Here is a 67,810-nt window from a genome sequence, read left to right as displayed (position 1 = left end):
TTCAAACCCAAGATCCCTTAACAATTTCTTCAACCACAACAACTCACATACACTATGAGACATACCACGAAACTCAGCTTCTGCACCTGACCTAGCAACCACTTTATGTTTCTTGCTTCTCAAATTAACCAAATTACCATCCACAAAAGTAAAGTTTCCAGATGTAGACTGCCAAACACTGATAGAACGCCTCCAGTTTGCATCTATATACCCTTTCTACATTCAAATGACCAATCAACAAGTAACTCATCAGACAATCCAGCAACAAGCAACAAGTAACTCATCAGATAATCCAGCAATAAGCGACCGGTCATTACAAATAAAGGCTCTAGACCCGTGGTATCACACATAGGCAACTGGTCGTTGGATGAATCTAACAACAGATAGAGCTTCAGAAATGACAGTTGACCGGTATCGGTCGTCATCTATGGCCAACCGGTCGCGCGTTATCACATGGCAAAATAGATTTCATCCCTAATTCGGCTTGTAACATATCATCCACACATCTTCGACTTAAACCTAAAGGCTCTGGTGGTAGATAAGTATGGCCACATGGCAGTATTACATATATACTTACCATGTTAGCAAAATCAGTTAGATTTGGTTGTAGGGACAGTTGGATTTAGTTGTAAGATTTGGTTAGTTGGATAAGATTTAGTTAAATATGTAGAGAGGTTTCTTCATCATTAAGAAAGTGATTATATCCCTTTATATATATTTTGCTCCTTAGTAATGACCCTTCACTTAATGAAAAATCAAACCGTGATTATATCCCTTTATATATATTTTGCTCTTTAGTATTACATTTCTTTCTCTAAGCTTTTCTCTTTGTTTTTCATTCCATTTCTTCGTCTTCTCATATTCTTGATTCAAGTTAAACTTGATTCTTTTGGTTAATAAGATTTACCATTTATAAAAAAAGCAAAGGAAAAGCGTGTGACTCTCTCTTTAGTTTTCCAACCTTGCAAACTCATTTACCACCAGCCCTAGCCTTTGGTTTGGGTGCCGGTGGTTATCCTTGTCCAAGTTCCTTGTTCTCCTCTTTCCCTTTTTATCATGATCCTCTTCTCTCTTTTTCAATTTCCCCTTGAGATTTTTCTTAGTTTCCTTAAGCTTTGTCTCAAATTTTCCTGTGAGTTTGTCTCACTTTTGGACTTCATGTCCCCTCCTCTCCACCCCTCCATTTCCTTTGGCTGTTATTTTCCAAATCCAAAACGCTATCTCCCCTCACTTTTCCCCTCTGCCTCCCTTCCCCATAAACCATCCCCACCTCATCCTTTGCTTTAATCTGCAAACTTTGGGCCGAATATGGTTACCATATTTATTTCCCTCCCTCATTGTCCCTCCTCAAATGGCTTGCCGGATTTCCATTGAGGCCAAGTGTACTACGACTTCGGCCAAAGTGAGGGTTATTATAAACTAAACCAAAAACCAATCAAGCAATAAAGAAAACACAAAGACTTCAGAGTTCCTCCAATATAAGAGTACCTCTCTAACAACAGAAGCTTTATTGATTACCAACAAATACAAGAGAACTCAAAAACATAAAGTGTTCTCAAGTATACAAACTTATGCCTCTCACAACTTTCACACACAAAACTCTATCCCACATCCATCTATTTATATTAATAGATGTCCTAGGTTTACACAAAGTTCCTAGAATATAGGAAACTAAATCCTATACTAAAAACAAAATCCCAAACCAACTAGGAAACACAAATCTAAATATCTTACGTCCAAGATATCCTAATCCTTTTTAATTTAGGCATGTTGATTTAATGTCAAATCCAACAATCTCCACCTTGGCATGAAATCCATAACGAGGCATCCAACAACTTTCGTTGCTCCACCATATTGCAAAATCAAACTTGCTTCAACTGCACCAAATCCAAGCAGTGCTCGAACTTAGCTGCATTAACCACTTTTGTCAACATATCAGCTGGATTATCTTCTGTAGCAACTTTTTTAGACGAATCTCACCTTCAGCTACCACTTCTCTCACAAAATGATATTGTACATCAATGTGCTTAATCCTAGCATGATGTACCTGATATCTGGCCAAATAAATGGCACTTTGGCTGTCACAATATACATACAACTTGTATTGTTCTACACCTAAATCTCATAACAACCCTAGAGTCCACATTGCTTCTTTGATAGCTTCAACGATCGCCATATATTTTGCTTCTGTGGTTGATAGTGCCACCGTTGGTTGTAACATTGATCTCCAGCATATAAAACCATTTTCCATAGTAAGCACATACCTAGTCATCGATCTTTTCTTGTCTAAGTCTCCAGCAAAGTTTGAGTCCACATATCCAACTGAGAACTTATCAATTCATTCATCACATCTTTCGAAACAAATACATATGTCCCTCGTTCTATGTAAATACCTTAGTATCCACTTAGTAGCATTCCAATGCTCTTTTCCAGGATTATGCATGAACCTACTAACAATTCCAGCTACGTGTGCTATATCAGGACGAGTACATACCATACATACATTAATCCTCCAACCAAATTAGCATATGGAATACCATCCATCTTCATCTTTTCTTCATCAATTCTGGGACATTGTTGATTGCTCAACTTGAAGTAAGCACCTAATGGAATTCCTACATGCTTAATGTCTTTTGTTACTCCAAACTTTTGTAAAAACTTCTTAAGATATTGCTTCTGAGGCAAACACACCAAACCTTTTTGTCTATCCCTTATGATCTCCATTCCTAATATTTTCTTGGCTTAGCCAAGATCCTTCAATTCAAACTCCCTTTTCATTTGCTCCTTTAACTTTTCTATCTCTAAAATATTGCTTAAGGCTATGAGCATGTCGTCCACATAGATTATCAAGTACACGAACGAACCATCTTTCAACTTCTTGTGATAAACACAGTGATCATAGTGACTTATTGTATAGTCTTGACCTTTCATAAACTTGTCAAATCTTAAATACCACTGCCTGGGCGACTGCTTCAAACCATAAAGAGATTTTCTAAGCTTACAAACCAATTTTTCTTTGCCCTTCACTTAATACCCCTCGGGCCGTCTCATATAAATCTCTTCATCCAAATTGCCATGAAGGAATGCAGTCTTCACGTCTAGTTGTACCAATTCAAGGTTGAATTGTGCAACTAGGGCAAACAATATTCGAATGGATGAGTTCTTAACCACAGGAGAAAAAATCTCATTATAATCTATTCCCTCATTCTGAGCATATCTTTTAGCCACTAGCCTAGCTTTAAATCTTACCAAGATCTTGTCATCCCCTCCATCTTTCTTTGTATAAACCCATTTGCAGTCAATTGTTTTCCTTCCTCTAGGCAGCTCACCAATTCCCAAGTCTTATTCTTGTGAAGGGAGAGCATTTCATCGTCCATTGCATCATACCATTTACTTTCTTCTTCACTATTTATTGCTTCTTCAAAATTAGTGGGAATTTCAGCCTTAATTACTGGCAATGCATATATCATGCAGGCTATGCACTATTTATATCTCGTAGGTAGGGATATGTCTATTTTCCCCTTCATTTTGGCTATGCAATCATCTTGTATCTTGAGTTTTTCTGATGGTGTTTCTTCTTTGTGATCACTATTTTCATGTTCAAGTTAATCACCTTGTCTTTCTTTTTCCACAACTTCCTTACTTGGTTGTGAATTCACAACTTGTTCCCCAAGCTCCACCATCTGAACATCTTCCTTCAATTTCATGTGACTTTCATTAAATGTCACATCTCTACTTACTATAATCTTGTTCAACTCGGGACACCGAAGTCTAAAGCTTTCACACCAATATTGAATCCCATAAAGACAGCTTTCTTGGCTCATGGATCCAATTTATTTTCCTTCACATGAAAGTAAGCATTGCATCCAAACACTCGTAGCTTATCGTAGTCCTGAGTTGGTTTTCCAGACCACACTTCAATGGGTGTTCTACCTTTCAATGTTGTTGATGGTAGTCGATTAAGCACATGGCATACAGAACTCAAAGCTTTTGCCCAAAATCTCTTTGGCAGCTTAGCTTGAGATAGCATGCAATGAACTTTCTCGAGCAAGGTCCTATTTAGTCTCTCTGCAATCCCATTCTGCTTTGGAGTATGTCTAACACTGAAACACCGAGTAATCCTTTCCTTTTTATACACTTTGAAGAAAGGATTAGAGATATATTCCCCTCCATTGTCACTTCTCAGTATCTTAATCTTCTTTCCAGTCTTGTTCTCCACCATGTTCTTCCATTCCAAGAAGATGTCAAGAATCTCGTCCTTTCGTTTCATCATATATATCCATGATCTATGAGCGTAATCATCAATAAAAGATACAAACTATCATTTTCCACCTAAAGAAGCATTCTTTGCAGGCCTCTAAACATCAGAGTGAACATAGCCAAAAATCCCTTTCGTTTGATTAACAGCTGAGCCAAATTTCACTTTGTTTGTTGGCAATAATGTAGTGTTCACAGAACTCTATCTTTCCAGTTTTTGCTCATTTTAAACACCCTTACTTGATCAATCTTTGCAATGCTTTTTCTCCTGCATGTCCCAACCTCATGTGTCATAATGCAGACAAGTCACTTTTATCACTTTGCACTTCATCAGCTACCATAGCCACTCCATTTTCCAAAAGTCTTTCCTTGTAGCATATAAAGTAAGCCATTCCAAGGCCATTTCATTATGACAAGTGCTTTTTTAGCAACTTTGGGCACGTTGTGATCGGAGTAAAACTTGTAGCCTTGTGACTTAAGAGTGCCTAGTGAGATCAAATTTTTCTTCAAGATCAAGCAATGCCTTTGAGAAGTCACAATTCCATTCATAACTTTGAAGCTTGAAAACCACAATTCCATTCATAACTTTGAAGCTTGAAAACCAATGCCTTTGAGAAGTCTTGTGATGAGTACAACCTGTGTCGATCACCCATTCTTTCATATAATCAACAATGCTTGATGCAGTTAGGGCATAGACAAATTCCTCATCCTCGACTTCAACCATAATTTCTTCTGAATCATCATTCTTCTTTCAAGTCTTTTTGTTGATTTTAGGGCAGTTTTTCTTCCAGTGTCATTTTTCATGACAAAAAGCACATTTATCTTTGTCCAATAACTTCCTATTCTTTGAGACTCTTATAATACGAGACCTATTATTTTTCATGTACAAACCTTTCCTTTCTTTCAATCTCCCTCTCACCATCAAAGCTTTAGAGTTATTCCTTTCTTGCCTGTCAAGGTGTCTCACCTCATGATTCATAAAAGCACTTGAGATTTCATCATACTTATTTGTCTCCCTGCCATAAATCCAAGTAGTCACAAAAGCCTAATAGGATTCAGGCAATGAGTTCATTAGGATCAAGACCTTGTCTTCATCTATGATTATCTTTTCAATATTTGCCAGTTCAGCTAAAAGCTTGTTAAACTCTTTTAGATGGCCAATCATCTTCGTGCCCTCTTTGTACTGGAACCTATACAACTTGCTGCTGAGATGTAGTCGATTCTCTGCACTTTTCTTCATATATTTTGTCTCTAATGCAGCCCACAATTCTTTCCCAGAAGTTATGTTCATCACAACATACTTCTGTTGCTTTCCTAAGCATATCCGAATTGCAGAACATGCATGAGCATTCAATCTTTTCCATTCTTATTTTTTTATCGAAAACAACATGTTTCCTAACACAACAACCAAACCTTGTTGTATCAAGACATCTCGAACCTCACACTACCAAATAGCAAAGTTGTTCGTTCCATCAAATTTTTTTAATTTCAAACTTAGCACTCTGAAACGTCATCTTGGTTCCACTAGTGCCAGACTTTTCTTCAACATCATCACTACTGGTGGAATCACCAGTCTTCGTCATTGCTTGATAGTCACAACCCACGTAAGAACATAAGTTCTTGATACCACTTGTTATAAAGTAAACCAAAAACCAATCAAGCAATAAACAAAACACAACGATTTCAGAGTTCTTCCAATATATGAGTACCTCTCTAACAACGGAAGCTTTATTGATTACCAACAAATACAAGAGAACTCACAAACACAAAGTGTTCTCAAGTATACAAACTTATGCCTCTCACAACTTTTACACACAAAACTCTATCCCACATCTATCTATTTATACTAATAGACGTCCTAGGTTTACACAAAGTCCCTAGAATATAGGAAACCAAATCCTATACTAAAACCAAATCCCAAACCAACTAGGAAACACAAATCCAAATATCTTGTGTCCAAGATATCCTAATCATTTTTAGTTTAGGCATGTTGATTTAATGCCAAATCCAACAAGGGTAATTTTACATACCTCCTTAGCCTTACCTTCTACTCATGTGTTACTGTGTTTGTATATATTTGCAGGGATTCGAGAATGAGATTTGGATTTGGTGACTATCTTTTGGTTCTGCATCTTTGGTGAAGAAATCTGGATGTGGTGTGCTTCTTGTTGCGGGTTTGGTACTTTTGTGCTGCGATGTCTTGTTCGTTTTCATCACTCGATTGTTTTCTCTAGTGTTGCTGCTTCGGTAGCTGCTGGCAAGACTTTCGTGGCGTTGATGGCGGCGAACGTTGTTGGCAAGACTTTTGTGGCGGTGATGGCGGCGGACACTGCTTTCTCCAGTCGGAAATTAGAGATTTGGGTTTTTGTTATAGTTTATTTAATTCAACTGAACTTTTATGTATATGTTCCCCCAATCTATTTAGGTTATTTTACCTTCTTTTATTTTGGATCGTAATCTTTTATCGAATTAATTAATTTATCTTTTCAAACAAAAAAAGTGATTTACCATTTATAACTTTTTGACTGAACCGCAACCACTGTATCTATGATATTAAATAATAAAATGATGTTGTAGGTGTAGCTAGCTAGCTGCATTTGCCTTTCTTCCCAGCTGCTCTGATTCCGTGTACTAATACTCCGTACCAATGCTTAATTTGCAGGGGACTTTATGTTGTATTAAATATATATCAATTCCCAGAATTAATCAGTCACTGCGCAATGTTTATGAGGCTAACAAATGCATTGAAGAATGGAAATAATGACCTGCATGCACAATTGTATACATGTATGTCTTTATAAGTCTTTTCGAATATTAAAAATGATAAATAATCATGATTTACTATCAGTTGTTTTTTTTTTTAAATTAAAAAAAAATTTCTGGCCAACCTTATCAACTATTTCCAATTATCTGGGTGTGTATGGTTGAACTTAAAGGCCATCATTAATCCAGTGAAAGTTTATGGTGTATGGTAAAGAAAATCTAAGATCATATTCATATCGACAGGCCTATTGTTGTATATAGATGGCAACTAACAACTGGCTACTGGCCTACGTACGCAGACACCCACGCACCATACAAGTGTTTTTTTATGTGATGCATGCATGTATGGTTTTGTGTATATATATTTAGGGTTTAGGCAAGTGGTAGCAATCGTAATCGGAATGGTTGAATTTTTGTTAGAGACTTGTGTTTGATAAAGTTGGCTAATGCAATAGTTGCTTCACTTTCTGCGTCCAAGTTATTATTTTTATGTATAGATGAATTTAGTGTCTTAACATTTGTATAAATAAATAAATAAGGGGTTTTTTGATATGGGTCCACAGTAACTAAAAATTAGACATATTTCAAAAGTTAAAAGTCACTAAAAATTGGATCTATTTTAAAAGGTAGCTTATAAAATTGGACCTATTTCAAATTTTTCCAATAAAATAACTCACTTTGTGTATTTTAATTGCACGAAAATCGGTTTTGTACGATTTTTGTAGAATTTTGCAAACAAATAAAAAGTGTGTATAACATGTTTATGAAAAATGCAATTGTTGAGTTTTTGCAAAATATTGAATTCGGTCTTCATTTTATTAAGTCCCATAATCAACACTGGATCAATAAAATGAATATAAATATAAAAGTTGTATGTGGTTCAATATTTTAATGAATAGGGTGTTGAGTTTCCACTCATACGTCCTGAGTTCGAAATTCGTCTTTTTCTAAATTATTGTAATAATTTTGCACCCCCCTTCCTTTAATAGTAATAATATAATTTTTTTTTTAAAGAATTTTAACAAAAAGCTCTCGGTTACTTTAACGAAAAATCACATTTTTATAATAAAAAGTCAATCCTTATACTATTTACTTTACCCTTTATTTTGTCCATATCGTTAAAACTTAAAGTTTTCAAACTATTTTCATTAAATTTTTTTTTTTAAAGTATAAATATAAAAGCTATTCTTATCAAGTTTGTGCGGAGAAAGTCTTGAGTGAGACTATCATATGGGGCACATCACAATGCTAAAGTTGTGGATTACAGAACATGTTTCCATGCGACTGCATTCACGAAGAAAACTTCTTGCAACGGAAGTCAATAAGTTCATCTGTATGTATCTCTCTCTTCATGTCAAGTCACATAATGAGATGGAGAAACATGGGTGTGTTATCTCGATAACCTGGAAGTTTGTCTAGCACTCATCGTACGAATTGAAAGGTGTTATGAATTACAATATACGAAAAAGGACTTCATGTTTTTATCTTACGTACCATAAGATGGAGAGTCTCTGCAATGCATGCAAAATGCCCTCGTACAGTAATAAAATAATTTTGATCTCAGGATTATTCAGGTACGTAACTATGCTACTGGCCTGTTAAAAATTTGAAAGCACTCCACAGCGGACAAGAATTTCTGTCCTTCTACTTTCGGTATCTTACCGTACATTTCTATTTTGTGTGGTCACGGTTAAGTCACGTCAATATTTTATAATTTTTTTTATAGATATAATAAGACAAAAATAAATAATAATATAAAATATTAACGTGGCTTAACCGTGACCACACAAACAAAAAGACACAGGAGGACATCGAAAGTGGAAGAGCAGACAATTATTGTCCCTCCACAGCAGCTAGATTGTGATAGTCTGCTCTGATCTTCCCTGTTTCACTGTTGAGACAGAAGAGTTTCTTTCGCACTGAATACGTGGAGGTCTGAGTAGTCTAATGAATCACGACATAGATGGTGCTGTGTCTGCGTGCTAGCCTAATTAGCCAGTACTTCAGTGTATGGTACATTACTAGAATTTCCTCATCCCTTACCCCACTTATTTCGCATCATTTGCAAACCCTAATGATTAGTATTTCTCTGTTACGAGTTATCACCCAAAGTGGTTGAGGAATTCATCATCACAGTCGCAGATTACGGTAACACTTCAGCTATTGTTGTACTATTACTAGTCTCTCCTCCGTCAAACCAAAGTGGAAATGTGGTGTCCACGTACGTTTGATGAGTCGTAACAACACAATTGTACTATAAATAAAGACGATGCGTACAAAAACATGCAAATTTGGCCAAGCCGTTCAGAATGCAAGCTTCTTTTAAGTTGACAATAACTTCTCTTCATAAATACGTTAGCTAGATTTTTAATTAGGGAACTTTAACGAAAAGCTTCCGGTACTGTTCATTGTAACGAAAAACCATATTTTTACACTAAAAAGTCAATCATGGTACTATTCACTTTACCCTTTATTTTGTCCTTATCGTTAAAACTCAAAATTTTCGAGCCTTTTTCATTAGTTTTTCTTTTTAATTAATGGGTAATGTTATAGAGACTAAATTTTTAAATCAAATTTACAAACTAAATAATGTGTCACCAATAGGTAATAAGCATGTTAATCAACGCTTAAGTAATTATTCAATCATCAACAACCACATTATTTAGTTTACAAATTTTAATTTAGAAATTTAATCTCCCTAAAATTATTCTTTAATACGATGTTGGGGACACAAAAAACTATCATGTGGTGGTCATCAATTTATGGTTGTTTTGTTTACCATTATGTTGTTAGTTATCAGTTTTTGTGTAATGATTGCTTTCAGTTGTTAAAATAAAAAATCAAAACCTGAAAGTTACTTTGTAAGTTTCCAAAATTTTACTTGAATAGTTTTAAACTTGTTAGAAGTCCTCATCCATCTATGCAGCTAGTTAATTAGCTTAATCTAGCTGTATAACGGTACCAAACAGTTCTTCTTCATCAGAGTACAGTCGTTTACAGATTGGTTCAGGTAAGATAGTGTAACTAATCAAATTTAATATAATACAAATAATTATGTTTGGTTCGACCCTAAGAACCAAACCAAATCTACTCGAGTTGCATTTGCACCTCATTAGACGTAAACATTACAGTCCTGAATTCATGATATCATAGCATATTAACTTATACGTTGAGTTCAACGGCCGTACATATTTTATGTCACCTAATTTGTATTAAACAAGTATTAGGTTAAAAATCCACAACATGTAAAAAGCGTATGAGAATATGAAAAATTGTTCTGCATCGAAAGTTTACTAAACCTTTTTATTAATTAGTTGAGAAATGCTCAAAAGATTCTCTCAAAAGAGGAATTTTCCATGAACTCTTTGTTATCTCACTGTTTAACGTCTATTTTCATGTCAATATTATAAAACATTGTACAAAAAAAAAAAAATGAAGTCAGCAGAGAATTTATAAAGAATTTTACTTTTAAGAAAATTCATTAATTTAGCATTTCTCTAATTAGTTTTATGGGAGTCGGCAAATAATTTATGAAGGGAAATAAGGATCCGTGCTGTGGGACATTTCTCCATTAAATTGATCTTGGATTGCGCCCCCATTTACTATTGCTGTCCTTTGCCATAAATCCACTGATTAAGAACTGAATTCCGTACAAACAAATACCTAACAAATGGGAAGGCAGATTGTCTGCCCTCCTGTGATACCCTTTTTATCCCCTCCTATTTTATGCGATCACGGTTAAATCATGTTAACATTTTATATTAATTTTTATAGAGATAATAAGACAAAAAATAATAAAAATATAAAATGTTGACATGCCTTAACCGTGACCGCATAAATAAAAAGGGATGGGAAGGGCATCCAAACAGGAGGGCAAACAATCTACCTCCAACAAATGGGGTGCATTTTTATTTTTTTTTCGTTTTTTTTTTGGCAAACAGGTGCCTTTTTGTTCACCACATAACTATGATGTATGCTCATCATACACCTAACCATTTGTTATGTGTTCTTTAACCTAATTCTAGTTAACCTCCACATTAAATGTTACTTTTTCAGTTTTGAAAAAAAAAAAAAAAAACCAAGGTTTGGTACGTGGCAGATTATTAGACGTATGATGAGCATACACCAAAGTTTAGGGTGGCGAGCAAAAATATTTCCTAACAAATTAGGTGACCCTATTTGGTAATTTTTATTTCACCAAAAACTGCCACATTTAATGTTAAGCCAAAAAAAAAAAAAAAAAAAAAAAAAAAAAAGACTAATGCTAGAGAAGCCAAATTTTTTAAACTAAATTTGCAAACCAAATGATGTGGTTGTAGATGATTGGATTATTAATTAAGTGTCGATTAACGTGCTTATTTCTTATTGGTGACATATCATTTAGTTTACAATTTGATTTAAAAAATTTGATCTCCTTAACATTATACATAAAAAATAAAAAAAAGTTTAGTAAAAATAAAATAACATGCTTATTTTTAAAGCAATAGCTTCCAACATTTTTTAAAAGCATGTAGGTTGCTTTTAAACGTTACTTTTATAAAAAGCATAACTAAATCTTTAATGAATATTTTTATACTCTCGTTAACATTTAAAAATTACATTACAACTAGCACCCCCTTCAATCTTAAGAAAAATAACTACTGTGACCTTTTTATGAAAAATAAGTCTGATATTGATCAATATGCTCATATTAAGCAAGGACATCCATATTTTGAACCCTTTCACGAATCACGAACAAAATGAAAATCAGTATGAAGGTGGTTTAGATAAGAACACATAAAGGTTGTGCAACATCTGTAAATTGACAGAAAATTTATTGACACACATAAGTTGTTATAGAATACGGTGTGTCTGATCTGATGAAGGTGATTAAGTTTTCCCACGAAGATCCTACGAAGTGTAGAACTAGGTAAAAGAATTCCATTTTTAAGAAATTACATGAGGTGTATTACATATGCATGCAAGCTTTGGAAAGCAAATCCTTAACATGCTTAATTACCTTGATTAAGGAAAATGTCCACGTTTGATGCATAAGAAACCTCAATTTCTTAGGAAAATATTGTCTTGCCATGTCTTTCATATAAAAAACAATTCCCAATTCATCAATTACGCTTTGAACCAAGGACTTAGAAGATCCTATTAATATAATGTCATGACATATAATAACAATATAAGCACATCAGCAACATGTTGTTTAACAAAGACACTAGGTTCAGATGAGAAACCGTTAAACCAAGAGAGGGTGAATACCCTATAAATTTGTCATTCGACACTCTTGTTTAAACCAAGAGAGGGTATATATCTCATATGTGTGTTAATAAAGAAGTATCATGTGCAAAGTTTATGTTTGAGTGATTGACGATTGCAATCAGTGTCGTGCCACTTTCGTGCAAAGAAAGCAAATTTGTTGAGTACTCAACTAACCAGGGCATTGAGGAAAAAGCTGCCTTCTAGTATGCATGTGTAATAAGTTGAGTTTTTGTCAAGTACTCAAGTCCCTTTTGTATTTGTTTGACTTAGAGTAGATTGATTTTTGCCAGACAAAGTGCTCGAAGATTTTATCATCGGTGAGTTTTTTCTCGTTAAATCCTAGACGACTGTGCATGGTGTATTCCTAGTTGATAATATATATGAAGCTAATTGCATGATTGCAAGACTATTTTAATCATGCGATATATGACATTAACAAACTCGTGTACCATTCTAGCATTATAAAGCTCTCTATGAAAGAAATCATGTTTCACATCTATTTGTCACAAATCCCCCCTTTATGTTGCAGCTAAAGCCATTACTACTCCTTCGTGTAGAGATTATAGTTTCCTCTGGTTCCCAATATGATGTTCAAATTATAAAATTAATGAAGAACATAAAAGACTTCCTAATCATATGATTTCTTGATTCACTATTTATTGAGGATATTAGCAGTTGATCACTTGTTACACAAGAAGGATTACTAGAGAACTCTTATATTTAATCACAAGAACATGCATGGGCGCTCCGATCTTAATCGAGATTCCCACTAATATTGAGAAGAGTGATATCAATAGACGGCCGAGTCTGTTGACAATTAGGGTTACACATTTGAACATATATAATACCGCTTATATCGGATCCAAAAGTATAGATCATAAGTGGTAAGTAATAGTAAAGAAAATAAACGATTTAATATTAAGATAATGCTTTTGACAAAAAAAAAATAAAAAATAAATAAATAATGCTAAGGAAACCAAAATTTTAAACCAATTGGCAAATCAAATGATATGTAACCAATAAAAAATAAACACGTTAATCGATACTTAATTAACAATTGAATCATCTATAATTACATAATTTAATTTGAAAATTTAGCCGTTTAAAACATTTGGTTCCCCCCTCAATATAAAGGTTGTCAGTTTCGGACCTAATAAAATCATGTGTACATTAACTGAGTGGCAGGTGAGTAAGTGCCATTAAAATCGTTACTGTAAAAGAAGTTCTACCAGCACGTGTTTTTACATTTCATATGACGTTTTGACGTAGACGTCTCGTTTTAGAATATCATAGATTAAATATTTTCCTTATAATTTTGGTACTTTAATTTTATTTCATTAGAAGTTTATTCACGTTAGCATTCCTTTTTTTCCTCCTATTTTTATGCATATCTTATTATGATGATTTAAGATTTTTTTTATTTTTTATTAAAATATTTATTTTAGTGAATTAAATAGAATGTAACAAAACCCGTTTTTAGGTACGTTTGGTTATATCATTACGTTTGATTATAATGATGCATTTAGTTACTTGGTACATTTGAATTTTTTGTCTAGTTCGCTTCTTGGTACATTTGAATTTTTGGTACGTTTGTGTTCAAAACATAAGTTTTATTACTTTTTGTCCTAATAACAAGGAATTGCTTTAATTATTATTTTTTATATAGAAAGGGTCGTTAACAATGTAAAGTTTAAATTACTTTAATTAATTATTTTTTTTTATAGAAAGAGTCATTAATCAACAAACAATGGACTTTTTGTTAATTCAAAATTATATGATTTATCGTTATTATTTAGCATTATCTACAATAATAAGGATTTATCTCCGATCAACTAAAAGTTGTTCTATAGACTTATCTACCAAAAAACAAGACTATCTAGAGCATTGTGTATGAATCAAACACATTTTTAAACATTCCAAAAAGATGAATATTCATTTTAATATAGTTTATAATTGGGTACGTTTTAATTCGGGGTTGCTACGTTTTCGTTTGACATTGTACGTTTTCATTTAATGTTGGTACGTTTCCATTTGGCGTGGGTGTACATTTAGATTTGAAAATTTCAAATTTTTAGACTTAAATATAGTTGAAATTATTTAAAATATATAACAGATATTTCAATGTAATTAATTTCAATTAATCTGAAGTAGTTCAAGTCTAAATATCTTAATTAAATGTTTCAAAAACTTAATCAAAAAATCAAAAAGCATAAATGTTTAGTCTACAAAAGTCTAAAATGAGGCATCTAATTCTAATTTTTTAATTTAATTTCAGTAATTTCACCTGAAAATATAAAATAAAGGAGTAATTAGGACCACCAAATTAAATAGAACCGCAAAGAATTAGGGTTTGATCGCTTGCCCTAGAAACCTCCCCGGCAACAAACACCACCGCCACTCCCTTTCAAATCCGGTAGTACCAATTCCTCTCTCTCTCTTTATCTCCCTCATAGTCGAGGAACAACGGGAAGAGAGTGGCAGGTGAAGCCCCGCCGAAGCCAATCAGCCCCCGCCCAAACCCGAACCATCATCTTCATCGTCGCCATCTTCTTCTTCTTCTTCCTCCGCTTGATCACCCAGTTTTTCTGCGACGGTGGTGTGTGTTGGAGGTTTGGTTGTAGACTTAACATTCGTGTCGTGTTTTCTGTGATCATGTCATTTTTGTGACATATTCGATATCTTAACATGTCGTGTTGTTTAACATCCATTAAAGTAAACAAGTAATATAACCCGACCCGAACTCGATCCGTTAATATTATTAGGTAATATGACCCGATCCAAACTCAACATGTATGCCATTTCAGGGGTAATGCTAAGAAGACTAAACTTTGTAAACTAAATGACATGGAAGTTGATGATTAGATTATTACTTAAGTGTTGATTAACATACTTATTTCTTATTGGTGACACATTATTTATATTGTAAATTTAGTCTATAAATTTAGTTTACCTAGTATTATCCACTATATCAACGCACTAATTTTAAGAGAATGGCCAAATTAATGTGTGGTAATCAATTTCAAGGACAAAATTCATCGATTTTGAAATTCAAAAAAATAAAATAATAAGAATTTAAATCAATTTCAGAGGTGTGATAAAAACCCAAACAAGAATAATATTACTGTAAACCTAATTAAACTCATTGCACATTCAATTCACTATATATCATTAGCCAAAAGGCTGATATCAAACTTTGGATCATCATAAATGACAAGGCATTGTTTTATAACTTGGCTATGGGATTTAGGGTTTATTTTCTCAATTAGTACGTTGTTCTTAGTTTCTTACAATATTACTGTAAACCTAATTAATATATCCATGCAATAATATTTTTGTTTGAGGAACACCAATTGGGTTTTGGTTTGACATGATGTAATTGGTGATCCCTTGTTTAGCTGATAATATATATATATATATATAAACTTTAACCCCTGAAAATATGGGAAAAGAAACTTCAAGGGTAATAAACGGTCTGATATGATGTCTAGCTGGAAGCGGGACACAAATTTTTACTTCTTGAACTGCATGTGTATAATGCTCATAAACAATCATAACGGCTCTAACTCTGCATGGTAAATATAGCAATCCAAATAGATCATGAACATCACGTGGGCGTTAAATAAAAAAAATGTTTTTTTAGCCAAAATGGTTCCTGAGATTTGCATAACTCATCATTTTGGTCTTTGAGATTTGAAATCAATAAAAGTAGTCCATGAGTTTGTCCACCATCAATTATTTTGGTCATTCCATGAAAAGTTATGTTAAATAAGGAACAAAATGACAAAAATACCCTCAATTTGACCAAATAATTTGACAAAAATTAAGAATATTTTTGTCATTTTAGCCTTATTTAATGAAAAATTTTCATGGAATGACCAAAATAATTGATGGTGGATAAACTCAGAGACTACTTCTATTGATTTCAAATCTCATGGACCAAAATGAGGAGTTATACAAATTTCAGAGACCATTTTGTCTAAAAAGTTAATAAAAAAATTAATAAAAATCCATTTGTGCCCGATATAAATAGTAACGCAATGTGAGGGTTCTAGGTCGTAGCAAAAATCCCAACACAAAATCTTACAGAAAAGGAAATCTAGTTGCTGGCTGCTACCACTCTAGTCTCTAGCTACGTACTACTCCTCATCGATCTTGTCATTAGAGGCATTAAGGCGCATGCCTTCACTTTTTAAGTCCAAACAACTTAAGTAATAATTAGAACTCAGCTAGCTAACTAGGCACCCATTGCCTTTCTGTTTTAATTAGCATCGCCATTTCCACCAAGATATAAATACTTAATCCGTCAAGCTAGAGAGATGGGAAAGTCTAGTGGCTATGCACCGGAGTCAGGTATAAAGAGAGGTCCATGGACTCCTGAAGAGGACAAAAGGCTTTTAGCTTACATTCAACTACACGGCCATCGAAGCTGGAGTTCCTTGCCCCAGAAAGCTGGTACGTTCTTATGGGTTGGGTTTAGGGATTGTGGTTATTGTGTTTGTACAGTCTGTAAAGGGTTAAGTTCTAATTTGCTATCTTCCATTTCTTTCATGTAGTTAATTAATATGCTGATTATAACCAACCCTAATTAACTTGGCCTTCTGTTTATATGCATACAGGTCTAAAAAGATGCGGGAAGAGCTGTAGGCTAAGGTGGAGAAACTACCTCAGACCTGATATTAAGAGGGGAAATTTCAGTTTGCACGAAGACCAAACCATCATTCAACTCCATGCACTTCTTGGCAACAGGTAATTAAAAGACATCACTAATATTTAGGGAATGCATGCATGTTGTTGTAGTACTTAATTTGTTAGTTTTGTTTTTGTTTTAGTCATTTGACTATCGTGATATCATTAAAACACACAAAACCGCGTTCTCCAGTGGAAGTAAGTCTTTTCATTGTATGTGAGGTGTTTCTATTGTATTAGAGAGTGTGAGCAAGTATGTCAGTTTTATATGTTCGAATAATTTCACTCTTATACTATTATACTTCCATGTGAGCTAATGGTAACTACATAAATATCGATGTGTAATCTGTAGGTGGTCGGCCATAGCTGCACACTTACCAAAGAGAACAGACAACGAGATCAAGAACTACTGGAACGCACATCTGAAGAAAAGGTTGGCCAAGATGGGATTTGACCCTGTAACCCACAAGTCCAAGGCTGCCATTCTTGCCTCTGCAAATGGCGACCCAAAAATGTTGTCAAATCTCAGCCACATTGCTCAGTGGGAAAGTGCCAGGCTTCAAGCCGAAGCCAGGTTCGTCAAAGAATCCTACCTACGTATGCCTGAATCTGCGCCGGCGGTGTCGCTTTTCGATGATTATCATCAGCTTGCTCCACCAATAGTTCCACAGTGCCTTGACATGCTAGAAGCATCCGCATGGGAAAGCCTAATATCCATGTCAAAGTCATCGTCAAGATCCGCTGCCCTAACCAATGATATAAACGGCCTGGATCATCATCATGTTCATGACCATGGTCTTAATATGAACGGCCAAGATTGTGGTCCTAATTTTCAGGTTCCAATATCTGATCAACAATTATCAAGCCTGATGGGATTTGATGAAGCAACGGCGCCATCAGCAGCCACTGGATCGATGAATATCAATGAACTTTTCGGTCAATATTGTGGTAACGAATGCAGTGAATTATTGGCGGTACTCCATCACAATATCGGTTTTGAATCCGAAGATGCTTGGACTAGTTTAGGAAAATTAATGTAACAATCAATGGTGGACTTTATGACGTGAACGAACACTAGTCAGATTATAACTTGACGGGGACTTGTCACTCAGCTTGTCACGCAGTATCAAATTCTACGATGTAGTTTTCTCATCAGACGAGGGGTTAATTAACAAACTTGACGGGACTTCTGATGGAATAATTCTCCACGCGCAGTACCATCTGCATGAAATAATAAAAACTAGCTGCTAAGGTAAGCGATGGTTTTATTAGGGTTTAAGAAGTAATATTATAAGTACTTTTTGGAGGATTTGTAGGTCATCCAATTAATGATGTAATAATATTGATCACCACTTTTATAATTGATGTGTCTCTTCTACTCTAGTTTAACTAATATTATTGACCAGCCTCTTACTGCCAAGAAAAAAAAGGGGAATGGAAAAGGAACATGAAAAGAAATATATAACAAAATACTTTGTTTGGATGCTTCTCTGAAAATAAGAATTTTGGACTATTTATGGGTAAACACTGCTATATTATGCTTTTCGTTAGTTCTTTTGGCTTTTGTTACAAGCATTTTCAAACATTCCCTTGATTTTTTCAAAAAATTTATGAATTCCATAATTATTTTCTTCTCTTCGTTTAGAAGCTAGAGTTGTATTGTACATCAACATATAATATATACGTAACACGAAAATTTCTACAACGAATATCAGAATAACATAATGAAATTAGGGTTACAATCTCAATGGGTATTCTTTTACAAGAATATTCTTCTGATTCGATCTCCAGTATTTGTGCTGATTCAAGGGTGATGCACACTTGATCTTGAATTGGACTTGAGGTTTCTTCAAGGGTCGTCAGGGCTTGATTTTGAACGAAACGGGACCATCTTCGATTTTAGTGTGGTTGAATTCGCACATGTATTTGTTGTGTTTGTTGATTCTTCGCTAGCTTGATGAAGAACACCGGTGTTTAGTTTAGCCAAAAAGCTTTATGGTTTCTCCAAAGGCTTGAACTTCCTTTGCTTCTCTCCCATCTCCTCTTTCTTGAAAATGAGCCCAATGTTTATAGGCAAGCAATTAAGTGTTAGTTTAGAATCCCCAATCCGAATCCCATAATTTGCGGGATTGATTTTCTGATTTGATTTACATTGAGCTAATTATTTAATTTAGCTCTTAATTAAACCAGCATCTTTAATTTAGACTAATTCATTTACTTTAGTCATTAAAATCAGAATTAGTAGCTTAGGAAATTAAACCATAATTGAGGGATTTGATCAAGTAGGGTTAATTTGCTCTTTTTTTTTTTTTTTACTTGATTTGATTTGTTTGACAGAGGTCTCAAATGTCGACATATGTCACTCTTGATGACTCGTTCGCCTTTGATGAGTCACATGCAATGCGTGCCATTTGGCAAGACCTAAGATGTGCACAACATAAGCCGTAGTGAGTCAAAATTTAATTTATTGGTGAACATTTATTTCACTAAAATTTCGATGTCTGCAATATAATATATTTTAAGTGGTTCAAACATCTGTGAAGTTTCATTATAATCTTAAGCCAGCATATCCAACCGTAAAATTTCAAAAATACATGCTATCCATTTGTCTATCGTAGAAGCCAAGCAAAGGCAACCCCAGCACATTAATATGGCGACGTGACAAAACTTGGTCATATCATCTATATGTATTTGTAGACCGTTAGCTATATATGAATTGGCCTATATATACTAGAATTCATAAACAAATTTAGGCTATGTAAAATAGCTGAACTGAAATCATATATCTTTATAGAATATTGCTCGTGGGATTTCGATCGACATATCACATCACATTTGTGGATATTTTCAAGCATTAATGTTGTCTTTCGTCCCAGATACATATGGACCATGCATGCATACATTTGAGCTGAGTACGTCGTTGATTATTTATTCAACATTATGTATATATGTCCCCCATGCATGCACAAAGATGGTGAACTGCTTTATTTGTTTAGTTAAGTTTTGCCTTGGCCTTCATAAGCTTCAACATTGAAGCCTCCACATTGATAAGGTACATACGTTATATATCTTCATGTAAATAGCCGTACGTAGGGTTCAACACCAAAAATACAATACCATAGGCCAGTATCCAAAAGTGTGTCGGCCTATTGCCATTTGTGATGTGTAAAATTAATTAGTTAGTCATAATTTCTCTTTCAATTGTCCTTCAATTGGATACATCAATGTCGACGCCGATGCTTAAACTTTTTCATTCGTTCCTTGAGGTTGTTGTCCGACTCTTTAATCTTTTGAGATACATAAAGTTTTTCCTCATGCTTGATCGATATAAAAATCTATGACTGTAACATATATCCAAACAGAACTTGCACAAGATAATTAAAGGTGGAAAAACATTTCAAATATGCAACTTATACTTAACCAAGCAGTGAACAAAATAAGTGTTCACAATCAGCAAGGAAAGGCACGTTACCTAGGAATACTTTGGCCATTCACAAATATAGAGAAAGGCGAAAGATTTCGGGTTAGGATATTAGGATTATAGTTATGTCGATGAGAGAGACGAAGAGTTGAAACTGCATTATAGTTATGAACGACGCAACATTAGACGGGGTAGGATTGTTAATATGAAAGTTTCATCATATGATATTGTTCATCCGCCTCTTATGTAAAAAAGGCTCTTTTGTGAAGCACGGGTAGAGTTTCTTTTGCTTTTTGCTATTTTGAACCCATAATTCATAAATTAAAAAAATAAATAAATAAATAAAAACTTCTTTCGTATTTCCCAAAAAAAAATAGTGCAATTTTAAAAAAAAAAAAAATCTGTTCTTAAAAAAATTTCAGCAATTCCTAACAAGCCGTAACTAATAAAGGTCCAACTCAGAAAAGAACATACATATGCCCAAATGGTTTGGTTTCAAGCCCAAAATGTATTAGAAAGGAATTAGATCCACTCCAGACCTTAGTGTTCGGAGTTTAAAGATCAATCTATATAGGTTGCTAATTGATGTGTAAAAGAAATTAAAGTTGTTGATTTGTGTGTGGTGGGCCAAAAAAATGAGTCAATAGAGACCGTTGGATTCAATTTGTGCGGCCCAGATTAGTTCATCCTTAGGCTCTTGTCTGTCCGGAGGGGATCCAATTCCTATTACAAACGTTCCAAACGCACACGTGCAAGTTTCCTTAACCCGATCGCTCTTCACCAATGCGCGCGCGTTTTGATGGCGCCAAAATATTTTCGCAGACGGCAGTCTCGTCGTCACTCTCTTCTCTGCAACGCGGACGAGAAATTATCCGGTGCGGTTGAGCACCATGGCAAAACCTGCGTCTTCGGACGCCACGAGAGGATCGTCGACGGTCTGTGATCAAAGCCTACTCCTTGCCTCTGATTCTCTTCGTTGCCGCCATGTTCTTCCAGCTCTTCGTTGTTCCCAAATCCTTTCCTCCCTCTCACTACGACAGTACCTCTCTCTCTCTCTCTCTCTCTCTCTCTCTCTCTCTCTCTCTCTCTGTGTATATACACACATATATGTATGAATGTGGATTTTGAACTGTTGCTTTGTTGACTGACTGAATTGTTGCAGTTCTTGGTATAAGGAGCTATAGCTCCATTGAAGAAGTGAAAAGAGGCGTACGACAATATTTCTTCAGTCTGGTATGTCGTTTTAATGATTGGAATTGCGCAATTTGGTTAGTTTTGAATCTTTTGATAGTTTCCGGAAGAAGAAGGCTGCTCTGTGTGTCAAAGTTTTAAAAAGCACACTCTGTAATGCTTCAAATTTTCATGCTTTTTCAGGAGTTCAGACGGGCAGGCTTTGGATACTTCCGATTTTATCAAGGTCAGCGAATTCTGTGGGTTCTCCGCGGGACGGAGTTTTATTGTTCCACGTAGATGGAAAACTTAATGTAGCCTGATTTGTCAAATATGCGATCAGATGATAACATTATACGGCTTTACCAAAGAAATGAGAGGAAATAGATTGAATTGGGCAGTTCTTATTACTAACATTTTGAATACATTACGCGAAAATGGTCGTTATGTATATAGAATACAATTATAAGGAACTGATGGCACGGAAAAGCACATTTTTTTTCTTTTCAAAGCATGTGTTTTTTGTTCACTATTTTCGAATATAAGTAGTATGATAACTTCTGTGTCAATGCTTTTAGAATGTGTAGCTTTCAAAGTCAGTATTTCGTTGATACTATTGATCTAAGTATGGCGTTGGGATGTAAGTGCAGATTGAGTATGCTTATGAGTTGCTGACAAATCCTGTGTGGAAAAGAAACTATGACATATTTGGCATTGATGAGCAAATAGTGAGTTCTTACTCCCATTCCAAGCCTTACAACAGTGCGATATGTTGAATAAGAAGAGTATCCAAGATAACTCTAATGATCCCAAGAAGAAGAAAATAGAGCACACTCTTAAAGAAAGCTCACAAAACAAACTAATTAGCAAAGCTTTTCTTATTTAGCTCTAGGCTTTGTTTCTCCTTGGATGATATACAATGCTTGAGGACTTGAGTATTTATAGCAAACCAAATGAAAGCTACACCACACACTTACTTCACCTACAACATCCACCTACTTCACCTACAATTGACATTGATTCTCAACACTCCCCCTCAATGTCAGCTCTCATTCTTTGCACTGTGCTGAGCAGACAACGAAAATTTTCGAGCTTGCCTGTACTTAAACTTTTTGTGAACAAGTCCGCAACTTGATCATTCGTCTTGACCTGTCTCATCTCAATCTCTTCTTGTAGAACCTTTTCTCTGATAAAGTGGTAATGCACTTCCACATGTTTAGTTCTTGCATGAAAGACTGGATTTTCCGCCAAGCGAATTGCCGATTGGTTATCACAGTACAATGGTACTGGATAATCTACTGGTTGATGTAGATCACTCATCAACTGTACCAGCCATGCATTCTCTTGAGCTGCCATTGCTGCTGCTCTATACTCTGCTTCTGTGGTTGACAAAGATACCGTTGGCTGTCTCTTGCTACACCAAGAGATGGTTCCAGAACCAAGCTTAAACACATACCCAGTTGTTGATCTCCTGGTGTCATGATCTCCCGCATAGTCAGCATCACAGTAACCAACTAACTTGCAGTCTTCACCTTTCTTGTACAAAAGACCACAGTCAATTGTACTCTTCACATATCTCAGTATTCCTCGAACTGCTTCCAAGTGAGGCTTCTTTGGATTTTGCATGTACCGACTCATCACACCAACTGCATAAGAAATGTCAGGTCGAGTCAAGGTTAAGTAGATCAGACTACCTACCAATTGTCGATACGTCGTCGTATCTTCCAAATCTTTTCCTTCATGTGCACTCATTTTGACATTTGGCTTCATCGGCATAGAGATCAGCTTGCATTCGAGCATTCCGAACCTCTTCAATAAATCTTTGGAATACTTCTGTTGACAGAGAAATATTCCTTCTTGTGTGCGATCAACCTCTAGACCAAGGAAATGCTTGAGTTGACCAAGTTCCTTCATCTGGAAACGGACTGATAAATTCTCCTTCGTCTGAAGAATTTCTGCCTCATCATCACCAGTTATGATCAAGTCATCCACATACACTAGCACGATAGCTAGCTTTCCTTCATTGGTTTTGACAAACAAGCTGGAATCTGCAGGTGTTACTGAATAACCACTTTGTGTTAGAAATTCAGCAATCTTACCATACCACGCCCTGGGTGCTTGTTTCAATCCGTAGAGTGCTTTCCGCAGTTTACACACATATTCAGGATGATCTTGGTTCTGAAATCCCATTGGTTGGATCATGTAGATCTCCCGATCCAGCTCTCCATGAAGAAAACATTCTTCACATCCATCTGCCACAGATTCCAGTCTTTGTTGGCTGCAAGTGCAAGTAAGACTCGTACTGTTGTAAGCTTCGCCGCTGGACTAAACGTTTCATCATAGTCTAGTCCGTACTTTTGAGAGAAACCACGAGCTACCAATCGTGCCTTGTACCTCTCGATTGACCCATCTGGACGACGCTTTATCTTGTAAACCCACTTGCAGGATATGGGTTTCACATCTCTTGACTTTGGCACGAGATCCCAAGTTTGATTTTGCTGAAGTGCATCAAGCTCTTCTTTCATAGCTGTCATCCATTCAGAACTCTGCGATGCTTCTTCGAACGTCTCAGGTTCTGTTGCAGTTGTTTCTTCAATTATGGCTGCATTGGCGTATTTGGGATTTGGCCTTCGTGTTCTGTTGACCTTCGGAGTTGAGATTGTGGAGTTGATTCTTCCGTTTCACTCGGCCCACCTTCTTCGTTTGGTTGTTGATACACGCCAGTTTGCCAAGGACTCTTAGGTACTTCTTGCTCGACATCGTCTCCAGCAAGCAAATCTTCAGGCTCATCTGGACTTGATTGGATTTGGGCAGCTTGGTCTCCCAGTTTCCCTTGCAATGTATCTTCTAAATCTTTTGGGTCGGGCAACGCCTCATTTTCTGAGCACCAGCAAGATGATGCTTCTGCATCCCATTCTTCCTCCAGGGCTAGAGACGCAATGACGTCCCAATCATCTTCACTTTTCTTCTCTAAGTTGGCGACGTTACTTTCTGCAGGCCTTTTGAACCAGCAATCCTTCGCCATGTGGCCATTCTTTCCACAATTGTAACACTTGCCCTCAAGTCTTTTATTATTCTGGGACTGACCACGGTTGCCGTGATACTTCGGAACTCCCCCTGGCCGAGAACTCCCTCCTCCTTGATGACCTTTTTCCTTGTCACCATTTCTTTTAGATCCACCACCAGCACGCTGCTTAAAGCTGACTTTACTTGTGGTGTAGAGTGCTTCCTCCTCACCTTTTAACGAAACCCCTCCCATTTGCTTTGCCAAAGCTTCTTGATCGGCAAGCAAATTCTCGAACTTAACAAGTGATGGTTGTGTCGGCCATCCTTGTATAGCGGCAATGAACCCTCGATATTCGGGTCTTAAACCATGGATAATTATTCTCTTCATCCTGGTTTCCCCAATAGGAGCTGTTGGATCTAATTCTGAAATTTCGCGGCATATCGACTTCACCTTGTGAAAATACTGGGCAATCGTCATGTCGCGTTGTACCATCGATAGCAGCTCATTCTCGAGAAGTTGCAATTTTGTATCGTTCCTCTTCGAAAAGAGTGTAACAAAAGTGTCCCATGCTTCCTTTGGCGTTTTAGCATCCCGAATGTGCTCCAACATTTCTTCTTCTATTGTGGTCTTTAAGGCAAACATTGATTTGCCTGCTTTAATTTTCCACTTCCGCAAGACGCCGTTAGCATCTTCCTCTGCCGGTTGTGTAACTTCACTACCACCGACAACCTCCCACAAGTCTTAACCTTGAAGGTAAGACTCTATACACGTTGCCCACGTGTTATAGTTTTGGTTGTTGAGCTTCTTGATTCCTCCAACAACTTGAAGATCACCCATCGTATCGGCAAGACTTTGACTACACCGAACAAGCTTGAGTGACTACCGTGCAGAGTAATACACTACTCTCGACACAAAGAAGCTCCCTCTCAAGGTTTGTGATAACCCCAGCAATAATCTCAAGAAATTTTTTCTAATGTGGAAGATCAGTCAAAACTGCAACCACAGAGCATACTCGGAATTTCAAGAGACTTTACAACCAATGCTCTACCAAGAACGATCCCTGACCGACTTGGCTCTGATACCAATTGTTGAATAAGAAGAGTATCCAAGATAACTCTAATGATCCCAAGAAGAAGAAAATAGAGCACACTCTTAAAGAAAGCTCACAAAACAAACTAATTGGCAAAGCTTTTCTTATTTAGCTCTAGGCTTTGTTTCTCCTTGGATGATATACAATGCTTGAGGACTTGGGTATTTATAGCAAACCAAATGAAAGCTACACCACACACTTACTTCACCTACAACATCCACCTACTTCACCTACAATTGACATTGATTCTCAACAACACTTCACGAGATGTGGTGTTTGATGAAGCATCTTCTTGGTGGTCCTCAGAGAAGGAGGTGCTACCAGACTCCAGAGAATTTGGAGAAAAGCTGCAACAGAAGATGGGGGAGCATACTATCCAACTCCAACCAAGTTCAGATGAATCAGGAGATCCAAATGGTAGTATGATAACTTCTGTGTCAATGCTTTTAGAATGTGTAGCTTTCAAAGTCAGTATTTCGTTGATACTATTGATCTAAGTATGGCGTTGGGATGTAAGTGCAGATTGAGTATGCTTATGAGTTGCTGACAAATCCTGTGTGGAAAAGAAACTATGACATATTTGGCATTGATGAGCAAATAGTGAGTTCTTACTCCCATTCCAAGCCTTACAACAGTGCGATATAAAGGAGAAAGCTTTTCAAATATAGACCTTCCTTTGCTAGAGTCTGTTGCTTCTGGTTGGAACTGAACCTCTTAATCATGTTAAAATTTCAGTTACATAACATTTTTTTTTTGTTCTTATAACATTTGTTAAAGGATAGTATTTTCTTTTTATTAGAAACTGAAGACCATGATGGTACAGTCATGACCTCCAAGGATTTTCAGACTATGTTCGAGGGTAACAAACCAAGGCTGATTCAGGTAAAGCCATGTTATTAACGACGCCTTGCATGGCATGGCAATTATATCCGGCATATGCTTATATCTTCTCTTTGGTTTCCATCCCCTTCCATTAGATTTTCACTTTAAATTAACGAGGGATATGCGTAACACAACAGACTAACATAGTTTGATATAAAGATCTAGTCAACACATAACTAGAATGTGCATACATGTTCTGTCATAGATAGCCTTATATTTTCTTGTCATATTTTGTCATCAATAAAACTTCTTGCTTTTCCTTTTAAAAGTATACTGAATCCATGCTTGTTGGATTTTGGACCAGTTGTGTTCATTTGGAAGAAAAAGCTGCGATCAATTTTCCGATGTGTAGAAGTAAATTGATACGTTTTCAGTTTGGAGAACCTGGTTTAAGATTCTTTACCTGTATTTGAAATGGTTTCTTGAAGGGTGAATTCATGTTTAGTGTTGAATCCATGCACTCAACAGAGTGGAGACCTTCTTTTATCAATTGATTAGTTGGTTTTGTCTACTTAAGTTCCTTAACCATTCAGTTTGACTGGGAAAATTGTTCCCTGCATTATAATAGTCACAAGTTTACAACCCATTTTTTCCCTTCTTTTCTTTGTTTCCCTCTTTAGATTCCAATTTTGACTCAGATATTATTTTTATGTATGATAATTTTTGTTTGAGAATATGATCTTTTTGTTTTGTTACCCTCTAGCTGCTTATTTGGATGGTGTGGCAAATACTGGTATGTTGGAACTTGGAGAGCTTCAGCTAGCTACACATTTTGCTGAGAGAAAACCAACTGGGCAACCTTTCTTCAGGAATGGTAAGTGGTTTGATAAATGATCAATATTGCATGCTGTTATTTGCCAAAGTTTCCGTTCTTACTTAATTGGAGGTCTTGGAATTTGTGAATTTTAACTGAAACTGCTCGAAAATATGCATATTTTGATAAACAAATGGCTGGTGATAGATGAAATTAGGGGCATGGTAGATTTTAGAAATAAGATCTTGAAACTCAAGGGATATTCATTACATATAATACTGCATGTTTTATTCCTGGGCATTGTATCTGTTGTGCCAACTGGTGTCAGGATTATGGGGCTGCAGAAATACTAAGCAATCGTAAATTTGACCATGAATTCTTTGGGCGGAAACTCTCTCTTGATGAAGTCTTTTCATTTTCTTTTGTTTCATGTTTCTAACTGCATATCGGTCTCTAACAGGCCTTCCTTCTCTTGTTACATGTCATGTTTCTTTCATTAGTTATGGAATGGCATCTTGGTCTGATCTTTTGTCTCAGGTATGAAGGAGAGCTCTCAGTTGATTCGGTCACAGATTGGTTTGCAACAACCGTACTTGGTTTGCCTCGTATTCTTTACTACTCAAAGAAGACACTGGTAATTCTATGAGAAACTTTCTTTCCTTCTCCTCTCTAACTTTAGATTAAATACAACTTTGTTCGAAAGATAACTCAAGGTTGATCCAGTATAAGGTTATCCAATGATTCCAATCTGGTTTCTCATCTCATTTTACTTTTGCTTAGCTGATTTACGTGTGTTATTAATTCACCTTTCCATTTTTTGCTTTTCTGCTCTTTATTTTCTGTCACCTTTTAACATACCCGAAAATGATATGAATCCATACTTCAATTTTCAGGGGCAAAAGTTTCTAGCAAAGTTAGTCTTCACAAGGTACTTGCAGATTCAATATTTTGCTAATGCATTTTAATTGATCAACGTATAAATAGATGCCTTCGCAACATGCTGCTATCTATTGTTAATAGGTTGGATAATGGTTTTGTTCTTCTGGTTCACTGGTAAAAGTCATTTTCTTCTAAAAAAACAGGGGTGCGTGCTGCTCCACTCATACGCCAAACTGCTAAAAATTATTGCACTCATGCTTCTTTCGCATTCGTGCTATGGTAAGAAGAGGAATCGTCCTTTTGGTTTAATTTGTGTGTGGCTATCCTAACATTAATCTTCTTGAAAGAGTACAGTTCTCCAGATTTTCAAAATATCATGTGAATTGAGTCTAAAATAACACAAACACTACTATTGTGAGTTCAAACTTGAACTATTACTATAAATTGGGTACCGAAAATTATTCATCTTTGATTTCATAGGAACTTTTATGCTTTCCAACAGGTTTGAGGTGGATTCTGCACCTGCTATATTGATTTTGAAAGGTCCTGGTGTCAAACCTGTTGTGTACAACGGCACGTTACTCTCTTAACCCTTTATAACGATTTGTTAAACTTGTGTGCTTCATGTGATCACCAAAGCTGTATGTTTTGACTTGCAGGATCTTTTAACTACTCACGGTTCTTAAATATTATGGAGCAAAATAAACAACAAGGTACTGTTGTCTTCTCGCGCCGTTCTTCATCTAATATGAAAGAGTGCATTACAAAGCTTAGATAGGTTTGGCAGTTGACCTTAACCTACTGGCAATATACCTGGACTCTCAAATAAATAGTTCAGACCATACATTATATTCTCCAAGCTACTTTGGATTCCCTATTCAGTTACTAAGTTGATCTACATAACAAAAATTAATGCATCAAATTTGCTGGCGGTAGTGAATTGTACTTTTGAACTTTTTGTAGTAATCTGCAGTAAGACTAATTAACTCCCATTTACTTCTCATATGTTCTTTCAGAGCTACCTCAGTTGAGGAGTTCAACATCCATGTAGTTGGGTTGTGATGCTCGAGGCTATTCTCGTGCTGGATATGATACTGTTACTTGGTACTGTTTGTAGCAGGGAGGCATAGCCCAGAACTCAGTAATATGCGTGGAGTAAGTGTGTTTCATATCATTTTATTCCACAATATTGCTCTAATTTTTGGTTCGCGTCGAGTATTTAGAGTTGGTTCAGTTGTCGGATGTAGATCAAGAATTTATGTCATAGAAGTTACTTGGGTGATGATGTTAATTAGCTAATGAGTTTTCTATGCAATCTAACATTCATAATTTTCAAAACTTAGTAATTGGTGCGAATGACATAAGTTTGATAGACCATTCGCAGGGTTGAAGAGAAGCTGTCAAACGAAGTCGAGACAAGGTCAGCTGATGAAGAGCAATCTATAGCACCAGCAGCAGGTGCGCTTAAAAGCAAACGACTGCCATTTGCTTGGCTTGACGGAGAAGCCCAAAAGGTGAACCTTTGTGTGTTGTTCGTGTTTTTAACTGTTAGTTCATTAAGCGCGGTCTTGAAACTTATGTCTGACTAATGATTTAATTTTTGTTCAGAAATTTTGCAAACTTGTGGAGAAAGGACAGATATGATTGATGTTCCTCAGTTATTTATTGTACGCTATAAGAGGAATGTGACAGAAGAGGGTGAGAAGCCCGGGAAAAAGCCGAAAACCATATGGGATGCACTGCAAGACCAGGAACTAGATCCTGCATCGCAGCTTTTGGCAAAGTACAATGGTTCAGATGATACTCGGGAGGTATCTAACTATATGTTTGGATTCTTGATGTCGCATAATACTTACAATCAATGCCTCAGACGTCACATAATACAAATTTTCTCTAAGTTGGTGGCCTCGTCTCATACGAGCAGTTTCATAAACTACTCTTTTGTCAAGAGCTTTACTTTAAATTTCAATTTTTGTTTCCATTGCAGAGAACAAGAACTCCTCATTTGGTTCCCGAGGATTCAGAGCCAATGTGGTCAGCAGGTGTCCAAAGAATTCCTTCAACAAACATGATCATTCAGAGCATCCGTGGAATTTTACGCAGAATCTATGGTCGCATTGGAGATCCAAGGGTTGGTCCAATGTTGCTTCTAGCAGCATTGATGTCTTTCGGTACCATCTGGCTTCGGAGGAGTCAAGCAACTCCAGTGTCAAGTCAACCAAATCAGCCAAATTCCACGGCGAACATTGAGAGCAAGAAAATAAAAGACCAACTTAGTACGTTAGTACACTTCAACTCATGTTTTTTCATCTTTTCCTCCCCCGTCTTGATCATTCCGATGACATGTCTAATCTCCGTCTTACAGGACAAAAGTAGACGAAGGAGAGACCGGGCTAGAAACGTGCTTAATGAAGACCTACCCCCTTCCATCACCGATATGGAACCAAGAGATTCTTATGAAATGCTACAGTCAGGTTCCAATTCCGAGCAGTGGAGATGCTGCTAGCTTTCCGAAGGTTTTGAAGTAGAAACCAGATACCTGCTGCTGTTGCAGAGATCAGGTGCGAGCACATTCGTTGAAGGCATGAACATCTCCGAGATATCCTCAAACTGGAGATGGAAGCCTTGTGGTCGAATTTCGCAACTAATTTTGAGAAAAAATGTTTGCTTTTTTGTAAAGCAGAATCCAAATTTCTGTGTATGTTTCAACTAAGCATGCAATTATCTTTTAATAGACTATTGTTTTACGTATTTGCCACGATAACCCATGAATGCTATATTAGACATTGAACTCATCATTTACGAGAATCGAACATATTTCACTCTTCCGTTATACTCAACGATTTTTGTTTACATGGAATAACATTCGTGTACCTGAAAATTTCAATGTTATTCATGATCAAACAGTTATAACAACAGACAAATAACACAAGCTACAACCCTAGAACTCATCGTAACGATCAACCAACTTAAGACCCCAGCTCATATCCTCACAGTGCCTCACATGAGGAACCAATGCACCTGTGTCGATTCCTGTCTTGGCCTTGCAATCGTAGAAGGGAGGTGCGTGGAAGCAAGGCTCCATTGACATTGCTCGTCGACAAGGAGGATTGGGTGCTGTTCTGTTCTCAGGTTTGTAGAGTATCCACGGTGTCAGCCCCCCAAGACTCTGCGCGACATACCCAAATGTTGACCATGAGCTTGTGACCAACGCATCTGTCAAGCTTAGTAGATACATTTCGGCCCATGCCTTGCGGTTGTGTGTATGCTTCTCAGTTTGTTGATACTCCTCATGACTCGGCTGGAAAATGCCAACCACCTCCCCTGTCACAGTAGGATGCTCCCAGTACATGTCTCTTAGCTTCTCAGAGTAACCAGAGCTTAAAGATGTCATCAGCACAGCTTTAGACTTTGGGGTTCCTGATGGACTGATGATGAAATCCTGCCGGTTGAGTTCAGGTAGCAGCTTCTCCTTCAATGCACAGGATAGGATCTGATCAAACACGTGTTCAAAGGGGCCAATCCCAGTATCAAAGACTCTGATCTGGATGCCTATTCTTTCATCTGCTTTTGCTAAATAAGCTTGATAGTATCTAGTAATCAATCCCCATACGACATTTGTGGGGTGGAACAGGTATTGACCCAAAAAATGGAAAGCGGTTTCCTTCCTTGGGAAGAGTTTATGTAGTTCCTGCTCGAAAGATGGGATCAAGAAAAGAGACGGGACAAAATAGTTATCTGTTTTCATGATCAACCACGGTATCCTTTCAAGGAAAGCCTGATCTTGATTGCAGAAGAAAAGTTTATCTTGATCATCGTAATCATGAGCTAGATGGAGATACACAAAAGATGGCCTCACCGAATCATCTGAATTTGTAAAGTTACTAGTCTTCAGCATCTTCCCATAACAGTGAGGAGATTTCTGATCCAAGCTGTTGAACTGATCCTTAAGGGGGAAATCCGTGGGAAGAAACCATGAGACTTCTGGAAACGGTTCACAGAAGAGGTCAACCATGTCAACTCCAGGGTCCACTAGTAGAACCCGGTTTGTCAGGAGAGCATAAAGAAACGCTGAAGCTAGGGTTAGTATCCTATTCCCTAATCCACTAAAGGAAATCCATACCACATAGTTACAATCCAAGGAGCTTGTGCCATGGCCAGACTTGAGTTGTTCCAGGGTTTTGTTGTAGGCTTTGGTGTAAGGTCCACAACGTTTATGCAGAGCTTCATAGCTTCGTAACTTGGATATAAGGTAAGAAGAAGGTCTGTAAGGCAGTTCTTTACGATATGAAGCTGACTGGTACCTGCTGACACAATATCCTTCATCAAATCCATCAGCGAGAAGGCCTCCAAGCAATTTATCCTCTGGCACCTCAATAGACTGAGAAAACTGATCTTCTAAACCTACGGATGGCAAAAGGAAAAAGAACGAAACAATTCTTAGAACCTATGAATATTCGAACAACATACAGAGAGCTTTATCACCATCATGGTTGCATCATATAACTCACAAGTAGTCAGACCAGGATCTTTACATGAATAGGATACTTGAAAGCAAAAGAAAACAATTGGAACACAAGAGATCAAAAACAAAGAAATGTGGTAACACACACAAAAAGAATATTTGGTTATAAACAAAATAGTCGGAAATGGAAACAAACAGACAACTAAACAACCTAGTTGAAAATGGGAAATAGCAGTTGGTCGTAATTAAGCGTGCTAAGTTGGCTTTCACCAACTTGGATAATTCAAAGATCTGAATAGAGCAAATCAGCCACGAGAACACTAATATAATGACCCGAAAACAAAAAATAAAACAACGCGAGACTTCACAAAGAAGAGACTAGAGAAAACCAGCCAATGAAGCTGATGAAGCGCAGGACTTGATCCAAGCTAGAGGCACTAGGACAACAAAATGCCAAGCAGTTGAAAAAGGACAAAACTTTAGCCCAACTCGAACTAGTAAAATTGTTCAGCATATCAGATCAAGTAGTTCCAAGTTCACCTTGCTCCCCAACCTACCAGAATATATGGGTCTGTTTGTAAGTTCCTTTAAAATAACCGAATTCGCTTTCTGATCACCAAAATCGCTTTTGACCATGTTCGGCAGGAAAAGTTAGAAGTTCTTTTTCAAGATTCAGGAAGCGCGTGCATTGTTATGAAAAGTTATGATGTGTTTCTAATAGATTATAAAAGTGCTTTTTAAAGAAGCATTTCCAAACGAGAACAGCAATGCAGCTGAACCAAAAAGCTTTAGAAATGTCAATCTGATAGCTCTTCTTTCAGCATACGATCCAATAAACGAAATCTCAAATCCAGTCGAAACAAAGACAAAAACTTGGTGCAAAAATCACAGTGAAACAGCAGAATTACTTCGCAGTAAAACCCATAAGCCAAAGTTAACCAAAACCCACTAGATAATATTAAAATTTGAGCTCAAATCTGTTACCTTTTCTGGCTTCCACTTCAAGAACTGCAGCTTTTGAAGTTTCGAAAACAGCATCCGAAGGCGGGTCTCTGAGAACCACATTCACTGAGAACAACACCGAAAACAGAATCAAGGCAGCCACAAAGATCCCCATCACCTTCATCGAACCCGACGCAGATTTCCTATCCGGCTCCCTCAGAGTACTACGGGTATCCAAATCCAAATGCTTCGACAAATCATCAGCATCAAGGTTTTGCTTGAACCTCTTCATTTTCTGAAAAACTTCATCTGGGTACTGCGGTGACCCGGATCAGGGTTGGCTTCGAGGAAATGGTATTCTGATCTGGGTCTATTTGGATCGATGTGCGTGGGTCGGGTCGTAGAAGTGTTTTTCCAGTGACTGGTATCGGACTTTGGACTGTCAAGGTGAAGTTTAAGGTTTTTGGGGCGAAGAAGAAGAAGCAGCCGTGGATGGGATACAGTGTAGCCGGTATTGTGTGAGATTTTGTGCAATCGTACAGCTGGCCAATAGTGGCAGGCACGTTACTTCTAATTTGTCGGTGCTTGCACCATTGACCTGGGCTTTTATATATTAAATTAAGAGGGCGTGTATTCAATTAAGATTTTGAATGGTTTTAATTCTTTTAATGAATTTAGGAGTATTCAATCATGATTTTAAGTTATTATCTGAAATTCAAAGTGTATTCAATTAGAATTTTAGGATAGTTTATTAAAATCCTTAGAAATTCGGATGTATTCAATTAAGATTTTAAAGAAGTTTATAACATTCCAGGTGTATTCAATTAGAAATTGATTTTAAAGAATTTGAGAGAGTTGAGGAATTAGAGGGATTTGGAGAGATTTTGTAGTATATTTTAAGCATCCACATGTCACATCCCGGCCCAGGCGGCACCACTTCCCGAGCCCGTTCCACCACCATAACACGATATTGTCCGCTTTGGGCCCCGACCACGCCCTCACGGTTTTGTTTCTGGGAACTCACACGAGAACTTTCCCGATGGGTCACCCATCCTGGGAATGCTCTCGCGCGCTACTCGCTTAACTTCGGAGTTCCCATGGAACCCGAAGCCAGTGAGCTCCCAAAAGACCTCGTACTAGGTAGGGATGAGAATATACATATAAGGATCACTCCCCTGGGCGATGTGGGATGTCACAATCCACCCCCTTTAGGGGCCCGACGTCCTCGTCGGCACACCACGGCCAGGGTTAGGCTATGATACCAAATTGTCACATCCCGGCCCGGGGCGGACCACTTCTCGGGCCCGCTCCACCACCGTAGCACGATATTGTTCGCTTTGGGCCCTGACCACGCCCTCACGGTTTTGTTTTTGGGAACTCACGAGCAATTTCCCAGTGGGTCACCCATCATGAGATTGCTCCAGCCTCCTTCTCGCTTAACTTCGAAGTTCCGATGGAACCCGAAGCCAGTGAGCTCCCAAAAAGCCTCGTGCTAGGTAGGGATGAGAATATACATATAAGGATCACTCCCCTGGACGATGTGGGATGTCACAATCCACCCCCCTTAGGGGCCCGACGTCCTCGTCGGCATACCACGGCCAGGGTTAGGCTCTGATACCAAATTGTCACATCCCGGCCCGAGCGGCACCACTTCCCGGGCCCGCTCCACCACCATAGCACGATATTGTCCACTTTGGGCCCCGACCACACCCTCACGGTTTTGTTTCTGGGAACTCACACGAGAACTTTCCCGATGGGTCACCCATCCTGGGAATGCTCTCGCGCGCTACTCGCTTAACTTCGGAGTTCCCATGAAACCTGAAGTCAGTGAGCTCCCAAAAGGCTTCGTGCTAGGTAGGGATGAGAATATACATATAAGGATCACTCCCCTAGGGCGATGTGGGATGTCACACCACAAATCTCACCTCTCCCCATGAGATTTCGAGGGAATTGAATCAAAATTTTGTATGAAATCTCTACAAATTAATTAATGGATTTATAAATCCGTTAAAGTCTCTCAAATTCTTAATTGAATACACCCCCACTAAACCTACGGAAAATACTACGCATAAATTTTAAATTAAATGAATAAGAAATAATTATGTTAATTAATATTTAATTAATAATTTAATCATCAATAATTATATCATTTGGTTTACAAAATTTGGTCGACCTAATATTACGCTAAATCTACACACCCTTTTTATCCATCACACACATCGCTCGCTGTCGGATCTAATTATTGAAGATGATTAAACAACAAAATTTTTTTAAAAAAAGTGTGAAAGGTAAAAAGAGATGTATGAATAGCAACATCCTATATTTAATGTCCCAACATTTTATCAATTTTTTTAATAGAAAAACAAAAAAATGATTGCACGAAGGATAATTCTATTCGTAACAACTCATCCTAGAATTTACGGAACGGAAGGTCATTTTCGTAATTTCACTTTAGTTGGGGTACTTATTTTAATTTGTTGTCCTTATGGGTTTTATTTGGTGTTCGAGGAATATCAGGGTCGGGCATGTCAATTTGGTATCAGAGCCTAGTTTGTTCAGAGCATACTAAGGATCTTCTATCACTGTAGTAATGTGTCGGTCATGACATCATTTGGATGTCACGACTTCCGGATTTGTTGTCTTTCGGTACAGTTGTGCAACCCTTATACTGCATGAATAGTCACATCTTATTGAAGAAGAAGAAAATTCATGTTAGGATTGTGCCTCATCGGTGACGAAATGGATTGCTGGACGACTTTCAACATCAAACCGATACTTTGCAATGTGCATTCCCTAGTTGTTGCAGGCAGAGTCAATGTTTACATTGAAGTGACGCGATTTAGAAAATCTTAGTTAGATGAAGTATGTTAAGACCAGCTGAAAATATTATTTCTCATACATCCTAACATGACTTCGTCACCTTCGAGTGTCAATCAGCACGTGTCTAACCTGGTGTTTGGGGAATATCGGGGTCAGGTGTTTCACTATTAACACCCAACAATCTTATGAAGGCACCCCACACCTTAATTTTTTTCACTTAAATTTCCTCCTTTACCCCTATTTAATTTAAGTTAGTAGACAAAGAGAAAACGCAGCCACTTAACTATTCCTTGATGGCAGCCACACCCCATGTAAACAGAGGCAAAAAAGGCCAACTAGTCATAATTTCTCATCACGATAGCACAACTCTCTCTCTCTCTCTATTGCATTTGCATCTAATACTCTAGAAGAAATGCCTTGCTTTTTTTTTTTTTTTTTAATTTTATTTTATGTTCTTTTGAGAGTGAGAGACAAAGAGGAGCCACGAAGGGGTAGCCTGTGCGGGACGACGACTTCGACAACGAAGGTGATAAAGGTAAAGGAGTATCCGGGTTGGTGAGTCGAAGTGTTGGATTGTAACCAAAGAACTGGGAGTTTTCGGCCGATGTTTATGGAGGTAATCAGATATACTTGGCTGTCAAATTCGGGCTGCCAAGTGTGCTTTTTGTTAAACGAAATAGTCGACTCCATAAAGTCCTTTACATTACACGGCGCTATTCAGGAGGATTTTTAGACCATTTCAAATTTATTCAACTGGGTTATTATGCTGATCACATCTCTCATGTTTAACACAAGATTCTGCTTCAAGCATACTACATAAGCAACATAAATTTAAAAAAAAGCCCCGAGCCTAAAGCATTTTCCTCTATGGAGCATATTTTTCCTTTTGATGTTTTAAGTACTCAATCTTGTGTACTTTTGACTACTTAATTCTCTGAAAGAAATAAAATTCTCACCGCATAATTAACCAAACTTTATTTGCAACATAAAAATTGATCATAATTTTGATCCTGCTATTTATTTTTAGGTACACAAAGTTCGCTTTGGTGCCTCTACAAACTCTTCTTCTCTGTCGTCTAAGACCAGGACGACGTTCATGGACACGTTTCTAGCCTGCAAAAAGGAAATGACCACCGCCAGCTCGGGTCATGTACCGTACATTGTGTGCATGTATAGGTTTTTACAACATTGCTTCAGCCGTACATTGTGTGCATAGAACTAACTGATCGGTCTCGGTTGTGATTGTGCAGCCATGCCTTGTGCTGCAGTGGATTATATATCACTTGCTCTTTTTAGTGGGGAGGAAGCGCAGAAGAGGGAGTCTATCCTCTCTAACTAAATCTAAAGAGGCTAGAATATTTCTACTGATAGAGCTTTCAAATCTGCAAGACCCTTCAAACAATTGAGCAGAAAAGTTTCAAGCCTTGTATATTTATTTATTCAATAACTATAAGTTTACTTTTTGTAATTGATGGTTTTTAGTAAGTTGCAGGCAATTTTTCTTCAACTGTGGCAGTGTTTAGGTGTGGATATAGAGAAAGAAAATTGGTATCTGATAGAAAATGCTGGTTTACTCCCCCTTAATTAGAAGATAAATGCTACGATAATTGAACGTTAAAACCCCACTTCTATTGAATCATAAACTTATTTCAGTACAATCACGTTACTGTTGTTATATAGATGTTATGGGGGGCAAGCAGCTTTGATGTTGCATTATTTGTTCGAGCGGGGGGCTCGGATGCTTAATGTGGCAGTTGGTCGTGCAGTGTTTCACACACCTTTGCATTTTCTCCTTATCTGCGGTAATAAAACACTAGTTAGTCTTGTATTCACTTACTAACTGGTTAACTTTTGATGTTCATACATATGAGATAGTTAGAGAAAAAAAGCGAGAGAATCGACCAACGATAGAGAGAAAGGAAAAGGTGGTATGTACCATTGGCAAATTTGGCACATCGGTCTGGCGAGCAACCAAATTTGCAGTAGTGAATTGCAGGATCATTCACATCAACATTTTGAAGCTGAGGAGGGCACTGCACCGAGCTGAATGTAGCACATGCATCAGATAGCGATGGGCAAAAGCTAAGGCATCTTTCGTAATAACTATCATCTGCCCTAGTTGTTACTTACCGTTACCATTAAAAAACTTGCTTGAACACTCTTTCTCTCCATTTAAAAAAAAAAAAAAAAGGAGTTTTAACGAAAAACCTACAGTAGTGTTCATTTTAATGAAAAACCACATTTTTACACTAAAATGTCAATTTTGGTACTTTTCACTTTACCCTTTATTTTGTCCTTATCATTAAAACTCAAAAGTTTTCAAGTCCATTTCATTAGTTTTCCTTTAAAAAAATCCTTAATAAATCTTATGAGAACTCTTAAGAGAAAAACTGTTAACTTAAAATATCTTGGCTAAACAAAGGATTAGAGACCATCTTTTATATATCTCATTTTCTAAACCTCTCATTGAGTTATTAGGCAGAAAATTTAATTAGATATATGCAGAGATTTTGTTCATATATAACTCAGAAAAATCTCCTAAGCTAGTAGTATGAAGGGGCAAGAGTTTAACGAAATTCCAATTGAGGAAGATTTCAAAACTAATTACAGATTGTGTTTGCAAGTGAAGTTTAAGTCGTTGCATTCACCAATAGGGGTGGATTTTTTTGTCAAATTACCGTGTCAACTGAATTGCCAACCGTACCATACTAATTTTGCGCCAAACTTTTTGTGTCAATCGGTAATGGCACGGTAATGTACCGAACCGAAATTTTTTGGTATGGTATTGGTATTGGTATTTGATACCATTACCATGGTATGGTACTACCATACCGTACCAAAAAATATATATTTTAATGTTTAGGACAAGAAGTTTATATATAAAATAATATATATTTAATGAGTGTCAATTACATGAAATCTACTGGGATTTGTGTTGGTGTGCTGCTGCCTGAGCTTTTTACTATGTGCTTCTTGCCTGCAGTTTTTTACTGCTTGTGCTTGCTACCTACTGGCTTCAAGTATGATTAAATCATCTGAAAGGTATGAATTAGTTACAGAGTCGATGAAAAAAATTGAAAAAAGTGGGCCTTGAATTGGGTTGATGAAAATTTTGTTTTCTTCAGATTTTGGCCTAAAACACTAGTCCAAAATAAAATGGTAATTATCATTATCATACGGAAAGTTTTTTTATAATACCAAAAGTTTAGCACGATAATGGTAATCGATTTTGCAAACCAAAAATTTGGTGTGGTAATTGTTTGGTATGGTAACCGTAACAAAACCACCCTATTCACCTAACCATTGCCAAATATACCAAGCTTGAAAGTTTTCTCCTCATTTGATTCAAGGGTTGCCTGTTTTTAGTTTCTTCCATTTTCAAGTCTTTATCCCGTTTGATACCGTCGCTGGAGTTTAGACATGAATAATTGAATTTAAGTCAGTCTTATAGAATCTAACCCCTCTACAAAGAATTTGTAAGACACAATACGTTATTGTTATTCAATTTCGTATTTCCAATCTTAACACTCATAAATTCGTTAAACATTAGCCAACACATTAACTCAATTTAATCAAAATAGTCAAGTACAAACCGAACCGCCAAACGGTTACAAAACAAACTAAGAAAAAGAGTGAACTAAACCGTGTTTGCCCACTCGCAAGTTTACACAATCACAAGCAAAGCACGAAAGAGCGCCAACCATTTCAGATAAGAAAATCCCAACATAAAACTGCGAGGACGACACGTGTCGGCCGCACGTTTTTTCTTCCTAAATTTCTCCGAGATTTTCCGATCCTCTCTGCAGAAGGATTGGTGGGAAGTAAATTGAAGACAGAAAAGAAAAAAAGACCGAACCGTTCTCTCTCACTACGCCGTCGAACTGACCGTTGAAGCCAGAGAGACAGAGATTCAGACGTGGTAAACATGTCGGCTGCTTCACTTTGTTCGTCAACTCTCAAGTCCCAGCAGATCAGCGGACTCGGGGGAGGTCTTAAGCTTCAAAAACCATCTGTTTCTCAACCCAGTTCTCTTACCTTCACAAGGTATTGCTTTTTTGATTTGGTTAACGTTTTTTCGTTTGAATTCCAATTGGGTTTGGTTTTGTTTGTCGGATTATGAAGGCGAGGATAGAAAGATTTGTGCTTTCGGATGAGACCCAGCTGAGGAAAGTAGTATGACGTTAAGAAATTGCTGTTCTTTTAGATTTGCCATTAAGAAGTTTGAGATGGGAATATTTTCGAATGTATTCATTTGATTGTGTTTGTAAAAAGCCGAATTCTTTGCTTGGATTGATGTTCTGGTTATTGAATTTAATGATCTGGTATTTGAATTTTGTGCCTGATGTTTTGTAATTAAGCTTGGCAGAACTTGAAGTGCAAACAATTGAGGGGAAACAGGAAAAGAATGATCATTTCCGTTTCTGATATTGCTTCTGTTATCGTTCCGATTTCAGGAGGAGAAGTAGGACTCTGGTGAAAGCTTCATCTCGGGTTGATAAATTCTCGAAAAGTGATATCATTGTTTCACCATCTATTCTTTCTGCTAACTTTGCCAAGTTGGGAGAGCAGGTTCTTTTCTGTTTTTTTATTCTTTGTCAGCATATATTTCTTTTTCGGTTTCTGGATTGTAGGCGAAAACATGGGTTTTGTAAACCTTGAATTGTTTATCATATGTTTTACTGCAAAAACTTCGTTTAAGAAAGATGTTCATTAGATTTTCCAATGTAGAAATATAAGATTGAAACTCTTAGCATCAGAGTTTGACTCTCACTTTATCTAGGTAAAAGCTGTAGAGTTGGCAGGTTGTGACTGGATTCATGTTGACGTGATGGATGGCCGTTTTGTTCCAAATATTACCATTGGACCTCTTGTGGTTGATGCTTTGCGCCCTGTGACAGACCTTCCTTTGGACGTGCATCTGGTATTTTTCGTTCTGCTGGTTTTGATATCTATTAGATACGCTTTGAATAAAAAGCAATGGCTAATGTGAAATTGAAGCGGTGCAGATGATCGTGGAGCCTGAGCAGCGAGTGCCAGATTTTATCAAAGCTGGAGCAGACATAGTCAGTGTTCATGCTGAACAATCTTCCACCATCCATTTGCACCGTTCAGTTAATCTGGTAAGGTTTCCCTCGTATCCTTGTGATTGCATACTTGTTAAAGAACTGATGTAGCTGCATTACTGTTCTGAATTTGGTTAGTGTTATCTTGTCTCTTCTTCGAGTTCATGGGATGTAATATTCCAGTGGGTTGTGAGAAGTGAAGAAGTATGATATACATAGATGGTAAATCGAAGCTAGGGCTACAAGCCTACACGGTCCAATTTAGTTGTTTTTCTTTTTTTAATAGAATGCATTTAAGCGTATCCCTGCAATCGTGAAAGTTTTACCAGAAAAGAATATGGTTTGTACCACGAAATCATTTTAGTAATCCTATACTTTCGCTGTAATTCAGATAAAGAGTCTGGGAGCTAAAGCTGGAGTTGTGCTCAACCCTGGTACCCCTCTATCGGCAATTGAGTATATCCTCGATGGTGAGTTTCTCTTTTGGATATAATACACGTTCTGATTCTTTTTGGGGATATAATCGTGGGGGTGCTTTATAAAATTGATTCTTAATGATATTACATGGTCAAGGCTCGTTCCCCTATGTGGTGTATTTTGCTTGTATGAGATCACGAATGGTTTCGTACCTAGCCTACCCGAGAGACTAAGCTCCAAACAGCTGAAGTAGTAATAAAAAAGGTGAAGAAAATCTGAATAGTAAGACTGCAAAAGGATTCGAACTTATAGTTTGTAGGGAGGGTATTGATTCTTAACGATATTGACAGGCGAGGAGTTTGACAGAAATTGAGCAGAAACTACTTGTTCTAGTACAGCTATTGTAGATAAGTAAATGTCGCATAAAGGCAAACTTATATTCGAAATTCTGCCAGAATACTCCTCCTGTTCTCAGTCAATTTTGCATTTTACATGATGAGCGAATGCATGGGAAGGGAGAGTACAATAAGAAAAGACGATTGTTGCTCATTATTAACTCATCTGATATATAATATGGTGAAACGGGGTGATATTGATTTTCTTTTTCATGATTCAGTGGTTGATCTGGTCTTGATTATGTCGGTAAACCCTGGCTTTGGTGGGCAGAGCTTCATAGAAAGCCAAGTGAAGAAAATTGCAGACTTGAGAAGAATATGTGTGGAGAAAGTATAATCCCGATTCACATTGATTTAATCTCTCTCCCGATGTGGGATTCCATTCATACACTTTATGTGAACGCAAAAGGTACTCACAGGTTTGCTTGTTATTACTGCAGGGAGTGAACCCATGGATTGAAGTAGATGGCGGAGTTGGTCCAGCAAATGCATACAAGGTATGTGGACCAAGTTAATGTACGTGTTATAAATAATGTGACGTGTGTCGTGCTGAGAGCTTTCATAGGATGTAACTTAATCGACAAAAAGAACAAATTAGTTGTGTTGACTAATTGAACATGAACACATTTGTTAAGTGTCAAAGTTGTTGCACAATTTCGGATGTAATGAATCCAGTTTCAAATGCTTTCTGTTGTGGCAGGTTATTGAGGCCGGAGCTAATGCTCTTGTTGCTGGTTCTGCTGTCTTTGGAGCAAAAGATTACGCTGAAGGTACAGATCACACAGATCTCAGAACCTATATTGTTAGTCCAGATGAGCTAATCGACTTATATCTTGACATTGGTTTTTATTTGCAATCTTGCAGCTATAAAAGGAATCAAGACCAGCAAAAGGCCTGTAGCAGTTGCAGTGTGAAATGACCTCCAAATGATCGTGTTGTTTTCAAAACGTGAATCCATTTTCGTCGTTGCCATGTAAGCCATCTTCTCACTCATTCGAGTTTCTGACTAAATGAATTTTTCGGAATATGAAAATTTTCAATCTGTGGTGGGATTACTGCATAAGTTGTCTGCTTAAAATTGATCTGGTTGACGGACTTGAATTTCTGCACATGATGCACGGCTCTTTGAAAGTTTGAAGCATGAGTTTGGTTCCGTTCTGAAAATTTTCGTGACTAACCCAGATAAGTTGTCTTCATATCTGCAGACATTTACGTACGGGCTAGGAAGCATACTCATCACATCATCTTCTCCTCCGATGTGCTTTCGGTTCAAGCAACTAAGTCTGCGGTTCGCCTACGATGCGTAGGTTCTGTACCATTTCCCTGGCTATGTATGTAACAGATCATTCCAATCTTAATGAAATGAAACGAATTGTTGATTGAATACTAGTGTCCACGAGAGGTTGTAGCTCAAGTAATTAAGAGGATTATCCTCGCCCTGAAGTCCCGTGCTCGAGTCCTCCCTCCTTTACTTAAGAGGATAACGCTTGCATTAAAACAGACACCAAGAAAAAGATGTTGAGTATATGAAACATCAATTCCGTGTTAGGGAATCTCAAATGGATGGAGCAACAAACAAGGTTGTCATATGGTAGTAATAGAGAAGATACCCTGACCCAACGGAATCAAACACGCGACCTCGCGGTAATCAGACACAAGACCTCGTTCTCGGTTCAATTCAATGAAAGAAAAGGAATATTCATCACACATGCTAAAAGATTCAGTCTCTTTACTATATTTCTGAAATTTTCTTGGTCAATATTCTTATCGACATGGTTCAATATCCACTGCATCTCTAAAGGGTGCGTATACATAAAACGGAACATCTTCAATACATCACCACAAACCAAGCTATATACAGTTTTCACAAATCCAAATACGAATTTACATAATCACTAAGGGGATAAAAACTTTACTTTGTAACTCCTTTGTGATAAAAATCAACCTGTGTTTTGTTCACACATCTCGTCGGCATAGAGGGCACAAAGCGTGTCTGCTGAGCCACTTGTCCACGCACGCCAAGTGAAACGTATGCTGACACAGGGGCAGCGTCCTCACAATTTCTCCTACTTCAACATCCTGCAGAAACCACATTGTTGTTGTTAAGATTCAGATAGTGCCCTTTTCAGTTAATAAGAAGTGAATTACATTGACTATACGTGCGTAAGGAAACTGAGCTGTTCGTACCTTGATGATAAATACAGAGACATACAAAATTAAGATTTAAGTATCGATTAATCAGTTACCATAGTTTAATCTTCCAAATATGAGAATATCTCTACTGTCGTTGCCGCAAAACTGCTTGCAAACTATAATAGACAAAAAGTTCAAGTCATCTTAGAAAGAGTTATAACCTGCAAACATATCGTACAGCAGCAACCCCGAGCTGCCTTGGTATCCTCCGAAACTACATGAGATGGTAGTTTGTTCATAACATTCCTTGACAACCCCCTGGTTTCAGCTCCTCCATAGACATTATGGTTAAGATCAGCAAGGGGAACCTGCTAATTCCAGCTTAACAAAATCAGATAAATACCAATTGCGCAAAGGAACATCAGAGTTTTGATCACTAAACATGTTTTTTAACTTTCAAAACAGTCAAATTGGTATACTCGGGGTCAGCGGCTGAGGTTCTGAATTCAACAACTACCGAGCCATATGAAATTGTAGCAATAAAAAGTTTGGGAGGCCAGATGCAATCTGGGAACTAAAAATAACAGCCGCGATAGAAGGGGAAACCCAAAAAACTTGCTAGCATCGAACTAAACTAGACAACTTCTATATGCAGCCACAAAATATATCATCATTCAAATGATATTGCCTTCTAAACATAAGCGAAGGGAAAAAAGAGTGGAAACCTGGTTGGCAAGTCCCACTTCCGGCAGTGCTAAGTTTACCTCCTCGAATCTCCAACAGATAAGCTCCTCTGTAATTTCTGCCTGAATGCAAAGATAGTTAATCGGTCCAACTACTTCCATAAAACCGATAGAAACCACGATGATACAACACTATGCATGTATATCCTTAACCATGCGTCCATCGTTGTATCTTCAGCTTATATACCATATTTTAAAAATCATGGATCATTCAATTTTAACCTAAAAACCGAGATCATGACCGGTTCTTAGCAGGTCAGATTCTCATGAACAGCTACACATGTGAACAAATAAAGAGAAACAGATACCTCAAAGCTTAATAGCTCACCATCAATGAAGATCTCCGAGCGCCAGGCCGGCCTAGACACAGTAAATCGCGCGACGCCTCTAAAAGCTCAACAGACAGTACCGCCCCAGCAACAGCACCCAATCCAGCTCCACGGACAACACCACTATCAGAAGCCTTCCCAGCTAAAGCACCAGCAATACCTCCTGTGAAAAATCCAGCTGCAACAAAAAGGACAATAATGTAAAAATGCATATCAAACCCCATTAATTTAGAAAGAAAAACAGAGTATCAATCACGGGCAGTGATGAATTTATGGGAACAACAACATCAATTATCTAGATATTTAAAATAATTAAATTCCACATTAGATCACTTATAATAAAAAAACAAAAAACAAAAAACAAAAAAAAACTGACGACCAGATAAAAAATTCAACAAAAAATTATTTCAAGAAATTAAAACGCAAACCCTTTAAAAATAACCAAAACCCACAAGCTCAAATCATATTTAATAAACAAAACAAAATTAAAATTGAAAGAGGAAAGCAAGAAAAAATAATAAATAAATGAAAATAAAAATACCAAGAGCAAAAATTAAAACCAGAGCCCCAGCAACGAAGTTGACGATGAGGAGCGGAACGCGTTGAACGACTCCGACTCTTTGGAGCTCTCCGCTCTCCATAACGGCCAAAAAGGGCGTCGGATTGCTCGAAAGTTGGGGGCTTTTTGCTGCTGCTCCAGAAAACCGCTTGTACAAAATAAAGTATAGGTAACAGAAATAATAATAAAGATTAAATATTTGGGATACCATTTATCTGTAATTAATGGATTGGATACCCTAGGACCTAGGTCATGAATCGTGACAGAACAACTTAATCGCAGAATGTGATAATGACGTAGATGGAGGGGCCGTTTCCTTACAAGATAATTCTTTTTGGAATTAATTTGGGTCTCGATGAGGAGTTACTTCTCAATTCACTGACCGATTTCTGAAATTTTATGCTTATAATTGAAATAATTTGTATTGTAATTTATTCTGTAAAGATTATTTTTTGTAAAGTATATCAAATATGAGGTTATTTGGTCATTAAATTTTATAAAAATAGATAGATGAATTTGATAAAAAATTACGAATTGTATATTTATTTGCTACAATTTACTAACTGAACAACTTTAGTTTAAGTTGATTTTGTTTTTTTTTTTTTTTTTGCTGAGATCATCTTAATAGAATAATTTGTAATATAAACCGTTTCAATTATGAACATGAAGTTCTGTAAACTGACCACTGAGTAAACAGTCGCGTGCAATCATTTTCGATAAGCGTTGTCCAAACCTAATACAGGAGCCAAGTTTGTGTGTATTGGTAGCTTTGTCGCTTGGTTTTTTTTTTTTTTTTTTTTAATAAACGATATTATCTACATTAGATTAGTAATAATGTGATTTTGAATCGTTTTTGGCAATAATTGAATCGATTTTACATTATCCGCCCGAGCAATCGAGGTCGTTGAATGAGTAGAATTTTAGACCGTTGAAGAACAAAATGGTTGAAATAATTTTCAATTATTATTGAGAAATAATATTGTGATTTTAATCATAATGTTATCTCTTAGTAATATATTAAATTATTTGAACCTAATATTTGTCTAAATCCCAATTGATTTGAATGATGATGGAATATGAGGATATGCATTAAGGCATGGTATTAGATAACAACATGCAAAGATATTGGGGATACGTTTTGCACATGTGGTATTGCTTTGGCCACGTGACACATGCATAATTAGGACTCCTATGCAAAGTGTTATTTGATGGTAAATGGCATCTCAAGTGATTAGCTGATATTGCAATTAAATTGCATGCATGGTTGCACATGTGTCGTGGGAAGGAAAGCATTATAGTTTGCATTGGGAGTCTTGGTTATGAATGACAGCTTAATGTGATAAAGCAAGGCTACTGATGGAGTTTTGATAATGAGGTAAGAAGCCTAGGTGGGCTAGGCTTCTGATGTGATATGATAAGCCTAGATAGGTTTTTATCTTCTTTGAAAAGTCACAAACAATAATCTAAAGGATATGCTTTGGCTTCTGACACGGATCAATCTAAGGCCCGCGAGTAAGAGTTGCAGTTGGACTCTACGAAATATCATTTAATGCTAAACAAAAAGTACGGATGCTATAAGCCTATAAATACAAAGTCGCAGGCAACATCTAGGGCCCCTCCAATTCAACACACCAACCACCATGCGTAAACTCTCGCTCTACGCAAAACCTCTCAACAACCTTGATATTTTTATTTTCTTTTTTCGCCAACACATCTTCAGTTTGGATAAACAACACTATGAATGCAACTGGTGACATCTTCAGTTTGGATAAACAGCACTGTTGCCGTAGAATCAGCCGACCGCGAAGCACATTCAGTTTGGATAAAGAGCACTATGTCGAGGCCGACTGGTTATCTATCCAAGTCTCAGTCGAGAAGGATTTTCAAATCCTTATTTGCAGAGGTCATCCAAGTTAGCCTCGACGCAGTGCTGTTTATCCAAGTCGGCCTCGACGCGGTGCTGTTTATCCAAACTAAAGGTGTTCCGCGGTCGGCTGATTCTACGGCAACAATGTTGTTTATCTAAACTGAAGATGTCACTGGTTGCCTTCATAGTGCTGTTTATCTAAACTGAAGATGTGTTGGTGGAAAAAGAAAATAAAAATCCCAAGGTTATTGAGAGGTTTCGCATAGAGCGAGAGTTTGCACGTGGCAGTTTGTGTGTTGAATTGGAGGGGCACTAGATGTTGCTTGCGACTCTGTATTTATAGGCTTATAACATCCATACTTTTTTCTTGGCACGTCATGATATTTCGTAGAGTCCAACTGCAACTCTAACTCACAGGCCTTAAATTGATACGTGTCAGAAGCCAAAGCATATCCTTCAGATTATTGTTTGTGATTTTTCAAACAAGATAAAAACCTATCTAGGCTTATCACATCACATCAGAAGCCTAGCCCACCTAGGCTTTTTACCTCATCATCAAAACTCCATCAGCAGCCTTGCTTTATCCCATTAATCTGTCATTCATAACCAAGACTACCAGTGCAAACTATAAAGCTTTCTTTCCCACGACACCTGTGTAACCATGCATGCAATTTAATTGCAATATCAGCTAATCACTTGAGATGCCATCTACCATCAAATACCACTTTGCATAGGAGTCCTAATTATGCATGTGTCACGTGGCCAAAGCAATACCACATATGCAAAATGTATCCCCAATATCTTTGCATGCTGTTATCTGATACCATGCCTTAATGCATATCCCCATATTCCATCATCATTCAAATCAATTGGGATTTAGACAAATATTAGGTTCAAATAATTTAATATATTACTAAGAGGTTGAAATAATTTTCAATTATTATTGAAAAATAATATTGTGATTTTAATCATAATGTTATCTCTTAGTAATATATTAAATTATTTGAACCTAATATTTGTCTAAATCCCAATTGATTTGAATGATGTTGGAATATGGGGATATGCATTAAGGCATGGTATTAGATAACAACATGCAAATATACTGGGGATACGTTTTGCATACGTAGTATTGCTTTGGCCACGTGACACATGCATAATTAGGACTTCTATGCAAAGTGGTATTTGATGGTAGATGGCATCTCAGGTGATTAGCTGATATTGCAAGTAAATTGCATGCATGGTTGCACAGGTGTCGTGGGAAAGAAAACTTTATAGTTTGCATTGGGAGTCTTGGTTATGAATGACAACTTAATGGGATAAAGCAAGGCTACTGATGGAGTTTTGATGATGAGGTAAGAAGCCTAGGTGGGCTAGGCTTCTGATGTGATATGATAAGCCTCGATAGGTTTTTATCTTGTTTGAAAAGTCACAAACAATAATCTAAAGGATAAGCTTTGGCTTCTGACACGGATCAATCTAAGGCCCGCGAGTTAGAGTTGCAGTTGGACTCTACGAAATATCATTTAATGCCAAGCAAAAAGTACGGATGCTATAAGCCTATAAATACAGAGTCGCAGGCAACATCTAGGGCCCCTCCAATTCAGCATACCAACCGCCATGCGCAAACTCTCGCTCTACGCAAAACCTCTCAACAACCTTGGGATTTTACACTATCGGCTCAATTGCTCGAGCCAATAGTGTAAAATCGGGTCCAAATACAAGTGAAGATGAATACTATTAAACTGTAGTACTAAGTGGCCGCTTCATCACTTAGTTGCTTTGCTCGTAAAATCTTGGAGGTTTTTAGGGTATAAATTAATATGATAAGTTGCTATCGAACTTATTATTCATCAGATTTTGATTTAAGATATTTTACCTACAAATCAAGAAAAATAAATAATAGTAGCACAAATTAAATTGAGGTATTTGTCGATTTCTCTTTCGAAATTGTAAGGAGCTGTCAATTTTCCTCCTAAATTTTAATTTTTAACCAATTATCCCCCCTAAACTTTTATAATTGGTCAATTTCTCCCTTGAGCTTTAATTTTGGCCGATAATCCCCCTTAACTTTTATAATTGGTCAATTTCTCCCCTAAAAAGGTAAATTTTCCTCTAATGTGAACAACATATTGTTTTTTTTTTCCTTCTTCTCTTCCGCTAGTTCACTCTGTACACTTTTTGTTTAAATTTTAGGAGGAAGAATAAAGTGGATAGGGAAATTGGCCATTTATAAAAGTTTAGAAGAGGGGGGTAATCGGTTAAAATTAAAATTCAGGGGAGAAATTGGTCAATTATATAAGCTTAGGGGTGGGGTTAATCGGTTAAAATTAAAGTTAGAAAAAAAATTGACATCTTCTTACAAGTTCGGAGGGGAAAGGGGGAGGGGGTGGGGGGAACCGGCCAATCTCAATTAAATTTTACCTAATTTAAAACTTTTTTTAGCACATAGGTTAACAAATAATATTTATGTACTTTGCTATTCTTTATTTATTTTTCATTCAAGAACAAGCATAACGATATATTTAAAGTACCAATAACACCTCAAATTTTTAATGTGTTTCGTGGTTCTTCGGCTAATAAAAAATAGTACTAAAGTTGCATTACAACCTTCGTTTTCTCTCTTTAACACTCTTTTACGCTTGAAAGCTCAGGAGAGTAACCATAAGCTTTCATACTTGCAATCAACTGCCTGAGAATCTCATACATTTCAGTCCTCAAAGGGTGATCATCATCGGCCGAAACGAATTCACTGATGCTCCTTCCCACCTCGATCGAACTGCAACCGGGCGGCCTCCTTTGCTTCATTTGATCTCTAACAACCATCTTCCTATCCCACATGCCTTTGGCCGCATAGATGTTGGACAAAGCAACATCGTCGCCAGCATAAGTAGGCTCTAACTCGAGCAACTTTACCCTTACTTGTGAGCCAAGTTTAATATCTCTGTGGAGGCTGCACGCTCCGAGCAATGTTCTCCACATCACTGCGTTTGAAGGCCCTGTCATCTTCAGGATAAAATCATACGCTTCTTGTAGAAGCCCAGCTCGGCAGAATAGATCCACCATGCAGCCAAAGTGAGCTTCCCGGGGTTTCAAACCGTATACTTGGCTCATGCTTCTGAAATGCCACTTCCCTTCCTCCACCATCCCCGCGTGGCTGCAAGCCATTAAAACTCCTATGAAAGTAACGTCGTTAGGGACAACTACACCGCTTTCGAAATCACCACTCCTCTTGTTCTTCCTGGTGTTTTTACTTGCTTCTTTCATTTGTCCAAAAAGGGTAAGCGCTTCTTCTGCTTGTCCATGCAGTGCATGCCCCACAATCATCGATGTCCAAGTCATAACATCCTTCTCTCGTATCCCATCGAACAATCTCCTCGCCGTTCCAATGTCCCCGCATTTTGCATACATGTTGACAAGAGCATTGTTCAAGCATAAATCTGTATCGAACTCGTACTTATGACAGACATAAGCGTTAATCCACTCTCCCATTTCTAACGCTCCAAGATCAGCGCACGCTGAGAGAGCAACCGTCAATGTAACTTGATCGGGTTCCACATTGTGCATCTGCATCTGCCTGAACAGCTGAAGAGCTTCGTTAGGCTTCTGGTTGTCGACATACGCAGAAACCAAGGTGGTCCAGCAAACTATATTCTTGGAGGGTATTTCATCAAACACTAGGTGTGCATTCCCAACATCACCTGCAGCAGAATACATGTTCATAAGAGATGTTTGGAGGTAAACTATGGATTCAAACCCATACTTAAGCACAAGGGTATGGAATTGCTTTCCCTCGAGCGAGACGGACTTTTGGGTGCAAGCTTTGAGGACAAACAAGAGAGTGTAGCTATCGGTCGTGGCCGGGCTTTTTCGCAGTATGTCTCGAAAGAGCAAGAGAGCTTTGGTAGCGGAGTTGGATTTAAGGTAAGTCTTAAGGGTCTGGTTTGCTTTCGGCGGTTTGAGGTGTGTGTGAAGTTGGGTTTTTGGAAGATGAAAACGCGGAGATGGATTCGCTATCCTTGTTTTGCAGCGGCGGAGTTGAAAAGCTCCACTGCTCCGGTTGAGAATGGTGCTCGTCGAATCGGATACTGGAGAAGACGAACACGAAGAAGAGGAAGAAGAAAGTGGTCTTGAAATGGTGGCAGTGGAAGTGTGGGAGGTGACAACGAGTGTGTGTTTTGTACGGAAGAGCTGCTTCAACATTAGTGATTTTGTTCCTGTTATTTGGGAGACTTTCGTCCCAATAGTCTCGAGTGTTCCAACTTTTATTTTCTTAGTATGAAATAATATTCTTTTGATATCTGCTGCTAGGCTGCTAGGCTGCTAGGCTGCTAGCCGAGTTGGTGCATGATTTATAAATTATTCAGTAATTTCATACTAGTGGTAATTGGCAGTTAGGTTGGAGACTTGTTTTTATAGTTTCGAGCATTTCAATTTTTATTTTCTTAGTATGAAACAATATTCTTTTGATCTCCGCTGCCAACAGTTCTCGTTGGTGATAATCTGTAAATTCATGCGTAAAGCCATATTAATGGCAGCTGACAGTTAGGTATTAGGCGTAAGTCTTTCTGATTTGAGGTTGTGGGTAATACCCTGGCGCTAATGGTGAGAATAACCAATCTCCCACTAAACGTTTTGGAACCTAATATTCTTTTACTAACTGGAGGGAAAATTAAAGAGATTTCAAATACATTTATCTCGTCAAATAACTTAACTCACGTATGTTTAGAGTAAAAGTTAAATTTTTGTTATTTACTGTTTGTCGCAATATAAACATAAAAGAATTAATTGCAATGCAATTGTAACTCAAGTGATTATTAACGCTTATCCTTGCAACAACATTTCTTCACATATCAGATGTTGAGTGTTGATGTAATCAGATAAACTACAAAACTTAAATCGTGACAATTGAGAAAAAAAATTAAATGCGTCGGAAACACGGTCTGGTACACCAAATATAATCATAATTTATTGAAATTTTTTTCATGTTTCCAACCGATTATATTATTACACTTGATGTACCAAGCCGTATTCCCAGCACACTAAAAAATCTTTCGACAATTGAAACTACAATGACAGAAGTGGAACTTCACTCAAATTAGGCATCTTGGTGTTGCTAATCCGTACAGCCAAAACGACGCCGTGGCCTCTTTTATAATGTTATTTCCGTTCCTGGTGCAACAGTTGCGCGGTCAAGTTAGTTACTTATGCTTTCACAAAACAAAGGCTTTTAAATGTCAGTTGAAGCCGTTCCCGCCAACACCACGGCCTCCAGAGCTCTGCAACACCGCCTCTTCTCTCTACTCCAGAGCTGCAACTCGATTAAAAAAACTCACCCAGATTCACACCCAAATAACAATTCACGGACTCACACAAAATAGCTAGGTTCTTGTTCGGATTTTATCGTTCTATGTAGCTTCCGGGTGTCTCCAAAGTTCCAAACCAGACATATCAGATGTGCTTTTCTATGCAGAATAGGAAAAGAGCAAGTCCTCAGCTTTCCTAAGACTTGAATCATTCTTAGCTGCTGAAGGGTATATCAGACGGAAGCTGGAAGGATGCATGAAACGGGAACATCATGCGGAAAAATTGAAACACATTGCAACGTGTGTTAGGTTTGAGACACCGTCACCTTGATGTACCGCTTCTCCCGACAGAAGCATGTCTTCAGCTTTCTTGGTGAGTTTTGTTGGAGTTGATAAAAACCAAAGATAGCTTACCAAGGAAGCAAAAGCCGCATTACATTTGCCCAACGCTTAATATTTTTGGTCAAAATTTAAACACTTTATTAAAGCCAAAGCTACTTTTTTTTGTCCATCTGTGATTGGAGCTGCTGCTAATATTTTTTCACCAGCAAAGTAGTGTTCTTCTTTTTGGTAGCTTACCAAGGAAGCAACCGCATTGTACATCTACTTTAATTTGAACACTTTATAAACGAGTGAGGACTTGGGTTTTGATTTGAACACTTTATAAACGAGTGGGAAATTGGTTTTGATTCGAACACTTTATAATCGAACAGGGACTTAGGGTTTTGATTTGAACACTTGAAGAACAAAAAAAAATGGCCAGTCGGAGCGAGGACCAGTGCGAAATAGCCTTCTTCGACTTGGAGACGACGATGCCGACCCGAACCTGCCAGGACTGCACCATCTTGGAATTCGGGTCGATTCTCGTTTGCCCTAGGAAGCTGGTGGAGCTCGACAGCTACGTTACCCTGGTCCAACCCGCCGACCCCTCCGTCATCAATTCCCTGCCCGACCGCCGCAACGGCATTAACCGCGCCGCCCTCGTCGACGCCCCTTTTTTTAAAGACATCGCCGACAGGGTCTACGACATTCTCCACGGTTAGCTCCTTTCCTTTTGATTTTTGTTTCCTCAGTTTCTAACTCCGTGTTTGGCTGCCGAGAAAATTGAGGGAAAAAATTTGAACTTTTATCTTTAATTTGTATGAGTGAAGTGATAACTAACATGAAGGTTTGATTTTTATGGTTGGTTGTGTTTGGTTGCTGAGAAATGGAAGGAAAATTAGCTGAAACTAAAGTAGTTCAATTTTAATTTTAAAGGGTTGCTTTGGATTTTTCATTTCTGCGGTTGTTGCTGGTGGATAATTTGCAATTTGATTTTGTGGTTGTTGTGTATAGGACGTATATGGGCTGGTCACAACATTCTGGAGTTTGATTGTCCTCGGATTCGGGAGGCTTTCGCGCAGATTGGTCGGGATGCACCAGAACCGAAAGATACAATCGATTCATTGAAATTCTTGAGACAGCCGTTCGGAAGGAGAGCTGGTGACATGAAGGTATTTATTTTCTCTCCATCTGTCAGTAAATGTCACCGGTTAGATTTTGATCCGAATCAATTCTTTAAATTCTCCAAATCCATATTTGAAGGACGAAATGAAACATGTAGTTTTGAGGAGGAGCAGTTGTGCAGTTTCTACGTGTTGATGTATGTTACTTGTGAATGTTATCGTTGATTGATACACACGACACAAATTATTTTGCGCAGATGCAATCTCTTGCAACGTATTTCGGGCTCGGAGACCAGCCACACAGGTTTTTCTGCAAACCTACTTCGAGTTTAAACTAATTACTCTTGCCTTCAATTTGGTTTCCTTGAACTAATCCTTCATGTAATGGTTCGTCAGGAGTTTGGGTGATGTTCGAATGAATCTGGAAGTTCTGAAATGCTGTGCGGCCGTTTTATTCTTGGTAATGATATGATTTTGAAGGAATTGTGAACCCATACATTTATACGAAATTTCATGTGTTGGATTTTTAATGGTAGTGAGGAGCTCACACGCGAGGGGTGCGGTGTTACCATGTTAGAATATAAATCAGTAGTATGTCCTCCTCTTTGTTTGTTTTCAATTTTGAAATATACGAGGAGGCGCGACGTAGACTTAAGACTAGTCTTTCTAAAACAGTACTTGGCTCACGTCCTCAAAGTTAGACCTTTTGAAGCTCAAGTTGAGCTGCTCAACTCAACAAATATATCAATAGTAAGAACTAACTACTGTCTGATCTACTCACAGGAGTCGAGCCTCCCGGACATATTCAAGAAGAATAGTTGGGTTCCTTCAAATGCTAACACAAGAATTTGTAGTGAAAACACCGAACGAGTCTCTAATGTGGTTGAATCTAGCACAGCTCGACCATATGCCTTTTACATGGACCCACTTCGCGATGAAGTGATGCAAGAGCTGAATCAGCCAGACAACGCCATGGTAGAAGTACCTATGCAAAAGTCTGTTGAGAGTTCTTCCCCTATCGCTGCATCGGGGAGTTCCCATGGCACTATGGAGTTTTTACAGCCAGATGAAGTTTCTATTCCTTTTATCCATGCTACCCTTGTTCCGTTGTATAATGGGAGTCAGAGGATAAAGTTGCTACACAAAGATGAAACTTTGCAGCTTTGCTGTAGGCATATGGAATTGCGGTTTGGAATCAAGGGAAAGTATTTTGATCGAGCTGGGCGTCCACAATTGAATATTATTTGTTACGCATCACAAAATTTGTGCAAAGTTCTTGATGCATGTGATGGCATTGTACAAAAGGATTCCGGTAGCAGCTCCGAATGGAAGCCTGCTGTGATCCAAAAGGACCGTACTTATACAGTGAAATTACAGTTAAGTTTTAGCCTCTCACGCACACATGCGCACAAGAAAACACATTATTACTGCAGTCTATTGGCTACTGAGAAAGGAGATTCATCTGATCAGATATGTACTGTTTCTTTGTACAATTTGTTTTTGCAGCATACAGCACACCACAGAGATATATCAAAAAGAGCCTTGGGGTGCAGAGCGGAGGCTCGTCACCAAGTTTGATGCTTCAGAACTTAGCACCCATTTAAAACCGCGGACTTTTATCGATGCATTCTTCTCCTTGGAACCGTATGACTATCAGCAGAGTGGAGGCATTAGGTCGGTGGCAAAGAAATTGATTCTTCTTTCCAATTGATGGAGGAATTTGTATCTCTGATTTCTTTGATGGGGGAAGGGGGAAGTTGCTCTGTAAAATAGTTGTTCAATTTTATAAACAAAAGTGGGAATCAGGGGATGCTGATGGTTGTGACATTTGATTGCAGTATCTCTGATTTATTATTATAGAAATGGTTTTCGCACTTTCTTCGTCTCCTCATGCCCTCCCTTCCCTTCGTCTTAGCCTTTGAATTCAATTAATTGTTATTGTATTATTACACTTGGTGTACGAGCCATGTTTTCGACACATTGAAGAATCTCCGACATTTGAAACTACAATGACTGAAGTGCAACAATTGCGCGGTCAAGTTAGTTACTTATGTTAGCTTAATAAGAACATAGTCAGCGGAATAGAATAATCACAGTACCAAAAGTAACCACTAACCTGAAGAAGACATCTCTTGAAAACTAAGGATCTTCTGCAGCTCTCCTCTCTGAATGCAAAATCGCTCAATGAATGGGATATGAGTTTTCTTTTGTTTTGCGTGATAGAGTGAGCGCAGGGACCCTTGTTTTTATACCGTATACGATGATGATTGATCAGGACTCTTCCCATTATGCAATCCTAATCAATCTAACCTTATCACCGATAAAACCTCACATTCACATCCATTATAAGTGTTTCAACACTATCGTGACTGTCATTGCTGAGACCCCTATTATACAAAATCCTTATCAGCTTACAACCTTAGTTAATTCTAATCTCTTATATCCTCACGTTTCCAAACTAAAGATAATCAAGTGTTCAGCTCTCATTAGAACTTACAACTTATGCTTTCACAAAACAAAGGCTTTTAAATGTCAGTTGAAGCCGTTCCCGCCAACCCCACAGCCCCGAGAGCTCTGCAACAACGCCTCTTCTCTTTACTTCAGATAACAATTCACGGACTCACACAAAAAAGCTACATTCTTGTTCGGAATTTTATCGTTCTATATAGCTTCTGGGTATCTCATTCAAGGACTCACACCAGATGATCAGAGGCCAATCAGACAGAAACGCTGCACATGGAGACGTGTGATAGGTTTGAAAGGTAAATCAGACAGAATCCGGAAGGACTTGCATGAAACGGGAACACCGTGTGAAAAATTAAAAACACGGCGACATGTGATAGGGTTGAGAAACACCGCCACCTTGATGTACCGTTTTTCCAAACAGAAGCATGTCTTCAGCTTTCTTCGGAGCATTTACCCTGTAAAAATAAAACACACTGTAAATTAAATAGATTTACCATTTTACATCTGCCTTCGTCTTCAAGTTTCGTTGGACTTGATCACACAGTAGACGTGGGAGATGGGGACAAGGCTCCGTGTGGGTTTGCTGCTATTAGGGTTTTGTTTGAATCTTTGGTCACACGCCATGGCAAGGAATTATACCTAATATACATTCCCATATTCCTGTCATTCGTGCAGGCAACACAAAGCTTATTGTTGTTCCGTACAAACTACCTCTCGTTCATGCAGTCAAGTCAAAGCTTTTTGTTGTTACGTACAAATCGCATGTACGCAATCTGACGCATATTTATAATCGTCTATACACGTGCTAAATTTTGATTTGTCTGCAAAGAGAAATCACCTATATTCTACACAAAATTCTCTTGAATGTGTGTGATCTTTCAAACTAGGCTTGACAAACCGGTAACCTGATACGAAACGACACGAAAATAATAGTTTTAAGTAAATTCGTTAACAAATCGAATCGTTATCATGCATTAAGAACTTGTTAATTGTTCGTTATCGGATTACCTATGAAAAGCTCAATAAGATATAGTTTGTATAATCAAAATATTAAACATAATAATTTTTTGCATAAATCGTTAACTAACATATTTTAAAAACCCGTCAAGACAACAGAACATATTAGACAAACACGACAAACATCATCCGTTTACCGGGTCTACTTCAATCGGACACAAGACTTTCTCGCGTGGACACTTCTTACATTTGGCCAAGGAAGCAGAAGCCGCATCGTACAACTGCTTTATATAGGAGCGGGGATTTGGACACTTGAATACAAAAAAATGGCGAGTCGGAGCGAGGATCGGTTCGAAATAGCATTCTTCGACGTGGAGACGACGGTGCCGACCCGACCCGGACAGGGCTTCACCATCTTGGAATTCGGTTCGATTCTCGTTTGCCCTAGGAAGCTGGTGGAGCTCGAGAGCTACTCCACCTTGATTCGACCCGCTGACCTCTCCGCCATCAATTCCCTGTCCGTCCGTAGCAACGGCATTACTCGCGACGCCGTCATTGCCGCCCCTTCTTTTCAAGACGTCGCCGATACGGTCTACGACATTCTCCACGGTTAGCTCCTTTCCTTTTAATTTTTGTTTTCTCAGTTTCTAACTCTGTGTTTGGCTGCCGAGAAAATTGAGGAAAATTTTGGACTTTTATCTTTAGTTTTGTACGAATGAATTGATAATTAACGTGAAGGTTTGATTTTTATGGATGATTGTGTGTTTGGTTGCTGAGAAATCGAAGGAAAATTAGCTGAAACTAAACTAGCTCAGTTTTAATTTTTGAGTGTTGCTTTGGATTTGTCATTTCTGTGGTTGTTGTTGGTGGATAATTTGAGATCCATTTTTCGAACGGCATGAAAACTTATTTGATGAGTGAAATTTGATTTTGCGGTTGTCGTGTATAGAACGTATATGGGCTGGTCACAACATTCTGAGGTTTGATTGTTATCGGATTCGGGAGGCTTTCGCACGCATTGGTCGGCCTGCACCAGAACCGAAAGGTACCATTGATTCATTGGCATTGTTGACACAGCGGTTCGGAAGGAGAGCTGGTAACATGAAGGTATTTATTTTCTCTCCATATGATGGTAAATGTTACCGGTTAGATTTTGATCCGAATAAGTTCTTTAAATTAAGGGGCAAAATGAAATATGTGGTTTTGAGGAGGGGGAGCATTTGTGCAGTTTCTAGGTGTTGATGTATGTTACTTGTGAATGTTATCGTTGATACATACATGACACAAATTATTTCGCGCAGATGGCCTCCCTTGCAACCTATTTCGGGCTTGGACAGCAGACACACAGGTATTTCTGCAAACCTACTTCGAGTTTAAACTAATTACTCTTGCCTTCAATTTTGTTTCCTTGAACTAATCTTTTATGTAATGGTTTGTCAGGAGTTTGGATGACGTTCGAATGAATCTTGAAGTGCTGAAGTATTGTGCAACCGTGTTACTCTTGGTAATGATATGATTTTGAAAGGATGGTGAACCCATACGTTCTTGAATAATAAAGCATTTATATGAAATTTCATATGATGGTTTTTTAATGGTAGTGAGGAGCTCAAACGTGAAGGGTAGGGTGTTACCATGTTAGAATATAAATCAATAGTTTTTCCTTCATTTTTTCCCTTTGTTTTTTCAAATTTGAAATGTACGAGGCATAAGACGTAAGACCAGTCTTTCTAAAACAGTACTTGGCTCACATCCTCAAACTTAGACCTTTTGAAACTCAAGTTGAGCTGCTTGCCTCAACAAAATATATCAATAGAACTAACTATAGTCTGATCTACTCACAGGAGTCGAGCCTCCCAGACATATTCACAGAGAATAGTTGGGTTTCTCCAAATGCTACCACAAGAAGTCGTAGTGACGGGAAATCATCTGCTGAGGGGTCTCGCATAAACATGAATACTGAGCACGCAAATCAAATAACAGGGGAGAATCATCCAATAACATCTCTTAGGACTAAAGACACTGAAGAAGTCTCTAATCTGATTGAATCTAGCACCGCTCGACCAGATCCCTTTGACATGGGCCCACTTAACGATGAAGTGATGAAAGAGCTGATTCAGCCAGACATCGCCATGGTAGAAATACCTTTGAAAGAGTCTGTCGAGAGTTCTTCCCCTTTTGCTGCATCGGGGAGTTCCAATGGCACTTTGGACTTTTTGCAGCCTGATGAAATCTCTATTCCTTCTATCTGTGCTTCCCTTGTTCCGTTGTATCGCGGGAGTCAGAGGATAAAGTTGTTACACAAAGATGTAAGTTTGCAGCTTTGCTGTAGGCATATGAAATTGCGGTTTGGAATCAATGGAAAGTTTTTTGATCATGCTGGCCGGCCACGATTGAATATTGTTTGTTACGCATCACAAAATTTGTGCAAAGTTCTTGATGCATGTGATGGCATTGCACAAAAGTTGTCTGTGGATTCCGGTAGCAGCTCCGAATGGAAGCCTGTTGTGATCCGAAAAGAGGGTTTCAATAACTATCCTACAGTGAGATTACAGTAAGTTTTAGTCTCTCTCTCTCTCTCTCTCTTTCTCACACACACACACACACACGAAACACATTATTCCTGCAGTCTATTGGCTACTGAGAAAGAATATTCATCTGATTAGATGTACTTTTTTGTGTATAATTTGTTTTTGCAGCATACAGACAGCAGTATGTGGGGATATTGCAATATACGCCACAGACATATATCAAAAAGAGCCTTCTGGTGCCGAGGAGAGGCTTGTATTCACCAAGTTTGATGCTTCAGCACTTAGCACCCTTTTCAAACCGCAGACTTTTATGGATGCATTCTTCTCCTTGGATCCGTATGACTATCAGCAGAGTGCAGGCATTCGGTTGGTGGCAAAGAAATTGATTCTTCATTCCAATTGATGGATGAATTTGTATCTCCGATTTATTTGATGGGGGAAGTTGCTCTGTAAATATGACATGTAAATATGACAAGTAGATTGACATATTCAGGATGATAGTTGTGACATGTAATTGCAGTCTCTGTTAATTTTAATTCTTTCTTATTAAAATTCTGTGCTACCATATATGTTCTTTGACTATGCACTCTGATCAAATTAACTTATTAGTATGAAGTTATTATTACAGAGATGGTTTTCGCACTTCCCTTTTCTTCTCATATGCTCCTTCCTTTTGTCCTAGCCTTTGAATTCAATAAATCAAAGTAGATCAAACAACTGATCCACCGAGAAAGAGAAAACGAGAGTGTGAAAATCACTACTGTAAACTATTCGAAAAGAAAACTCTTAATAAGTTTGCAACTAATTTGGCAACATTGTCTCTTGTGGCCAAGATGGGTCCCAATTTGAGATTTGCGATTGTGAGCAAGAAAATAGGAAACTGGTACACTAATGAAGCCAAAAATATCCTTTTAATCAAACCTTAAAAATTCATAAGACTTGAGCTCCTCCTTGATCACCAAGTTAATTATGGCTCCTGCATGCCGGGCCTGCCGTGCCATGTTAAAATCATGTGGTTTATATTTGTGAGGATCCAGAATCTTGTCCTTGAGATTTTTCAGTTCGGTAAAGGATGTGATGGATGATAGCAAAACAGAAACGGGGGCAGACATACTCTGTAAGCTTTGGAGTGTTGGTTATTTTCACTTCCAATTTTGGAAGGACAACCTTATCCCAACAACTGACTTGTTTAAGGAACTGTAACAATCTTTAGCAGTTGAAAAAATTTGTGTTAACTAGTTTGACTTATTCTGCAATAGGGATTAGTTTCTGCATGATTGAAGATGGCGGCAGACAGACGGGAGGACAAGCCAAGCCATTGCGGGAGAGAGCACGTGTGCGAGAGGAATAAGAGCCGGTCTCTAGTCCACCGGGCAAGAAGCAGGTAAGAGAGAGCAAGAGTAGCCAATGTTATGATGTTATATTAAGATTATCCCTGCAGGCCCTAATTAAACATGTTTTGCTGAGCATGTGATTGAATTTTTGTTGGTGGCATGTGCTGTGCTTGATATTTTGTCATTTGGTAAAGGATGTGACGGCTACAATGTATTTCATGTCTGATTCTGTAAGATGCATGTACTTCTTCACTTCTTCTCTGGTAATTTCTAGCTATGTCCACATGATGATTGTATATATAGATAGACACAGATCAATACAATGCTCTGCTTCAACGAAAATGGTGTAATTCTGGTTTACTGTAGGTAGCCCTTAATTCCATTTTGATTGTTTCGATCAGATGAATCTCGATTTTGGATTCTGCAACAGAAATACGGTACTCTGCAGATCTGAACATGTGGTGGTTAAGTCTGAAATGGTTCTGCTTCACTTAGTTTAGCTGTTGTAAAGCACGAGACAATGGGGGTTAATCCTTAAAATGGAGAAGGAAATAGGAGCTTAATTTAGAACTCTGAAAAGGTGAGATTTTGCAGTTGGGTAAAATCTGAGACATATATATAGACAATTGTTTACAGAATTTACGATGAGATCCTCAAAAATATCTGGCTGGAGGCTGTGAAACCCGACCAAAAGTTTGGTAGACCAAACCTTTTGTTGGGAAGCTGGTGTATTTGTAGCATGGGAGCGAGTCTGATTGCTGCATTGCATGGATATATGCACTTCTTGAGCCTTTGTGTTTTTTGTGTGCTGGTTTGAATTGCAATGGAGAAAGATAAGCAGATCGATATCGGTAACAGCAGCAGGCAATATGGTGGCAGTAGAGCTAAGAGCAAGAACATGTCCGTGGATCGCAGTAGGGTAAGAATTTTGCTGTGTGATCGCGACGCTGGGAGTTGCGAGGAGGTTTGCACATTGCTGACAACATGTAGTTATCAGGGTACGTACACAAACGTAAATACTAATGTATGCGTGTATATATCAATATGATCAGTCCTTTTTTCTTCTGCATTTTTAATTCAAGTTTCCAATCAATTTTTTTTTTTTTTTTTTGCGTTCCAAACACCTTTGACAGTAATATCAGTTGCCTCGGCCGTGGAAGTGTTGGATGCGCTGAATGCCGAGTGGTCATTCATTGATATCATACTTGCTGCAATTGACCTTCCTATAGAGGCAAGCATGAGCATGCTCAAGTATATAATGCAGGATCTGCATTTCAAACACATTCCGGTTATCAGTAAGCTTTACTTCTTCTTGTTTCGCCAACCTTCTATACAACAGTTTTCTGCACCATATTCTTGTATTTAATAGAAACGATTGCACTCGGTTTTGGTCACTTGGGGAGCAGAAAAGTGAGCAACTCCGAGCAACACTTAATCTAATGGCTCATTATCCCCTATATCTGGTATCCGGTTCCCACTGGAGATCTGACCGCTAATATTATCAGGTGCTCGCAGACGCTCTTTTTTGCTTGCTTTAGAGAGCATCCTACGTAATGCACTATGCACATTATGGAATTCTACGGATACAAACAATATTTGCTTGGAAAACCATGTAAAAAGTGCATCACACTTTGCTAATCTTCTTGTTTTGAAGTGCTGGCGACGCAGGATGAAAGCCGTTTCCTTTTCAATTTCTTAAAATTAGGGGCCACTGATTATCTGGTGAAGCCACTGTGCATTGATCAAATACTAAACTTGTGGATGCACACTTGGAGGCAGAGGAAGCAACCTAAGGTAGGCATCCCTCTTGAGTTTTCGATAAATAAACAAGAAAAACGACCACGAACAAAGAAAGATGTAAACATTTCAACCGTTGTTTGGAACTGAAACCTCATGGAAATGGCAACATTGTGGTAAAATCTTTCCATCTTTTCAGGGGCTGGAGGCGCCACAGAAGAACATTGGTCTGGTGGTTTCTTCTGAAGCAACGATGAACAACATCTTGGTCTTAGATGACACGGAAGAAGAGTTTGCAGAGGATTCAAAGCCAGCTATGTGTATCAAAAAATAAACAGCGGGATCAGAATTATGCTGAGTATTTATATTGCAAATAAAATTTGGTTATCGGGTGAGAATTTCGAACCAAATTGTTGTCGGAAAATAAGCATATGCTCCATAGAGGAAAGGCTTAGGCTCGAAAGTGCTTTTAGAATCTATTCATTCTTGTTTAAATTTGATGGTTGAGGCAAAATCTTGGGTTAAACATGAGATGTAATCAGCACTGAAATTTCCTTATCATCGAATGAGGATCCCGAGAATTCTTCAATAGCATCCGTTTATCGTATATCGTACGGTTATCTATATGTTTATCCTATTAATGAAGCTGGATGTCAGAATGTATTAACTAACAATTAACCACATGGCAAGTGGTGTGTCTCGGCCTCGAATTCACACCCTCTTTTTAATAAAAAATGAAAAAAAAAATTAAACAATTAATCATATGACATCCGAACAGAACTTAACTGCTGAAAATCAGCAGCAATTCTTGGTGCTAGCCAATCACAGATGAACACGTGTTTAAGCAATTGGTTTTTTAATCACAAATTGGACACGTGATCATCTGTAATTGGCTATCAGCAAAAGCTACTGCTAATTTTTCAACAGCCAAATACTGTCCATGACGCCCTACATGACGCTAGCTATTAACAAGCATCATGGAGGGAGTAAGATGACGCAATATAAGAAAAATAATTTGTTTTATTTTTACATCTTTCACAGCTAAAAAGGGGTGTTTGTTCTCATTTACTGATCTTTCATAAAAGGTTAATGAAAAAGGCTTGCGATTGATTAGGACCATTCACCTTTGTTATTCAGATCTCTAGTTCGAAATCAAAATTATCAAAAACACAAAATGCATTTTCAAGTTTTTAATTTTTATTAATGCTAATACAACCAAAGTCGAGAACATATAATATTATGCTCTCTCTGTACCTTCAACCTTTCTCCTTCCCAGAAGAACCAAACGTCTGTAAAATTTCAATTTCAATGGTTCCATCTCTCAAACCCTGAAATGTTCATGGGTGCTAAACTACCAAGGCTGCATAAAAATGAATAATCAAGCAAACCCAATGACTCATATGACTCATATTCCATATTTAGAAATTATCGTTGTACCAAGAACATGGTTCTTCGACCCAAAAACAAAAACAAAACAAAACATGTATTTACATCAATCTTGGATCAAATTATCCCAATAAAAAATATCAATGTTCATGGCTGGTCGACATTCGAGGGTGACGCAGGCCATTTAATGAATGCATATGCTGGGAACATGTGAAACATGCATGTAAATTTCCGCGAACTACGCATTATAATATTCCAACATAAACCTTATAAAATAATATTCAACCAACAATGATAGTGATAGTGATAATGCATAACATGTTCAAAGCATACATTTAATTCAGAATATAAGCGAAAGGTGCTATTACAATGATGTCAAAGTAGAAAGGATGACATGATATCACTGGTAGGGGAATGCCTCATGGCACGGATCGTATGCTTTATTCTTATGTCCTGAGAGGGTGCAAAACAAACATGAGTGGTCCAAGTTTATATATATATATATATATATATATATAATACTAAAGAATTATTCATTCATCAACGTACTAACCCCCAAAGTTTTATGAAAACTCAATCATATAATATGTAATAGGTTTTCCGAAAATCCTAGCATGCCATAAAACCTTTCATAAAGCATATATCGTATATAATGTGCTAAATAGTGGTATCATAATCAACAGAAGCCCCTACATCACCCAACCCGTAGGCCAAATAAGCATCATTGCCCGTAGGCAGAACAGTGACCACTGGATAAACACAAAACATTAAATATAATCTTTCCAACATATGTACATATATCTCAAAACATCTTCATAATATATAGTCATCCATCATATATACTACAAAGAACATAAATTCAATAAAGTATGGTATTCCAAAATATTCTCAGTAAAGCATGATAATCATAAAGTGTAAATCTAAATTTACTCATAAAACGTAACCAAAAACCATGTTTTTTATGTATGCATTTCTGCTATTAAAACATGCATTTTAGAAGGGGTCCACTCACAACCACACCACCATCATCACCTAGACCTCCCCTCCCTACGTCACCTCTCCGATCTCTCTCTCGGCACTGTGCACCGACACTGTGCACGTGGGTTTTCCGACGAGGTAAGTCAAACTCGCCTCTAAATCTTCCTAAATCGAGTTAAGAAAAGTGATTAGGTAGTTTTTGAGACGTTTTGGGGTGTTTTTAGACGCAGGAATACCTAGGGAAAACTCTTTCTAGTTTTCCAATGAAGGTTAGTGAATCTCAGGCCATTTTCCGCCCAATCTCGACCTCGACATGATCTCATCTTGGTACAACTTGAATCCTCACTCTTTTATCTTCATTTTGACTTTTGAATGATGAATTTTGGTCGAAGTTAAACCCCAAAACGCAGTCAGGGAAATTTTTTGGTCGGAATCCGGCTTTCTCTTTCGTTGGGTCCGACGACCCACGAGTTGAATTTAGGCCAACCCAACCCACTTAACCCCAAGCCCAAATCCCTTTGAACCTAGGCCGTTGGGTCGTGCCAACTAGGGCATTCGGCCTGCTGAACCCAAGCCCAAACCCGGGAAGCCCATAGCCCTAAACCCTTTAAGCTTGAGACCAAAACTAGGTCTTTGGGCCATAGAGTCCGGCCCAAACTATAGGCCTAAGCCCAATGAGCCCAAGCCCAAAACCCTCTAGCCCAAATCTAGAGCTGGCCCAAACCCTAAGCCCAGCCATGCGTGAGACCGAGTTGGTGCAAGCACGTGGAGCACATACACTGCCGAGCCACCACCTTGCGGCGACGCATGAGGGTACTCGAGGTCCCCTTTATGTTTTTTGACGTCCTGAATCCATTTATGACTTCTTTATGTGCTTAGGTGCGATTATTAGTGGCGATTCCATTCTTCCTATTTCGCACGACTCTTCGACGACGATATGTATGTGTGTGTGTCGTCGGAGGGGGTGAGAGAACAGAGAGAGAGAGATCTGTGAAAGAGGGAGAGTGTGAGCTGAGAGAGAGAGAGTGTGACTCGAGGGGGGGTGGAAGAGAGAAGGAGGGGGAGGATAGGGGACTGCCACGTGGTAGGCAGAGAGAGGAGGAGAATTTGGAGGAAATCCAAAAAAGGGATCCGGATTGGGTAGGGAATAAGGGGTAAAAATGGTAATTTCATAAATTCATGAATATAAAATTACATAGTTTGGGACCGGGTTTCACATCGAAGATGGTGTTGAAGGTGTTTTTGGGGGTAAAGATGGCGTGGTTGTACTAATCATCATATATGCAACCACAGAAGATACTCCAACACAAAAATGCCTTTTAACAAATATCTCCTGCATTTAGCGTGAACGTCCCGATCCTTATCTTTCTTCGAGAAATAGGAAGAAACTGAGCCAGTTTTAGTGAGATCAATTTCTGATCGTGCAACTGAGAATGCATGCATGCATCTGCTGAGCTTCCATCCAAGCAACGGTTACATATCGCTTTAGCTATTTTGATCGATAGGGGCAAGTAGGAAAGCTATCTACAACTACAAGTTAATGGTGCTTGGTTAGGCAATAACAGCAGCTCAGCTTCATCCATGTCATGGTGCAGTAAGATGGTCCCAGTCCCCCCACCTCTCAACGTGCGCGATAGATTTACGTCGATTCTTCTTGAAGTTGGCTTAATTGTGAAAGCTTTTCTTTGTTGGGTGAGTTTCCATCTGCCTATTAAGTCAGTGTGTCTTATTGACTACACTTCCTCTTGCATTTATTTTGGCTTCTCCAGCGCACTTGCTGGTGA

At 37.9% G+C, this 67,810-nt stretch overlaps 7 protein-coding genes and 1 pseudogene across 9 annotated transcripts; 5 read left to right on the top strand and 3 right to left on the bottom strand.

Moving 5' to 3' along the window:
- The first annotated feature begins 16,366 nt into the window (after positions 1-16,366).
- Positions 16,367-30,808, top strand: LOC137712391 (uncharacterized; annotated as a pseudogene). Its single transcript, XR_015955863.1, has 16 exons — positions 16,367-16,722; positions 16,887-17,016; positions 17,309-17,904; positions 21,540-21,645; positions 21,752-21,794; positions 22,198-22,275; positions 26,422-26,503; positions 27,230-27,340; positions 27,818-27,914; positions 28,662-28,702; positions 28,819-28,872; positions 29,176-29,263; positions 29,544-29,617; positions 29,768-29,970; positions 30,147-30,193; positions 30,525-30,808. The product of XR_015955863.1 is annotated as an uncharacterized LOC137712391 (transcript).
- Positions 30,809-30,957: 149 nt separating this feature from the next.
- On the bottom strand, positions 30,958-34,141 carry LOC137713627 (galactoside 2-alpha-L-fucosyltransferase). Its single transcript, XM_068452950.2, has 2 exons — positions 33,609-34,141; positions 30,958-32,563 (listed from the first exon to the last, which is right to left on the bottom strand). The coding sequence occupies exons 1-2, from the start codon at positions 33,856-33,858 to the stop codon at positions 31,101-31,103; spliced, it is 1,713 nt and encodes a 570-aa protein (XP_068309051.2). The 5' UTR covers positions 33,859-34,141; the 3' UTR covers positions 30,958-31,100.
- A 5,899-nt stretch (positions 34,142-40,040) lies between these two features.
- On the top strand, positions 40,041-43,645 carry LOC137712499 (ribulose-phosphate 3-epimerase, chloroplastic). The gene is made up of 10 exons (XM_068451574.2): positions 40,041-40,430; positions 40,841-40,955; positions 41,167-41,307; positions 41,393-41,506; positions 41,841-41,919; positions 42,483-42,592; positions 42,702-42,758; positions 42,962-43,031; positions 43,126-43,234; positions 43,467-43,645. Exons 1-9 carry the CDS (start codon positions 40,312-40,314, stop codon positions 43,173-43,175), a joined length of 855 nt encoding a protein of 284 aa, XP_068307675.2. The 5' UTR covers positions 40,041-40,311; the 3' UTR covers positions 43,176-43,234; positions 43,467-43,645.
- Positions 43,646-43,970: 325 nt separating this feature from the next.
- On the bottom strand, positions 43,971-46,315 carry LOC137712500 (NEP1-interacting protein-like 2). Of its 2 annotated transcripts, none has more exons than XM_068451576.2 (5): positions 46,008-46,315; positions 45,466-45,644; positions 45,120-45,200; positions 44,616-44,762; positions 43,971-44,340 (listed from the first exon to the last, which is right to left on the bottom strand). In XM_068451576.2, the coding sequence occupies exons 1-5, from the start codon at positions 46,234-46,236 to the stop codon at positions 44,218-44,220; spliced, it is 759 nt and encodes a 252-aa protein (XP_068307677.1). In that variant the 5' UTR covers positions 46,237-46,315; the 3' UTR covers positions 43,971-44,217. The 2 variants fall into 2 exon arrangements, with proteins under 2 accessions (XP_068307677.1, XP_068307676.1); XM_068451575.2 differs by having other exon boundaries at positions 44,616-44,765; positions 46,008-46,276.
- Positions 46,316-50,411: 4,096 nt separating this feature from the next.
- On the bottom strand, positions 50,412-52,332 carry LOC137712392 (putative pentatricopeptide repeat-containing protein At1g74400). The gene has a single exon (XM_068451479.2). It carries the CDS (start codon positions 52,090-52,092, stop codon positions 50,515-50,517), a length of 1,578 nt encoding a protein of 525 aa, XP_068307580.1. The 5' UTR covers positions 52,093-52,332; the 3' UTR covers positions 50,412-50,514.
- Positions 52,333-53,829: 1,497 nt separating this feature from the next.
- On the top strand, positions 53,830-56,514 carry LOC137713586 (protein NEN1). Its single transcript, XM_068452901.2, has 6 exons — positions 53,830-54,233; positions 54,531-54,688; positions 54,898-54,944; positions 55,037-55,100; positions 55,424-56,016; positions 56,147-56,514. Exons 1-6 carry the CDS (start codon positions 53,951-53,953, stop codon positions 56,349-56,351), a joined length of 1,350 nt encoding a protein of 449 aa, XP_068309002.1. The 5' UTR covers positions 53,830-53,950; the 3' UTR covers positions 56,352-56,514.
- A 1,723-nt stretch (positions 56,515-58,237) lies between these two features.
- On the top strand, positions 58,238-61,143 carry LOC137713302 (protein NEN1). Its single transcript, XM_068452587.2, has 6 exons — positions 58,238-58,672; positions 59,013-59,170; positions 59,365-59,411; positions 59,504-59,567; positions 59,905-60,614; positions 60,760-61,143. Exons 1-6 carry the CDS (start codon positions 58,390-58,392, stop codon positions 60,992-60,994), a joined length of 1,497 nt encoding a protein of 498 aa, XP_068308688.2. The 5' UTR covers positions 58,238-58,389; the 3' UTR covers positions 60,995-61,143.
- Positions 61,144-61,835: 692 nt separating this feature from the next.
- LOC148691085 (two-component response regulator-like APRR1) lies at positions 61,836-64,269 on the top strand. The gene is made up of 4 exons (XM_088684189.1): positions 61,836-62,923; positions 63,059-63,220; positions 63,580-63,719; positions 63,862-64,269. Exons 1-4 carry the CDS (start codon positions 62,749-62,751, stop codon positions 63,994-63,996), a joined length of 612 nt encoding a protein of 203 aa, XP_088540315.1. The 5' UTR covers positions 61,836-62,748; the 3' UTR covers positions 63,997-64,269.
- Positions 64,270-67,810: the final 3,541 nt, after the last annotated feature.

This window comes from Pyrus communis, chromosome 14 (genome assembly GCF_041283825.1).
Source record: "Pyrus communis isolate YQ-2024b chromosome 14, ASM4128382v1, whole genome shotgun sequence".
NCBI classification, from domain to species: Eukaryota; Viridiplantae; Streptophyta; class Magnoliopsida; order Rosales; family Rosaceae; genus Pyrus; species Pyrus communis.
The sequence above is the reverse complement of the archived record's forward strand: the minus strand, read 5'-3'. Positions and strand labels throughout refer to the sequence as shown.

Excerpts from the sequence above, each read along its gene's own strand:
- LOC137713627 (XM_068452950.2), bottom strand. The coding sequence starts at position 33,858 with ATGAAGAGGTTCAAGCAAAACCTTGATGCTGATGATTTGTCGAAGCAT. Across the intron at positions 32,564-33,608 it reads TGAAGTGGAAGCCAGAAAAG|GTTTAGAAGATCAGTTTTCT; the intron begins GTAACAGATTTG and ends TGCCATCCGTAG.
- LOC137712499 (XM_068451574.2), top strand. The coding sequence starts at position 40,312 with ATGTCGGCTGCTTCACTTTGTTCGTCAACTCTCAAGTCCCAGCAGATC. Across the intron at positions 40,956-41,166 it reads TTGCCAAGTTGGGAGAGCAG|GTAAAAGCTGTAGAGTTGGC; the intron begins GTTCTTTTCTGT and ends CACTTTATCTAG. Across the intron at positions 41,308-41,392 it reads TTCCTTTGGACGTGCATCTG|ATGATCGTGGAGCCTGAGCA; the intron begins GTATTTTTCGTT and ends GAAGCGGTGCAG.
- LOC137712500 (XM_068451575.2), bottom strand. The coding sequence starts at position 46,236 with ATGGTATCCCAAATATTTAATCTTTATTATTATTTCTGTTACCTATAC. Across the intron at positions 45,645-46,007 it reads GGTTTTAATTTTTGCTCTTG|CTGGATTTTTCACAGGAGGT; the intron begins GTATTTTTATTT and ends TTTTTGTTGCAG. Across the intron at positions 44,341-44,615 it reads GCTGTACGATATGTTTGCAG|GATGTTGAAGTAGGAGAAAT; the intron begins GTTATAACTCTT and ends TGGTTTCTGCAG.
- LOC137712392 (XM_068451479.2), bottom strand. The coding sequence starts at position 52,092 with ATGTTGAAGCAGCTCTTCCGTACAAAACACACACTCGTTGTCACCTCC.
- LOC137713586 (XM_068452901.2), top strand. The coding sequence starts at position 53,951 with ATGGCCAGTCGGAGCGAGGACCAGTGCGAAATAGCCTTCTTCGACTTG. Across the intron at positions 54,234-54,530 it reads GGTCTACGACATTCTCCACG|GACGTATATGGGCTGGTCAC; the intron begins GTTAGCTCCTTT and ends TGTTGTGTATAG. Across the intron at positions 55,101-55,423 it reads GTGCGGCCGTTTTATTCTTG|GAGTCGAGCCTCCCGGACAT; the intron begins GTAATGATATGA and ends ATCTACTCACAG.
- LOC137713302 (XM_068452587.2), top strand. The coding sequence starts at position 58,390 with ATGGCGAGTCGGAGCGAGGATCGGTTCGAAATAGCATTCTTCGACGTG. Across the intron at positions 59,171-59,364 it reads GGAGAGCTGGTAACATGAAG|ATGGCCTCCCTTGCAACCTA; the intron begins GTATTTATTTTC and ends TATTTCGCGCAG. Across the intron at positions 59,568-59,904 it reads GTGCAACCGTGTTACTCTTG|GAGTCGAGCCTCCCAGACAT; the intron begins GTAATGATATGA and ends ATCTACTCACAG.
- LOC148691085 (XM_088684189.1), top strand. The coding sequence starts at position 62,749 with ATGGAGAAAGATAAGCAGATCGATATCGGTAACAGCAGCAGGCAATAT. Across the intron at positions 62,924-63,058 it reads GACAACATGTAGTTATCAGG|TAATATCAGTTGCCTCGGCC; the intron begins GTACGTACACAA and ends CACCTTTGACAG. Across the intron at positions 63,221-63,579 it reads CAAACACATTCCGGTTATCA|TGCTGGCGACGCAGGATGAA; the intron begins GTAAGCTTTACT and ends CTTGTTTTGAAG.